This window comes from Dendrobates tinctorius, unplaced genomic scaffold (genome assembly GCF_039654945.1).
Source record: "Dendrobates tinctorius isolate UK_male_01 unplaced genomic scaffold, ASM3965494v1 ptg000165l, whole genome shotgun sequence".
NCBI classification, from domain to species: domain Eukaryota; kingdom Metazoa; phylum Chordata; class Amphibia; order Anura; family Dendrobatidae; genus Dendrobates; species Dendrobates tinctorius.
Genome location: NW_027361832.1, coordinates 14757581 through 14829669, shown reverse-complemented (window position 1 = coordinate 14829669; position 72089 = coordinate 14757581).

Sequence of the window (72089 nt, the reverse complement as noted above, 5' to 3'; positions counted from 1 at the left end):
GACATGCAGTGCAAGTTTCAAATCCGCAACATGTAACTTTCTCTTGCGGGTACGCTGAGTTTAATGTACAGTTTTTTCCCATAGACATATTAGATGCGGAAAATTCGCAGGTAAATAAAACGCACGTGCATTTAGCGCATTTCTGTAGTGAAAATGCATAAAAAAAACACATGTAATCCGCACATGACTGTATCAATAAAGTTTTGTGAAAAACAGATACCAGGAAGTAACAAAAACAAAGCAGCTTTATTTAAAACATGACACACCAAAAAGTGACAAAAAGAGCAGCGTCAAAAACGCAATAAAAAAACCACAAGTAACCTAATTCTGCAACTTCAAAAACTCACAAAAAGCTCATCGTGGGAGCGTAACCTTAGACAGAGCGTCAAAAACTCACCATTAGCTGGGATTGTATTGGGCAGGTGAGGAGCAGTGCCTGGTTTTCTCCACACATACCACTTAGAATTATCACCAAAAAGTTCTATCTTCATCTCATGACCAGACCAGAGAATCTTTTTTCTCATAGTCTGGGAGTCCTTCATGTGTTTTTAGCAAACTCTATGCAGGCTTTCATGTGCCTTGCACTGAGGAGAGGCTTCCGTTGGGCCACTCTGCCATAAAGGCCCGACTGGTGGAGGGCTGCAATGATAGTTGACTTTGTGGAACTTTTTCCCATCTCCCTACTGCATCTGTGGAGCTCAGCTACAGTGATATTGGGGTTCTTCTTTACCTCTCTCACCAAGACTCTTCTCCCACGATTGCTCAGTTTGGCTGGATGGTCAGGTCTAGGAAGACTTCTGGTGGCCCCAGACTTCTTCCATTTAAGGATTATGGAGGCCACTGTGCTCTTAGGAACCTTGAGTACTGCAGAAATTCTTTTGTAACCTTGGCCAGATCTGTGCCTTGCCACAATTCTGTCTCAGAGCTCCTTGGTCAGTTCCTTTGAAATCATCTGCAGAGACTTTGAAGACTTAGGCAAGAAAGTGAAAGAACTGGGAGCGCAGGTGGTCTTCTCTTCCATCCTCCCAGTGGATGGCCATGGAACAAGGAGGTGGAATAAGATTCTGCAGGTGAACAACTGGCTACGTCGATGGTGCCGTCAGCAACGATTTGGATTTCTGGATCACGGAGTGAACTACTTATACGATGGACTACTTGCTAGAGATGGCGTGCACCTTACGAAGATTGGAAAGCATGTATTTGGAAGTCGCCTTGCTACACTTGTAAGGAGAGCTTTAAACTAGAACAACATGGGAAGGGAAGCAAAAGACCAGAAAAAGCCATACACCTGACAAATGCTATTGAGAACTCTGCTATTAGAAGTGGAAAGGAAGAACAAAGACGAAAGAATATAATTAATAAAAATATTGGAGAAAGAGAAACCAATCACAAACTAAAATGTTTCTATACTAATGCACAAAGCATGGGCAACAAACAAGGAGAATTGGAACTACTAACACAGGAAAAGAAATATGATGTCATTGGCATCACTGAAACTTGGTGGGACAATACACATGATTGGAATACAAGACTAGAAGGATACAACTTATTTGCAAGAAACAGACTTGATAAACGAGGAGGGGGTGTCGCATTGTATGTTCGAAACGCGTATATCTGCACAGAGATTGAAGCTTCAGAGACTGGGAGTTCTGTGGAAACTGTTTGGGTAAGAATACAAGGACAGAACAATGGAAAGGACACCATTGTAGGCATTTACTACAAGCCGCCTGTGCAAGCCGAAGATATGGATGAACTCTTTATGCATCAGATGGCCAAGTTCTCCAAAAAATATGACATAGTTGTCATGGGAGATTTCAACTATCCAGACATTTGTTGGGAATCTCTCTCAGGCAAAACTAACAGGTCAAGAAAATTCTTATCCTCTCTTGCTGACAACTTTATCTTCCAAAAGGTAAGGGAGAAAACAAGGGGAACTGCTACCTTGGATCTAATCCTTATAAACAGGGAGGAAATGGTTGAGGAGGTAAAAGTGGCTGGGACCCTAGGAGGTAGCGACCATGCTATTTTAGAATTTTGGATAACTAGAGGCGGAAGACCTGTGAAGACTCAGACGTCAAGGTTAGATTTCAGAAAGGCAGATTTTAAGGGATTCAGAAAGAGAATTGGAGGGATCCAATGGCTGGATATCCTTAAAGACAAAAATGTCCAGGAAGGATGGGAAATCTTGAAAAATGAAATTCTCAAAGCACAGTTGTTAACAATTCCGAAAAGAGGGAAGAATAGGAAGCATTTAAGGAAACCAGGATGGATGAACACAGAACTTAAGCACATGCTAAAAAGGAAGAAAAAAATGTTTATAAAATGGAAAGAGGGAGGCATATCTAAAGAAGAATATAATGCTGTCTGCAGAACCTGCAGGGCACAAATCAGATTAGCTAAAGCTGAAAATGAACTGAGGCTTGCAAGAGATGTCAAAAGCAATAATAAAGGATTTTGGGGATATGTCAAAAGTAAAAGAAAAGTCAAAGATGCTATAGGATTTTTACAGGATGAAAATGATGAAATGGTAAGACAGGATGTTGAGAAGGCTGAACTTTTAAATTCCTATTTTGCATCTGTTTTCTCTCAGAAAGGAAATGCAACATCAACTGTTATTCACTGTCCTATTTAGGGAATAGAAGAATCCAGGATATCTATAAACAGAAAGATAGTGAGGAAACACTTAGCTAACCTAAATGAATTCAAGTCTCCAGGTCCAGATGAATTACACCTCAGAGTACTGAAGGAGATAGCAGAAGAAATTTTTGAACCCCTCTCCATAATCTTTGAAAATTCTTGGAGAGCAGGAGAAGTGCCAGAAGACTGGAGAAGAGCAAATGTTGTTCCTATCTTCAAAAAGGGGAAGAAGGTGGACCCAGGCAACTATAGGCCGGTGAGTCTGACTTCTATACCAGGAAAGATCTTTGAACAAATTATTAAACAACATGTATGTCAATACCTGGATAAGAATGAAGTGATTAAACAGAGTCAGCATGGGTTTGTAACTAATAAGTCATGTCAGACTAACTTAATTTCCTTCTATGACGGTATCACTGATTGGGTGGATCAAGGAAATGCTGTAGATATAGTCAGCGTCGGACTGGCCCACCGGAGAACCGGTGGATTCTCCGGTGGGCCCTGGCATCTGGTGGGCTCTGGCACCTGCTGGCATACAGGGCCAGCAGTTGCCTAGGGCCCCTGCTGCTCCAGGGGCCCCCAGCCAGTGGTGTGTCGCACACCATGCAGCTGCTATGGGGGCCCCTGCCAGCGGAGCAGCAGCGGGTGTCAGGAGGGAGGAGCCCCTGTCCCCGCTGCTAAAGAGAAATGAATATTCACTGCGAAGCATATCATTTCACAGTCTCCACCCCCAGAGGCCCCGCCCCCAGCCCAGTAAGCCGCTCTGCAGCTGTAAATCAGGGCCGGCGCCGCCCTCAGTCCTCTCTGCTCCTGACTCACAGCCAGTGTGCGATGACGTCACTACATCGCGCACCCGCTGTGTGTCTGGCAGAGGGGGCAGCTCCTGACACTGAAGCCGGGATCAGCGTGGGAGCGAGGAGGAGAGGTGAGTATTGTGGTTTGTTTGTTTTTTTATATCTCTCTCGCTCTCTCTATCTGTCTCTATCTATCTATCTATCTCTATATATCTCTCTCTCTATCTCTATCTATTATCTATATCTATTTCTATATCTCTCTCGCTCTCTCTCTCTATCTATCTTTCTATCTCTATCTATTATCTATATCTATCTCTATATCTATCTCTATCCATTATCTATATCTATTTATTTCTATATCTATCTCTATCTCTCTCTATAGCTATCTATCTATATATCTCTATCTATCTCTATATCTATCTCTCTGTATATCTATCGCTCTATCTCTATATCTATCTTTCTATCTATATATCTATCTATCTTTCTCTATCTATTTATCTCTATATCTTTTCTCTGTATCTATCTCTCTCTATATCTATATCTATCTATCTCTATATATATATCTATTATCTCTATATCTATATCTATTTCTCTCTATATCTCTCTCTATATCTATATCTCTCTCTATATCTATCTATTTATCTATATCTCTATATCTATCTCTATATCTTTCTATCTATATCTATTATCTATATATATCTCTATCTATCTATCGCTCTATCTCTATATCTATCTTTCTATCTCTACATCTATCTCTATATCTATCTTTCTATCTATCTATATCTATCTATTATGTCTATCTATCTAGCTATCTCTATTATCTATATCTACCTATCTCTATATCTTTCTATCTTACTCTATCTCTATATTTATTATCTATCTTTATCTATCTATCTCTATCTATTATCTATATCTATCTCTCTATCTATTTATCGATCTCTGTTTCTATCTCTCTATATATCTATCTCTCTCTATCTACCGCTCTCTCTATTTCTATCTATCTTTATATCTATATCTATCTATCTCTATATCTATTATCTCTATATCTATCTACCTATCTCTATATCTATCTCTATATCTATATCTGTTTCTCTCTATATCTATCTCTATATCTCTCTCTATAGCTATCTATATATTATCTCTATATCTATCTATCTATATATTATCTCTATATCTATCTATCTATCTCTATCTATCTCTATCTGTTATCTCTATATCCATATCTATCTCTATATCTATCTATCTCTATATCTATATCTATCTATCTATCTATTGATCTATCCATCTATCTCTATATCTATCTCTATATCTATCTATTATATCTATCTATTATCTCTATTATTTATATCTATCTATCTATCTAGCTATCTCTATCTATCTCTATATCTCTCTCTATATCTATCTTTCTAACTCTATATCTACCTATCTCTATACATATCTCTATATCTATCTATTATCTCTATATCTATCTCTATATCTATCTTTCTATATCTATCTGTCTCTATATCTATCTCTATATCTATCTATCTCTATATCTATCTATCTCTATATATATCTCTATATCTATTTTTATTTATAGTCATCTATCTATATATATTTATCTCTATATCTATCTATATATGTCTATATTATTATTATTATTATTATTATTATTATTATTATTATTATTATTATATCTGTATATCTCTATCTATTATCTATCTCTATCTATATATCTATCTATCTCTATATCTTTCTATCTATAGCTATCTATCTCTATATCTATCTATCTATCCATTATCTATTTTCTATCTATCTCTATATCTATCTACCTATCGATCTATCTATCTATATTTCTTTCTATATCTATCTTTATATCTATCTCTATCTATCTCTATGAATCTTTCTATCTATATCTATCCATTATCTACTTTCTATCCATTATCTACTATCTATCTCTATATCTATCTATTTCTACATCTATCTTTCTATCTATATCTATCTAACTCTATATCTATATATCTATATAGCATTATTCCCTATGAGGGGGGCAGTATTATACCCTATGAGGAGGCAGCGTTATTCCCTATGAGGAGGCAGCATTATACCCTATGAGGGGGGCAGTATTATACCCTATGAGGGGGCAGCATTATACCCTATGAGGAGGCAGCATTATACCCTATGAGGGGGTGCATTATACCCTATGAGGGGGTGCATTATACCCTATGAGGAGGCAGCATTATTCCCTATGAGGGGGGCAGTATTATACCCTATGAGGGGGGCAGTATTATACCCTATGAGGAGGCAGCATTATACCCTATGAGGGGGCAGCATTATACCCTATGAGGGGGTGCATTATTCCCTATGAGGGGGTGCATTATACCCTATGAGGGGGGCAGTATTATACCCTATGAGGGGGGCTGCATTATACCCTATGAGGGGGGCAGTATTATACCCTATGAGGGGGGCAGTATTATACCCTATAAGGGGGTGCATTATACCCTATGAGGGGGGCAGTATTATATTCTATTAGATGGCTGCATTATACTATGTGAGGGGGCTGCTTTATATTCTATGAGGGGGCTACCCCAACTCCTGCTACATAATTAAGACATGTACAACCTTATATTATACCCGGATATTAGCGTGTTTTACCGCATAATTGGTGGTCTGGTATTTAACTCTATGCAGCTACATAGTGGGCCCCAAGAATGATTTTCTCTGGTGGGCCCAAGGTGTTCCAGTCCGACGCTGGATATAGTATATCTTGACTTCAGCAAAGCATTTGACAAAGTCTCTCATACAATCCTTATTGAAAAAATGAATAAGTATGGAATGGACAAGGCAACTGTTAGGTGGATTCATAACTGGCTTAGTGATCGGACCCAAAGAGTGGTCGTAAATGGCTGCACATCCAGTTGGAAGAATGTCTCAAGTGGGGTACCACAGGGCTCTGTCCTGGGCCCTGTATTGTTCAACATCTTTATCAACGATTTAGATGAAGGAATTGAGGGTAAACTGATTAAATTTGCTGATGACACAAAGCTAGGAGGGATAGCTAATACTAGAGAAGAGAGAGAGAGGATTCAAAAAGATTTAAATAAACTGGAGAAGTGGGCAGCAACTAACAGAATGGTTTTTAACAAGGAGAAATGCAAAGTACTACATCTGGGCAATAAAAATGAAAAAAGCATATATAGAATGGGAGGAATAGGGCTAAGTGACAGCACATGTGAAAAAGACTTGGGTATACTAATAGATCACAGACTGAATATGAGTCAACAGTGTGATGCAGCAGCAAAAAAGGCAAATGCAATTCTAGGATGTATTAACAGAAGCATACAGTCTAGATCACGTGAAGTCATTATTTCCCTCTACTCCTCTTTGGTCAGACCTCATCTGGAATATTGTGTCCAGTTTTGGGCACCACATTTTAAAAAAGACATCAACAAACTGGAGCAAGTTCAGAAAAGAGCGACCAGAATGGTGACTGGTCTGCAAACCCTGTCTTATGAGGAAAGTTTGCAGGATTTGGGAATGTTTAGTTTGCAAAAGAGAAGACTGAGAGGAGACTTAATAGCTGTCTACAAATATCTAAAGGGCTGTCACATTGTAGAAGGATCAACTTTATTCTCATTTGCACAAGGAAAGACTAGAAGCAATGGGATGAAACTGAATGGGAGGAGACACAGATTAGATATTAGAAAAAACATTTTGACAGTTAGAGTGATCAATGAGTGCAACAGGCTGCCACGAGAAGTGGTGAGTTCTCCTTCACTGGAAGTCTTCAAACAGAGGCTGGACAGACATCTGACTGGGATGATTTAGCGAATCCTGCTTTGAGCAGGGGGTTGGACCAGATGGCCCAGGAGGTCCCTTCCAACTCTACGATTCTATGATTCTATGATTCTCATTTGGTCTGACATGCGCTGTGAGCTGTGAGGTCTTATATAGACAGGTGTGTGCCTTTACAAATCAAGTCCTATCAGTTTAATTAAACATAGCTGGACTCCAATGAAGGAGTAGAACCAGCTCAAGGAGGATCACAAGGAAATGAACAGCATGTGACTTAAATATGAGTGTCTGAGCAAAGGGTCTGAATACTTATGAACATGTGATATCTCAGTTTTTCCTTTTTAATAAATTTGTAAAAATGTCTACATTTCTGCTTTTTTTCAGTCAAGATGCGGTGCAGAGTGTACATTAATGAGAAAAAAATGAACTTTTTTGAATTTACCAATTGGCTGCAATGAAACAAAGAGTGAAAAATTTAAAGGGGTCTGAATAGTTTCTGTACCCACTGTATTTTGTCCCTTCTGCTGTATATCTGTCCAGACCAGAGGTTTGAGCTTTCTATACTGATTTTTGGGAGGCAAAATGAACAAATTCCAGCAATTCAGGGATTGTTTTTATTTTATTATGCCGTTCATTGTGTGGTAAAAATGATAAGACAGCTTTATTCTTCGGGTCAGTATGATTACAGCGATACCACATTTATATAGTTTTTCATATTTTGTTGCTTTTCCACAATAAAAACTATAATAAAAAAGTTATTATTTTTGCATTACTTTACTCTGAGAGCTATAACTTTTTTATTTCACCACCAATGGAGTTGTGTTGTAGTTTGTCTTCAGCGATATCATTTTAATTTTCATTGAATTTTTAGATTGCACTTTATTCCATTTTTTTCTTCAACAGTATGATGAAAAAGCATTGTTTTTTGCCACCTTTTTTTCTACTGTGTTAACGGAAGGGGTTAACGTGATCATTGTCACATTATTGCTTTCTCATCATTTGCACAGTAGTGTTTTGACAGTCTTCTCTGTAACAGGTGGAATAAATGGACTTTCTTTGTAGACAGATCTGTCCCACTGGCAAAACATTGACTCAGCTGTGCCAAAATACTTTGCCACTTAACAAATTCGTTACTAAACCTAGTTCACTTAGACTTCATTTAGACATCTGTGTTGCACTTACAGTGGCATGTAAAAGTTTGCGCACCCCTGGTCAAAATTACTGTTATTGTGAACAGTTAAGCAAGTTGAAGATAAAATGATCTCTAAAAGGCTAAAGTTAAAGATGACAAATTTCCTTTGTATTTTAGGCAAAATATATATATATTTTCATCGTTTATATTTTAAAAATGACAAAAAGGAAAATAGGTCGATGTAAAAGTAGGGCAAGCTTGGAGATTTGTGGCTTGTTCACTAACATCTTTAGAAAAGGCCAGGTGATGCACATTTCCCAGCTTTATAAAAACCCAGCCTCCTCTAACCTTGTGCCAAAAAAACAGCAGCCATGAGTTCTTTTAAGCAGCTGACCAGCGCTCTGAAGATATAAATGATGGAGGCCCACAAAGCAGAAGAAGGCTACAATAAAATGGCAAAATGTTTTTAAGTTGCCCTTTCCTCAGTTTGAAATGTAAGTAAAAAACAGCAGTTATCAGGAACAGTGGAGGCCAAGATAAAGTCTGGAAGACCAAGGAAAATTTCAGTGAGAGCTGCATACAAACTAGAACACCTGCTTGACTGCAAAAGACTTTAAGAAAGATTTAGCAGACTCTGGAGATGTGGTACATTGTTCTACTGTTTAGAGGCACCTGGACAAATATGGCCTTCATGGAAGAGTCACCAAAAGAAAACCTCTCCTGTGTTATCACTATAAAATCCAGTATGCAAAAGAACATGTAAATAAGCCTTGTAAGGTGCACAAGGCGGTAGTCATGGGTAAGAGGCTGTTGTTTTCCCACATCGTGGCACTTCACAAGTAAATAATGTCCCATCTGTGGTGTGCTCTGTGAAAACTGGATAAGGCTGTGTGCCCACGTAGCGATTTTTAAGCGTTTTTGCCGCGATTTTCAGAGCGAAAATGCTGCAAAAACGTTTAAAATTCGTGTACAGAAAACCCCCCATGCATTCCTATGGCATTCCGCACATGCTGTGCTTTTTTCCGAGGCGGAATCGCATCGCGGAAAAAATCGCAGCATGCTCATTCTTTTGTGCGGAATCGCAAAGAATTGCTGCGATTCCGCACCCATAGGAATGCATGAGAATCGCTTACTTCCCGCATGTGGCTATGCCCACCATGCGGGAAGTTAAGCATCTCATGTGCGGTTGGTACCCACGGTGTGGAGGAGAGGAGACTGTCCTCCAGGTGCTGGGTACCATACCCCTGTAAAAAAAAGAATAAAAAATCGGGGTATATTTACCTTCCGGCGTCCCGCGCTGCATTCCCGGCCTAAGCGTTCCCAGTAATGCCTTGCGGCAAGGCCCTGTGATGACGTAGTCTCGCGTGACTCTAGCGGTCTCGCGAGATCGCTAAAGCAACGCGAGACCAACGTCATCACAGGTCTCGCAAGGCATTACTGGGAACGCTGAGGCCCGGGATGGCAGCGCCGGACGCCGGAAGGTAAATATACCCCGATTTTTTTTTTTTTTTTTTTTAGCATTTTAACATTCTATCTTTTACTATTGATGCCGCATAGGCGGCCTCAATAGTAAAAGCCTGGTCACACTTGTCAAACACTATGTTTGACGAGTGTGACCAACCTGTCAATCACTTTCCAAGTGATGCTTCAAATCGCTTGGAAAGTGCTTGAATATCGCACGTGAAAATCGCGGTAAAATCGCGGTGAAATCGCTAGGAAAAAAACGCGCGATTTCTGGGAAGGAGTCCGGTTTTTAGTGTCCGGAATAAAACGCTACGTGGGCACATAGCCTAACACTCACTTTTTGTCCAGAGGACAATCTGCAATTCCAGATCCGGTAACAGCCACACAGTCAACAGCAGTCACTTTGTCCTTTTTTAAACAGTGGAACTTTACTGTGCAGATCAAGTTCAGTTTTTTTTATCACGGATACAGCACAGTATGTCAAAGCAGTGTCAGGAGCCCCGCACTGCACTTGCTCACTGAGCCAGTGCGGGTGTCCTGAGTACAAAAACAGTGCTCAAAGATACCTGTGGAGCAGGGCAGCAGCGGTGACGATGCGTGCTTCAGAGTATCAGGACCTGAAGCACATGACTGCTGGGGGTGTGGCCTAAGCTCCACAGAGCTAGGAGCTGCAGGGAAACTCCTAGAAAGGTAACTACAGGACAATGTTACCAAGGGGCATAGACAGAGAGAGAAACCAGATGAAGCCAGGGTCAAAGCACAAGATAGCAATACAGTACCAAAGGGTTAGACAGAATGGATAGTCAGGACGTAGCAATAGATCAGAAAATCAGAATGGGCAATAGACGGTACAATAGGGACAAACTAACGGAGTAACGATAGCCAAGCCAGGAGGTCAGAACCGGAGAAGACAATAGTACCAAAGCGAGAGACGGAGTACAGAGTGAGGGAACAGACCGGGTCATACAGGGAAGCAAACAAGCACCGCAGAATACACGCATATCAGGGGTCAGACACACCAGAACAACAGTATAGCTGACAGAGAACCCTGGTAAAGAGTGAGTATAAATACCCCTCCCAGATCCAGAAAGAGGCCACGAACACTTAACCCTGTGAGTGCAGGGCAAGAACCCTGTTCAAACCATGACAAGCGGTAAAGGTTTCTTCAGCCTGCGCTATCCCTCTACTTGTGGACACTTTTGCTCCTGGAATGTTACGCCCAACTCCGCAACTCCCCAGAATCCCAATCCAATTTCCGTTTTTGGATTCCCATTTGGCTTCTCCTTAGGGTAAAGGAGTAAGGCAAGCTCTTCCATACCTAATTCAGGCCGTAGGCCCCAGACGTTCTGTGATGGACCACAGAAATTTGTTGCAGCTGTTACCATGCTGCTCTCACAGTCCATATCTCAAGTGTTCTTAATCTCTCTGACCCTGGACGTCTGCTGCAAACAAACAATCTTGTTATAGCTAATCAGCGCTGTCACTATATCTATATCTATCTGCCTACCTTTATATAGAGGGGCAGGGAATAGGAGAGTCAGCTCACTGTATATCAATTCTTCAGATGAAGATGGAGTCCACACAAGGAGTCGCCCCGGTTCTGGGTGTGCAGAAGCAAACAATGTGAAAAAGTTCTCCAGCGTGGTCAGAAAATAAAACTTCACGTTTATTGTAGAAACATTAAAAGGACATGTAGTGGATACATTTGGAAGCCCAGGATGGCTAGCGACCGACGAGTTTCGACCATAAGGTCTTAATCGTATATCTATCCTTGCCTCTCCCAAGCTGTTTACGAATACTTTAACTGTTCCTATACTAGAATTATCTATTTCCTGGTTCTATTGTGCCCTACACTGCCCTTCCCCATTCCTATCTATATCTGTCACTTTATCCTATTCCTACACTCAAGTCCTAACTTCCTAACTTCATACTGTACCTATTTTAATGCAATACTGCATTAAAACCTTATCAAAACACATTTAAGTTATCCACATATCAAATACAGTAGCTACAAAATACATGTACATACTATGTCATTTACATTATTACACATAAACCACTCCCTTAGTGCTCGTAATGTTCTTTGGGCTTAAAATATGAAAAAAGTGTAGCCGCTTTAGTAGTAAGGGAAGAAGAACATGTTTTTCCAGGATACACTCTTACATTCCTCCCTCCTAAAACATAGTTGTCACCAACCAACAGTACATGAAAACATGCATACGTTAAACCATTTGACACATAAAATTTAAGAATTTAAGGAAAAGAGCATCTCGCCAAGCATTAAGTATGGGGGAGGATCAATCATGCTTTGGGATTGTGATGCAGCCAATGGCATGAGGAACATTTCACGGTTAGAGGAAAGAGTGGATTCAATGAAATTTCAATAAATTCTTGATGCAAACCTAACATCATCTGTAAAAAAAGCTAAAGTTAAAAGGAGGATGGCTTCTACAAATCGAAAATGACCCTAAACACACGTCAAAATCCACAATAGACTACCTCAAAAGGCACAAGCTGAAGGTTTTACAATGGCCCTCACAGTCCCCTGATCTGAACATCATTGAAAATCTGTGGTTAGACCTCAAAATAGCAGCGCATTCAAGACAACCCAGGAATCTCACAGAACTGGAAGAATTTTCCAAGAAAGAATGGATGAAAATCCTGCAAACAGGAATTGAAAGACTCTTGGCTGGCTACTAAAAGAATTTACAAGCTATGACCCTGTCAAAAGGAGATGCTACTAGTACAAACCATGCAGTGTGCCCAAAACTTAGAATCAGCCTATTTTCCTTTTTGTAATATTTAAAATGTAAAAGATTAAAATATATTATATACGTGATTTTCACAGGTACATTACATGCCCAGTATAGTCTATGGGGCTGTTCACATTTCCGAGTTTTTGAGGGAAAAGTGCCAATATAAGTCTGCAGGTCTGTGAAAAACATGCACAACCATGCTATTCGTGTTTAACATTGCAAAGGATAAATTTGTATTTGAAATTGTGAACTACTTTTGAGGCACAGTGCAAAACTTAGAAGGGAAGGAGTACCATAATTTAGTGCATATTTTACTGTTATGGTTTATGGGTGCCATGACCCTCTTACAGAGACCCTGAGGTGCGAAAAGAGCAGAGCTCTCCCATAAGTGACCCCATTTTACAAACTACACCTCTCAATTAATTTATCTAAGGGTGCAATAATCATATTGACACCACGGGTGTGTCACAGAATTTTATACCATTGGGCAGTGAAGAAAAATATAATTACATTTTTACCACAAAAATATTGTTTTAGCGTCAAATGGTGTCAAAATTTGTCACACGATTTCTGCTTAACGTATACCCCATATGTGGCTGTGTAGTATCATGTGCCGACTGGGGGGTGGTCCCTTTTTCGCCGCCGTGAACAGACTTGAGACAGAGACTGATGTGCGTTCAACAGGTCCTCTTTATTGGCCGTCCTCTCGACGACCGCAGCACCACACAGCAGCTGCACGACATCTTCCACGCACAGGCCCGGGTACCTTTCACCTTCTCCTCTTTCAGTGACGTCTCTCATGGTTCTTTCACTGTGGCTGCCATTAGGCCCACGGCCACAGCGCTTCCCCTGTCCAAGTCCATCCATCTGGTACCCCCGGGGTTTCTCTGTCCACGGCTTTCCTGTCAGGGCCACCCCCCCTGACCGTCTTTCTCCTCAGTCCCTTCTGGAGCTTCCTCTTCTGTCCATTTCTCCCTTCCATCTCTTATTCTCCTGAGCTCCTCCTCCTGGACTGGCCTGCTTCTGGAACTCTCTACCACTATTTATTCCCCTCCCTGGGAATTCCCCTCTAGACTCCTGTAACTCCGCCCCCATGAGTCTGCGGTTTCGTAGCCTTAAGCTGTTGTTAAGCCCTTTCCTCACTGCTCCCTGCTTCCATCTTGTGGCCAAACTTCAGTACTGCACCGTCTCCCTTTCCTGCTGTTCGTGGTCTCCCCCTAGTGGCCAAACCCAGTATTTTGCTATCTTCAACTGTCTCTAGCAGTCTCCCCACATACATATACAGCAGCCCAAGTCAAGCACTTTTACGGCACATTTTACATTTACCTTCCTGCTGCAGACAGGTCCATAGGTGAGTCCACTTCCCTACAGCTGTACAGTACTCATTAGCCAAACGGCAAGACTTGGGAGAGATGGATCACTATTTGCCTCCTGGAGCACAGATTTTCCTAAAATAGTTTGTGGGCTCCATATACAACGTCCCTAAGTGCTAGAAGATCAGAATATCCCCCTCAAGTGACCCCATTTTGGAAATTATATTCCTTTGGGAATTTATCTACAGGTGTAGTGATAATTTGACTCCATGGGTTTTTCCAGAAACAAGCAGTAGAGGATGTTGCTGAGTGAAAATCTGCTATTGTAGTGTCCAGTACATTGTAGTCACCATTGCATGGAAGTGCTCAGCTCTTGCATCTGGAGACATGCACATGTAAATTAAGAGGGCTCTAATAGCTGCAGAAATGCCAAACAAGTGTACGATAAATGTGGTTTAGACACACTGTGGGGCTAAGAGGGGAAGGGACATTTGGATTTGGGAGCGCAGAATTCGCTGAATTTCTTTTTGGTTGTTGAGGAGCCATAGCGCTTTACCAGAGCCTTTGTACTACCAGTAACATGGGGAGCCCCCTATATTTCCTTTAATAAATGACAGGCCTAAGTTGGGACTTGTTATTTTGTGGATTAGGTTAAAGCTTTTATTGGGAACATTTTACATAGCGTTTTTGCATCGCCATATTTTGAAAGCTATTAATTTTTCCATATTTCTGCTGACAGAGACATGTTAAGGCTTATTTTCTGTGGGATGAGTTGACATATTTATTGGTATCATTTTTGTGCACATGTCATTTTTTGATCACTTTCTATGCCGATTTTAGGGAGGGAAAACAAACAAAAACTAGCAATTCATGAATTGTTGTTTTTTTTAATGCCGCTCCGTGTGTGGTACAATTGGTAAGGCAGCTTCATTCTTCGGGTCAGTACAATTACAGCGATACCACATTTACATAATTTTTTTATGTTTTGGCGCTTTTACACAATAAAAATATCTTATAAAGAAAATATTTATTTTTGCTAAATTCTGAGAGCTATAAGTTTTTTTATTTTTCTGTTGATGGAGCTGTATGGCTGATTGTTTTTGTGGGGCAAAAATCAGCGATATAATTTTTATTTATATTAGTCCTTCTGATCACGTTTTATTCTATTTTTTTTCAGTGGCATGGTGGAAAAACAGCTTTTTTTTACGGTGTTCACTGCAGGTGATAACCAGTGGGATAATTATATAGGTCGGGTCGTTCCGTGCACGATGATACCAAATATGGGCACTTTTTTTTCTCAAACAAAATTATTTATTGTTGGGTATAATATATATTTTTTATAATTATTATTTTGTGATTTTCACATTTTTTTTTTACTTTTTTACTTAGTCCCTCTATGGGACTTTCACTTTTTGTAGTCTGATCGCTTTTATAAACCATTGCAATGCACGAGCATCGCAACGCTTTATAAACTGTCTGTGCTGCATTGATATAAGCTTGTTAGATCATGCTCTGCTCTAACTTGCTTGCTGGCCCTGGTGACTTGAATGTCATCATTATGATGTCGAGTTATGGGAGAGAGGGTCCCCGTCGAGTGTCAGGGTCGGAACCAAGGGGACCGTCACCTGGGTTCCGGGGGAAGCTGTTTCCGGGGACAGAGTTCAGGGACGGACCGTGGAGACTGACAGGTGGACTGGGGGAGGAGCCGATATAAAAGGGGCGGGGAACAAGAGTCACAGTGAGTCAGCAGAATGAGACAGAAGGAGGAGGAGATCGTGGGAGTGACTGAGAGCCAGAATGACTCACCAGAGCCAGGAAGGAGGCCAGAGACAGGAGAGATACTTCCAATGGACATCAGTGGTATGGCGCCGAGACAACCGGACACCAGCGGCCGCTGCCGCCTAACTCCAACCCACGGCTGCGGCCTGCCTCCCGCTGCCTGCAGCCGCTCTGCCCTCACCCGTGGTGCCGGCAAGCCCAGTGCCGTCAGCGGCCACCACTGTCCCTCTCTGATCCACGACAGGGGCCGGGCCTCTGCTTGCTGCGGATTCCCCGTCGCAGCTGCTAGCTGCACAGGTGGCCTGTAACCCGCCACCCCGCATCGCTGCCGCTTGCCCCCGTCCAGGGGCTGCGGCCTACTCGTCCAAGGATTCCTCCGGGGCTGGAGGTGCCCCAGCACCACAGGAGCAGCGAAACGCTCGAAGACTACGCCATCTCTTCAGCAGCTGGGCCCAGCGGCTGCTCCGCCGAAGAACCACCGTCCAGAACTCTGAGGGACGTCAGGACGGCTAAGTTGACTATATAGTTAAGGACCCGTAGTCGGCCATACCGTGGCCCTATAGTGACCGGCTCTCGCCGGATGTAGTCGTGTTCTACTCTGTTTGTGTTTACTTGTATTGAGCCCCTGCGAGGGCAACCCTTGTTACCCCTTTTGGACAGTCAGGCTGAGCCTGAGGAAAGTCACCTCTAGGCCTATAAACGTTATTACAAAAGCACCAAACCGTCTCGCGACTCGTCACTGCATCCTGCGTACCTGCTAGTACCACGGAGTCACCATGGCAATGATCGGCCCCTTACAATGACATCGCGAGGGCACTGATCTGAGGGAAGAGGGAGCCCCCTCTCTTTTCCTGACTTTGAAATGCTATGACTGCCTATCGATGGCAGCATTCAGGGGGTTTAACGCTCCCATCAACTCAGAATCCAGCTCCTCCTTTCTGCTTGTTCTCGGGTTCCTATTGATTGATCGCAGCGGTAATGTCACATTGGAAATGTTATAGTCAATCATTGGGCCTAGTGTCTCATGCCATATAAATCAGCAGAGCAGCTGAGCTCAGTCATAGGTCGGAGTGCTGTCGATGTGATGTCACCACTTCAACCTATGAACAAACTAGGGCAGCAGCGGAGAGTCAGCACTGTACTCGGGGAGGGTTAAGGCCCACATACACATTAGATGTGTCAGGAACACCGCACTGAGCTTGCTCACTGAGCCAGTGCGCGTGTCCTGAGTAAAGCGAACTGTGCTCAGAGATACCTGCGGAGCGGGCAGCAGCTGAGAAGGTGCGTACTTCAGAACAGCAGGACCTGAAGCACGTGATTGCTGGGGGCGTGGCCTAAACCTCAGAGAGCTAGGAGCTGCAGGAAAACTCCTAGCAGGGTAACTGCGGGACAGAGTTACCAAGGGGCATAGACAGGGAGGATAGTCAGGATGTAGCCAGAGGGGCAAGCAGAGAGTAGTCAGATCACAGGCAATGAGTCATACAGAGAGGGTAGTGCAGTACAGAATCAACAAGCAAACTCACAATGGGGAACAGAACTGGGTCAGAACCATATAAGCAAGCTATAAGACAACGAACAGGCACAGGCACACAGGGGTCAACACACTCGGCCAAAGGCAAAAGTATAACTGACAGGGATTGGAGTTTCTCAGGGGTTTAAGACGCTCTCCCTGAACCAAAGAGAGGCCATAATCATTAACCCCAGGTGTGCAGGTCAAAGCCTGCACTGGGCTCCTGACATTAACCCCTGACGTGCAGGTCAAAACCTGCACTGGGATCATGACAGTACCCCCCTCTCAACGGGGGGCCTCTGGACCCCCAGGCTTCCCCGGGTATTTGGCATGGAAAGCCCGAACCATGCGATCTGCATGTACAGAGTGAGCAGGGACCCATGAGTGATCCTCTGGTCCATATCCCTTCCAGTGGACCAATGTCACGTGGGGCTTAGTTCAACTAAGGCTGTAATTCCCGGGGCCCCTGTGATGTCCCTGTAACTAGGGGAAACCCTGTCTGACCCTCAACCCAGGGTTTTTGCTGATGGTGCAAATGCCTGAGCCTCCAACCTTTCCTTGTCTCCTGCTCAGCCCTGCACTTAACCCTCCACCCTCCACCCAGTGAGGAGTCACACCACCAAAGCCCCCACACAAATTAAGACAGACAGGGAGAACTTAAACTGCACTGAGCCGCACACACACAGGAATATACAGTAATGCGAACAGGGCACCACTAAACACAAATATGGGAAGGAGAAAGGATAACGACGGATCATACGCCACCAGATACGAATCTCTCTCTCTACAGCACCTCCACTCCAGACCGGAACCACTTGGTATGAAACACAAGCTATAATCGGCGACGCCCATATGCCAGCATGACTATTTAAAGACCGTGGGCGTGACTAACCTTCCAACCTGGTCTCCAGCAGGATTACCCCCCGAGAGCCTGAAGATCAAGCCGGCGCCACTGAGGCTATAGTGGCTGGAGGTGGAACTACCTCTGCCTGCCTGACGCTGTGGTGTGAACAGCGTCCGACATGACAGTACCCCGTCTTCTACGAGGGACCCCAGGGCCCTCAAGACTCATAGGACCCGGCTTGTCCGGATGACGACGGTGAAAAGAACTGACCAACCGATCCGCATGTATGTCTGAGGCTGGAACCCAAGACCTCTCCTCCGGACCATACCCCCGCCAGTGCACCAAATACTGAAGAGTACGGCGTACTACTCGAGAGTCCACTACCTTGGCGACCTCAAACTCTAAATCGCCATCCACCATGACTGGAGGTGGCATCGGCGTCGTGTCCACCAAGCCTACCACCTTTTTCAATAAAGCCCTGTGAAAAACGTTGTGTATTTTGTACACCGCAGGAAGTTCCAACCGATAAGCCACTGGGTTAATGATGGCAGAAATCCTAAAAGGCCCAATAAACCTTGGACCCAGTTTTAAAGATGGAATTTTGAGTTTTATGTTCTTCGTAGCTAACCACACCCATTCACCCACACACAGGTCCGGACCTGGCACACGTCTACTGTCAGCCACCCGTTTGTACCTGGCACTCATGCTCAACAAACGCTGTTTCACCCGCCTCCAGACTGATGACAATTGGGCTCCTAGCTGATCCTCCTCCGGGACACCCCCCGAGTACCCCTGACGTAAGGCACAAAACTGAGGATGTTGACCGTACACACAAAAGAATGGAGACTCTCCTGATGACTCTTGGTGGTGATTATTTAACGCGAATTCGGCCAGAGGAAGGAAAGTAGACCACTCCTCCTGGTTGTCGGACACAAAGCATCGTAAATACTGTTCTAGATTTTGGTTCATGCGCTCAGTTTGTCCATTAGACTGTGGATGAAACGCCGATGAATGTGACAACTTGATCCCCAAACGTGAGCAAAAAGCTTTCCAAAACCTCGCCACAAATTGCGTACCCCTATCAGATACTATGTCAGACGGTACTCCGTGGAGTCTGACCACCTCCTTCACAAATACCTGAGCCAACATCTTAGCATTAGGCAAAGAAGACAACGCCACAAAATGCGCCATCTTTGAAAAACGGTCAACCACCACCAGGATGACCGTGTTCCCTGCCGAGGCAGGCAAGTCAGTGATGAAATCCATGGAGATTTCTGTCCATGGCCTATTGGGTACCCCCAGAGGCTGTAGCGTGCCAGCAGGACAGGTTCGGGGTGACTTAGCCCTAGCGCACGTGATGCAAGCTGCCACGTAAGAGACCACGTCCTGCCGGATTTTGGGCCACCAGAAACGACGCGATACTAGCTCTAAGGTGCCCCTCACCCCTGGATGACCAGCCAGTACCGAATCGTGGTGTTCCTTCAACACCTTAAGCCGAAGATGCAGGGGTACAAATGATTTGTTGGCGGGAAGTCCTGGTGGCACCTCCTCTTGGGCCTCGGCAATCTCCGCCTCTACCTCCGTCGTGAGAGCCGAGACCACTACCCCTTTCTGGAGGATGGGTACAGGCTCTTCCCGAGGTTCTCCCCCCGGAAAACACCTAGACAAAGCATCCGCCTTGGTGTTTTTAGCCCCGGGACGGTACGTCACAAGAAAATTGAAACGAGTAAAAAACAATGCCCAGCGAGCCTGCCTAGGAGACAGACGCTTGGCCGACTCCAGATAGAGCAGGTTCTTATGGTCGGTGATAACTGTGACCTGGTGAGCCGCCCCCTCCAAGAAGTGTCGCCATTCCTCAAAAGCCAGTTTGATGGCCAACAACTCCCTGTTGCCGATATCATAATTCCGTTCGGCCGGCGACAGCTTCTTGGAGAAGTAGGCACATGGATGCATCTCGCTCAAGGACGAGCCTTGAGACAGTACTGCCCCCACTCCCACCTCCGACGCATCAACCTCTACCACAAAAGGTTTAGACACGTCTGGTTGCACCAGAATGGGGGCTGAAGCAAAACTATTCTTCAGATGCTCAAATGCACGTATAGCCACCTCAGGCCAGTTCGCCAGATAGGCACCCTTTTTTGTCATGTCCGTGAGCGGTGTGGCGATAGTCGAAAAGTGTTTTATAAATTTCCTATAATAATTCGCAAACCCAAGGAACCGCTGGAGTGCTTTCAGACTCTCCGGCTTCTCCCATTGCAGCACCGCTTGCACCTTAGCGGTGTCCATTTTAAACCCGGCTGCGGACACAATATATCCCAAAAAGGGCAACTCCTGGACAAAAAATAAACATTTCTCCAGCTTAGCATAGAGCTGGTTCTCCCGGAGCAACTGTAACACCTGCCTAACATGCTCCAAATGAGTGTTCCGATCGCTAGGATAAATGAGGATATCATCCAGGTATACAATCACAAATCTCCCCAGGACATGAGCAAATACATCATTAATAAAATGTTGGAAAACGGCAGGCGCGGTGGTCAACCCAAACGGCATAACCAGACTCTCAAAATGACCCTCAGGAGTGTTAAACGCCGTCTTCCACTCATCCCCCTGACGGACCCTTATGAGGTTATACGCCCCCCGGAGGTCCAGCTTGGAAAACCATTTCGCCCCCGCTACCTGGTTGAACAAATCCGGGATCAACGGCATTGGGTAGGGATCACGGATAGTAATCTGGTTTAACTCTCGGAAAACAGACACGGGCGTAACCCCCCATCTTTCTTCTTAATGAAGAAAAACACCGCGGCTACAGGCGAGGACGAAGGCCGGATGTGTCCTTTGCTCAGACTCTCCGCGATGTAGTCTTTCAGAGCTTGTCTCTCAGGACCAGAAATATTAAACATCCTGGCCTTAGGTAATTTGGCCCCGGGTTTTAACCTAATCGCACAGTCATAGGCTCTATGTGGAGGCAGTTCTGAGCAACCCTTCTCAGAGAAAACATCCGCGAAATCCTGCAAAGCCTCCGGCAGGCTGGGCGTCACGGCGGACACACATGTGGCCAAGCAATTGTCTTGGCAGAAACCACTCCATTGTACTATGTCCTGAGTTTTCCAATCAATTACCGGGTTGTGCCTGGACAACCATGGAAAACCCAGGACCATTTGAACTGGGAGATTACGGAGGACCCTACATGTAACCGACTCAGAATGTAGGACCCCAATGTGGTGTTTCACCTCTGCCACAAACTCCGTAATCTCCCCTTGAGGGAGGGGAACAGCATTAATGGTCACCACCTGTATGGGGTGAGAAAGTTTTTCGATCTTAAACCCGGCGGTGTGTGCAAACTCCTCATCTATGAGATTGGTGGCGGAACCGCTATCCACAAACACTGATATAGGTAGCTCTCTGCCTGCGATAATAACCTTGGCAGGGAGCATACATTGAGATACCATCATGGAGGATATGCATACGCTCAGTTGCGTCTCCTCCATACCCTCTGAGCTTAACAGTTTTCCGCCGATGTGACCCTCTTAGGTAGTACCGGGGAAACGTTAACATAATGACCTCTTTTACCACAGTAGAAACATGCTCCGGGCTTCCGGAATCCCGGAGCGCTACGCTTAACCTGTGCCACGCCAGCAATCTGCATAGGTTCAGGGGACTCATCTACTTCAACCACACCTGCACCTCTGCTTTCCCCCAGAGGTAGCGTCTCCTGTGCCCCCTGACGAAAACGGCGATCAATACGTATCACCAAACTCATGGCAGACTCCAACGATGCCGGAGTCTCATACATCAGGAGGGCTTGTTTCACCCTCCCTGATACCCCATGATTAAACTGGCTCCGCAGTGCTGGGTCATTCCACTGTGTGTCTACAGCCCAGCGGCGAAATTCCGAACAATAGTCCTCTGCCAAGCGCTCCCCCTGGCGGAGGGCGTGGATTTTAGATTCCGCTAGAGCCAGTCGGTCAGGGTCATCGTAAATGAGCCCGAGGGCAGAAAAAACATTATCGACAGAATGAAATGTAGCAGAGTCAGCTGGTAAGGAAAATGCCCACGCTTGGGGGTCACCACTCAGTAATGACAACACCAGCCCTACTCGCTGGGCCTCATTACCTGAGGAAATTGGCCGCATGCGGAAGTATAACTTGCAGGCCTCCCGAAATACGACAAATTTGCTGCGATCGCCTGAAAATCGTTCTGGCAGCGGAAACTTCGGCTCTGCACCGATACCTGCAGATGCCGTTTGCACCTTCGCTACTACCAGGCCCTGCTGCTGAACTGCCCCTTTCAACTCGGAGACCTGTAAGGACAGCGCCGCCAACTGGCAGGTTATGGAATCTAATGGATCCATGGACTCCTAAAAAAAAACAATGTGGGCAGATTATAATGTCACGTGGGGCTTAGTTCAACTAAGGCTGTAATTCCCGGGGCCCCTGTGATGTCCCTGTAACTAGGGGAAACCCTGTCTGACCCTCAACCCAGGGTTTTTGCTGATGGTGAAAATGCCTGAGCCTCCAACCTTTCCTTGTCTCCTGCTCAGCCCTGCACTTAACCCTCCACCCTCCACCCAGTGAGGAGTCACACCACCAAAGCCCCCACACAAATTAAGACAGACAGGGAGAACTTAAACTGCACTGAGCCGCACACACACAGGAATATACAGTAATGTGAAGAGGGCACCACTGAACACAAATATGGGAAGGAGAAAGGATAACGACGGATCATACTCCACCAGATACGAATCTCTCTCTCTACAGCACCTCCACTCCAGACCGGAACCACTTGGTATGAAACACAAGCTATAATCGGCGACGCCCATATGCCAGCATGACTATTTAAAGACCGTGGGCGTGACTAACCTTCCAACCTGGTCTCCAGCAGGATTAACCCCCGAGAGCCTGAAGATCAAGCCGGCGCCACTGAGGCTATAGTGGATGGAGGTGGAACTACCTCTGCCTGCCGGACGCTGTGGTGTGAACAGCGTCCGACATGACAACCAGGTACTGCAAGGAGCGGCGACCCACCAAGAGTCCACAATATGTCCGACCTCATACTCCAATTGACCCTCCACCAACACTGGAGGAACAACAGACTCAGAGTCCTCCTTGACAGACCCTACGGGTTTCAACAGAGATTTATGGAACACATTGGATATTTTTAAGGAGGCGGGGAGACGCAACCTATATGCCACTGGGTTGACTATCTCCATAATCTCGTACGGACCAATGATCTTTGGTCCCAATTTAGCTGATGGTACCTTTAATTTGATGTTACGTGTGGAAAGCCAAACCTTCTCTCCCACCTGAAACATGTCTCCCGAGGCTCTCTTTTTGTCAGCAAAATATTTGTACCTCCCCTGGGCCCGAGAGATATTACGCTCGACTTCAGCCCAGAGATTTTTTAACCGTTGAACGGACCCCTCTACCCCTGGACAACCGGAATCCACCCGTGAAAACTCCCCAAAAAGCGGATTAAACCCATAATTAATCAGGAATGGGGACATGTTGGTGGACTGACTCACCCGGTTGTTAAAAACGAATTCCACCATCACACCAATCCTCCTGTCTGGCGGAGGTCAGACACCTGAGAATTTGTTCCAGGGATTGATTGGTGCGCTCCGTCTGACCATTACTCTCCGGGTGATATGCCGACGAGAAGGAGAGTGAGATGCCCAATTTCATACAGAATGCCCTCCAAAATTTGGCCACAAACTGCACACCTCTGTCAGACACAACATTCAGGGGTACCCCATGCAATCGGACCACATGCTGCACAAACAACCTTGACAATGTTTCTGCTAAGGGTAATGCTGCCAAGGGAATGAAATGGGCCTGTTTTGAAAACCTATCCACCACCACCCAGATCACGGTATTGCCCCTGGAAGGTGGAAGGCCGGTAATAAAGTCCATGGAGAGATGAGTCTGTGGCGCCCCTGAGGGTTCAGTCGCCACAGAGGTACTACACCTCCTGAGGTGTGGTACCTCACCATCCAGGTAAGGTGGAGACACCTGACCACACTCCAACACCTGCATCCCACACAACACAGTAGTGAAGCAAAGCACCCTTTGGTGGCTCCCTGCTTGGAACACGAAGCATGCTGGGAGGCGGGTGGAGTTTAGTTTGCATCAAAAGAGCGGGAAGAGGATAGGAATTAGTTAGTTAGTCACAGGAGTCTGATGAGGTCGGACCTGTGAAAGGAGATCCCCGGAGAGGGATGGATGAAGGAAGTGCTGCAGCCGACCTCAGTGATCTGGGTCCGCTGGCACAGGAAAGGGACACTGATAGAATGCCTGACTCTCCATAAGAAGGAAAGTATTAGTACGGAATGTGAGGAGAGGAAGAGAACCAAGGATCAGGGTTAGAAGAGAACCCTTCCCAAGTTCTAAGCGCAAGGCCGGGGTCCGGTCCCCGAGGTTGTTTGGATACTAAGGGTCCCGCAACAGACACCGGAGGAATAGAAGTTTGTCACCACTTTATTCCCATACAAGACTTGGGGGCACAACAGCAACGATAGTGAGCCGGGACTTGGCAGCAGAGAGTCCCCGAAGCAGGCTACAGCTGTCTGCCGTACAAGTAGAGTTCATAGGAACATCTGACAGGAGGAACTCCAGTGTAACTCAGTACTGTGAGTACTTCACTAAAGGCGCTAAGAGGGAGACGTTTAGAAAAGGCACATATGTTGGCGGAGTGTTGGAAAGGAGTACTTCATCTTGCTTGGAAGTTGGCTGGGCTCCTGACCCGGAGGACACGGCACAGATGCGGGCTCTTGTGCCACAACAGACTGTGAGTAAAGCTTTGCAACTACATGCCCTGGTGTCCTCCACTTATTCCTGCGTCAATCCGTCCAGCACTGCTACCTCCCCTGCGCCCGACACTACACCATCTAAGTGTCACTACATCTACTCTGCCCTGCGACTACAGCCCTGCCTGTGGAGGGCTATAACATCATTGCTGCACCACACCATCTGTCCCAGAGGATCTGCCTGCAGCGTCGGCTTAACATCTTCATTGCCGAATACCACAGGTGGCATCATGACTTATTCATTCACACTGAACATTTCACCTAATTACATTGGGTGCCCAGGGCCACGGGCCGGGTCACAGCTGCCGTGATATTTCCCATTGAGGCTCATCGGGACCGATACCGAGTACCCCACAGCCCTGGGTGTGAGGGCGTCCAAACTTGGTGTCACGAACAGGATGACGAAGCCCGGTGCCACCGGGTTCTGTGTGCCTACTATTTATTGGACTTAAAAATTTGTGGAAATGTGCAAAAGACCAAATTTGATAGACTGTAAAATGAACGCTAAAAATGGCCGCCGGCGCGGACAAGAAGGGCGTGACAGTATGGGTGGTCCTAAGAAAAGACCGCAAACTGTCCTGGACCTCCCCTGTCTGAACTTCTATGCAACTGCAACATGGCCCAACCCCCAAGGGGTTCGTATACTGGCCTGGTATGGAAGAGTAGGAAGAAGACGCCGCCTCCAGAAGGAGGAGCAGGAGCCGGTGGCAGGAAAAGAGTCAAGACAGGAAGAAGAAAAAGGAGAAGAAAGCGCCATGATGGAAGGAGGGCGGAAGCTGGCAGATAACGGGGAAGGAAAACCATTTGCTCCCAGGCAGCCCCCGCTGGCCATACGACCGCTGTGCTACCATCTGCAGCGCCCACCTCCAAATCGGTGCCGTCACTGGATGCGACCTGCCCGGAGGAGATACATGCGAGTCCCAGAGCAAGTGGTGGAGCAGGGACTGAGGCCCTACCCGGACCTGGTGCGGCCACGCATGTCCACCCCGGAGGTCTTGGCAGATGTCAACCCTGCACCAGAATCAACCCCGCTGCCGTCTATCTACCAGGCAGCCTCCGGAGTTAGGGCTGCCATAGTTCGCCCACCTGTACCCGCGCAGGAACCGGAGCCTCATTGAGATGCACCAGGTACGGTCACTGCCCCGACCACGATTCTGGTGTTAGGGACGGCGCCGGTGGACCGAAATGGTCCAGTGGTTGCTCAAGCACTGAGCGACAACACCCAAATGGCGCTATACCGGCAGCAACAGGCAGTAGTGCCGCTAACTCCAGTACCACCTGAAATTGAGGAACCATACCCTTGGGTACCAGCTGCAACCCCTGCGGAGTCAGTGGCAACAGAAATACCACCAGCAGCGGCTGAAATGCTACCTTCCCATGCAGTTACCAATTTAACTCCTTGGGAGAAGGAGTATATGCAATTTGTGAATCCATCAGCAGGAAGAGGATGTCAAGAAGTTCTTCCATGGAAGCAACCCAAGTCAACAGCTTCCAGTACCCCAGGAGGCGCCTACCAACACTAGAGAAAGTAACTAACTTTGCTACCCAGGAGTGTATTTGCACCATTGTGCCTATTTTTTCTAGTTTTCTATTTTTGGTTATCTTGATGTTTTCCCAGTGTTTCCAGTTATGTTGCCCAGTTTTATTGGGAGCGTTTTTCTTACTGAGCTGTGGAGATCATGGACACAGAATGATCCAGAACTGTGTTTGTATATAGTTGCACCTCTTTAGGTGCCCTCTCTTGGTTTTACATAGGTCTTCTGAAGATAAGGACTACCTCATCGTGGAGCATAGCTCCAACCCAAGGACACTGCAAGAGATCCCGGCTGGGAGCGGTGTCCAGCACTTGCAAGAATTATTGAAGTTTTTGATGTGAAGTATTTGATAATGTGCCTTATGAAAGTATCCATAAGTAGAGAACAGCTTTTATATAGAATGTAGTTAACCACAATAACTTTTAGAAATGTTTTAATAAAGAGATGAGAGATTTGAATAAAGATAAAGATTTGAAGGATGTAGGTGATGAACCAGGCATCAGCGGTTATCACTTAAGGTTAATGATAGACAGTAGAAAATGTGAAAGGAAAGATGATGAAGAAATGTGTTGATGAAGAATACTTGAAGTGGTAGTGAGTTACTGCCAATAGCACTTTTAGATTAGGTACTGTATTAAAATATAGATAGCTAGTTAAAATTGTTTGCAACGTTCAAGAAACAGTGCCTCTCATATTGAGAAGATTAGATAAGAATTGTTTACTAAGCATTACAAAATTTTTGGATGTTCCTGTATTTGTCAACTTTTGTTTTCTTGCAGCTCGCGGACGTGCTGTGTTTAACGGGGGGTATGTGGTGCCCCTGAGGGTTCAGTCGCCACAGAGGTACTACACCTCCTGAGGTGTGGTACCTCACCATCCAGGTAAGGTGGAGACACCTGACCACACTCCAACACCTGCATCCCACACAACACAGTAGTGTAGCAAAGCACCCTTTGGTGGCTCCCTGCTTGGAACACGAAGTGTACTGGGAGGCGGGTGGAGTTTAGTTTGCATCAAAAGAGCGGGAAGAGGATAGGAATTAGTTAGTTAGTCACAGGAGTCTGACAAGGTCGGACCTCTGAAAGGAGATCCCCGGAGAAGGATGGATGAAGGAAGTGCTGCAGCCGACCTCAGTGATCTGGGTCCGCTGACACAGGAAAGGAACACTGATAGAAAGCCTGACTCTCCATAAAAAGGAAAGGATTAGTACGGAACGTGAGGAGAGGAAGAGAACCAAGGATCAGGGTTAGAAGAGAACCCTTCCCAAGTTCTAAGCGCAAGGCCGGGGTCCGGTCCCCGAGGTTGTTTGGATACTAACGGTCCCGCAAAAGACACCGGAGGAATAGAAGTTTGTCACCACTTTATTCCCTCACAAGACTTGGGGGCACAACAGCAACGATAGTGAGCCGGGACTTGGTAGCAGAGAGTGTTATGAATGAGTCACGGAGGAGGAAAAAACAAAAAAGCAAGCTAAGCCCAGAAAACCGGAGAGGTTGGTAACTAGCGGATTGCAGACCCCTGATCCTATCCACAACAACTAGCAGTAGCCATGGAGTGTGCCTACGGTGGTCCTTGATGCCTCGTCACGGCTGGAGAACTAAATAAGCCTAAAGAAAGAAAGGGAAAATCTAAACTGCCCCAGAGCAGACCCCAAAGCAATAGACAGCCCCCAACATGTATTGTCGGTGAAACAAGATGAAAACACAGACACAGGTAGAAAGATAGGCTGAGCAAACGATGGGGCCCTCGCTAACTAGAAAGGACAGGAAAGAAAAGCTGCTGTCTGCAATCACACAAAAAACCCTGCCAAAAAGAATGTCCAACACGTCTGATAGAAAAAGGCCCTGATCACTATATCAGCACTCAGGTATATTCTGAAGACAGAGCAAAAGAGATCAACTGATCAGAGACAAAATGGGGATTCAGCCCAGTCCCAGCCAGGGCTGGCTGAACACAAAAACTAAGTAAATCAGACAAAAACTCATATGAAGAATAGCAGAGAAAACTTAGCTTTAGGAAGGCAGGAACCAAACTGGAAACCAGGAGCCACAGTCAGGAAAAATCACCAGCAAGAAACTAGAGAGTCGGCTGTCTTAAATCCAATCAGAAACTCCTGATGCCCAATCGCAGTCCTCTTCCTCAGGTGGCCGGTCTCTGCCATTTAGATCAGCTTCATTACCTCCCTTCACTAACAGAGGGAGTCCAGATAGTGAACTCACTACTCCTCTGTCAGCACAGCCAGCTCCATAACCCTCACCAGAAGCCAGAGGCAAACCCGAAAATTAGCTCACAACAAGAGAGTCCACAAAGCAGGCTACAGCTGTCTGCCGTACAAGTAGAGTTCATAGGAACATCTGACAGGAGGAACTCCAGTGTAACTCTGTACTGTGAGTACTTCACTAAAGGCGCTAAGAGGGAGATGTTCAGAAAAGGCACATATGTTGGCGGAGTGTTGGAAAGGAGTACTTCATCTTGCTTGGAAGTTGGCTGGGCTCCTGACCCGGAGGACACGGCACAGATGCGGGCTCTTGTGCCACAACAGACTGTGAGTAAAGCTTTGCAACTACATGCCCTGGTGTCCTCCACTTATTCCTGCGTCAACCCGTCCAGCACTGCTACCTCCCCTGCGCCCGACACTACACCATCTAAGTGTCACTACATCTACTCTGCCCTGTGACTACAGCCCTGCCTGTGGAGGGCTATAACATCATTGCTGCACCACATCATCTGTGCCAGAGGATCTGCCTGCAGCGTCGGCTTAACATCTTCATTGCCGAATACCACAGGTGGCGTCATGACTTATTCATTCACACTGAACATTTCGTCTAATTACATTGGGCACCCAGGGCCACGGGCCAGGTCCCAGCTGCCATGACATCTCCCATTGAGGCTCATCGGGACCGGCACCGCGTACCCCACAGCCCTGGGTGTGAGGGCGTGCCAAGTCTATGGCCTATCAGGAACTGTTAAAGGTATTAGTTCCCCAGCCGGATGGTTATGCGAGCTTTTGGAACGGGCACACACACCACAAGCAGAAACAAATTTCTTGACATCGGACCTCAGTGAAGGCCACCAAAAACCCCTGGCTACTGCCTCTCTAGTGGCCGTGATACCAGGATGAGCACTCAGCCTAGACTCATGAAACTCCTGCAGAAGTCTAGGCCGCAATAAATCTGGAACAAACAATTTATCCCCTGGCCTGATTGCCGGAGCTAGGGCCTGAGCCCTTAAAATTTATTGTTCTAACTCAGATGAGACCCCCGCCACTTCCACCCCCGGGGGAAGAATGGAGGACGGCGGCTCGGGGGGAGACACTGGGTCAAAACTTCTGGACAGGGCATCCGCTTTAACATTTTTGGATCCCGGTCGAAAAGTAATGGAGAATTGAAATCGTGAAAAAAAGTGACCAACGGGCTTGTCTAGGCCTTCCCAGAAACCGCATCTATTTTTCCGCGGAGGTTTTTGACCTTTTTTTGCGCGGTTTTGATGCGTTTTTGATGCGTTTTTTACCGCAGCGGTTTCTAAACGCATGGGAGAAGCCAAAACCGCGGAAAAATCCGCAAAATTAATGAGCATGCTGCGTTTTTTACCGCGATGCGTTTTTTTCGCGGTAAAAAACGCATCAATGTGCACAAAAAGTGCAAAATGCATAGAAATGACTGTGCAGCTTATTTTTAGCGGTTTTATAGTGAAAACCGCGGTAAAAACCGCTAAAAAAACGCTGTGTGTGAACACAGCCTAAGCCTCTTAGCCGATTCAAGGTATGCCAAATTTTTGTGATCCGTGATAACAGTGATAGGGTGAGCCGCCCCTTCCAAAAAGTGCCTCCATTCCTCAAATGCCTGCTTGACCACAAGAAGTTCTCTATTGCCTACATTATAGTTTCTCTCGGCTGAAGAGAACTTCTTGGAGAAGAAGGCACAAGGTTTGAGATTAGTAAGGGTGGCTGGACCCTGGGACATCACAGCCCCCACCCCCACTTCAGAAGCATCCACCTCCACAATTAATGGTTTGGACAGGTCTGGTTGTACCAACACCGGGGCGGACATGAAATATTTATTAATAGCTGAGAAGGACTCCTTTGCGAGTACAGACAAATTTTTTACATCAGCCCCCTTCTGGGTAAGATCCGTGAGTGGTTTAACCACTTGTGCGAAACCTTTAATGAATCTCCGATAATAGTTCACAAATCCGAAGAAGCGCTGGAGCCCCTTGAGATCTCGATGTTGAACCCAGTCAGCGATCGCCAGCACCTTCTTAGGATCCATACGAAACCCCTCACAGGACACAATCAGCCCCAAAAACAACAGTTCCTGTTCGAAAAATTAAAATTTTTCCAATTTAGCAACCAATTGGTTCTCCCTGAGTCTCTGGAGAACTGTCTGTAGATGTTGCAAGTGAGATTGACTGGCCGGGGAATACACCAAAATGTCATTCAAATAAATGATAACAAAACGGCCTATCAGGTCAGAAAACACAACATTGATGAAATTCTGGAAAATAGCGGGTGCATTAGTTAACCCAAACGGCATTACCAGGTTTTCAAAGAGTCCTTCTGATGTGAGGAACGCAGTTTTCCACTCGTCCCCTTCTCGAACCCTTATCAGATTGTAGGCCCCCCGGAGATCTAACTTTTGAGAACCATTGGGCCCCAGCTAACTGGTTACATAAGTCTGGGATGAGGGGAAGCAGGTAAGTGTTCCTAACCGTTATCTTGTTAAGTTCCCGAAAGTCGAGGCACGGCCGCAAACCACCATCTTTCTTCTTCACAAAGAAGAATCCTGCTGCCACAGGTGACACAGAAGGCCTGATGTGTCCTTTGCGGAGACTCTCAGCTATGTACTCCTTCATGGCTTGGCGCTCAGGCCCAGACAAATTGAACAATCGAGCCTTAGGTAACTTGGCTCCGGGTACTAACTCAATGGCACAATCGTAGGGTCTATGTGGTGGCAGCACCTCAGCCTCACTTTCGGAAAAAACATCTTCGAAATCCTTCAGGTACTCCAGAATACCTTCCAGAACGACAGACGACACAGATAAGGATTTAACAAAGTTAACAAGATGTCCCAGGTTACAACATTTATCCTTGCATCCCCATTGAGTGATCTCCCCTGTTACCCAATCAATGGTAGGATTATGGCGTTGAAGCCAAGGCATCCCCAGTACCAGTCCTGCAGGCAAGTTATCTAGCACAAGACAGCTTAGTTTTTACACATAAGTGGGACCCACTTTTAGAGAAAAAAGTTCAGACCTGAAACAGATACCGTCCTGGGTAAGAGGGGACGAGTCAATTGCCACAAGTTTAACAGGATCCTGAAGCCTGACTGTCCCTATCTTATTAAGAGTCATAATTTGGGTATCAATCAGGTTCACAGCAGAACCACAGTCAACAAAAGCAGTAGTCTGAACCGGACCATTACCAAGTTCCAGTTCCAGTTCCACCTGCAGCACCATTTTTGCACGTGAGGAAAATTGTACCTGAATGTCTGGGTAGCCTCCTCGACTACTACCCAGACCTAGTCGTTTCCCGCCATCTTGGAGGATGATGGACAGGAGGGGCAGTCCTTCTTCCAGTGTCCAGATTCCCCACAATAGAAGCACAACTGCTTCTCCCGGCGGCGTCTTCTTTCCTTCTCCTCACAGGTGACAGCGCTCACCTCCATAGCCACAGGAAGAGTTCGGGTCTCACCTCCACTGGAGAATAATGGTGTTTCAAGTTGCATAATGTATCTAGCCCGCAGGCTGAGATCCATGCGAACCGCTTGGGTCATGGCATCCTCCAGGGAGTCAGGTGGAGGATGGAGTGCCAGGGCATCCTTCAGATGTTCACACATGCCTCTACGGAACAGCCCCTGAAGGGCGTCATCACTCCAAGAGATCTCGGCTGCCCAACGTCTGAATTCAGAACAGAACCACTTGGCCGAGTGCTCCCCCTGACAGACACTCATCACCTTGTCCTCAGCCAAACGCACTCTATCAGGCTCATCGTAAATAAGCCCTAAGGCCTCAAAAAATGCATCCACAGACATTCTCTCAGGGGCAGAAGAGGAAAGCGAAAATACCCAGGCTTGTGGGGACCCCCTAAGCAGGGACATAACCACCCCCACCCTCTGTTTCTCATACCCAGAGGAGCGGGGTCTCAAGGAGAAAAAGAGCTTACAGCCCTCCTTAAATGCTCTAAATTCATTTTTGTTACCAGCAAACGTATCTGGCAATTTAACCGGGGATTCGGGTGGGACTAAAATGACATCTCTATTCCCCACCTGCTGAAAGCCTGCGGAAAGCACCCCCTGAACCGAGTCTGCAACCTACAGTTGGGACCGGGCCAGAGCTTGGTGTTCCAAACTTAGCTTCTGCAGCGACTGAGTCAAGCATTTCACCTGCTCAGATAAAGCACACATTGGGTCCATGCTGCAGAAGTGAGGAGAGAAAAAAAAGTTCACGGTCAGTTATAATGTCAGGAACACCGCACTGAGCTTGCTCACTGAGCCAGTGCGTGAGTATTGAGTAAAGCGAACTGTGCTCAGAGATACCTATGGAGCGGGCAGCAGCCGAGAAGGTGCATACTTCAGAACAGCAGGACCTGAAGCACGTGACTGCTGGGGGCGTGGCCTAAACCTCAGAGAGCTAGAAGCTGCAGGAAAACTCCTAGCAGGGTAACTGCATGACAGAATTACCAAGGGGCATAGACAGGGAGGATAGTCAGGACGTAGCCAATGAGTCATAGCTGCAAAGTACAAGAGGGGCAAGCAGAGAGTAGTCAGATCACAGGCAATGAGTCATACACAGAGAGGGTAGCACAGTACAGAATCAACAGGCAAACTCACAACGGGGAACAGAACCGGGTCAGAACCATATAAGCAAGCTATAAGACAATGAACAGGCACACAGGGGTCAACACACTCGGCCAAAGGCAAAAGTATAAGGCTATGTGCACACGCTGCGGATTGGTCTGCGGATTTGTATCTGCGGAACCGCAGGTAAAATGACCTGCGGTTTTACCTGCGGATTGGCCTGCGGTTTATCACCTCTACAATGGAGGAGATAGTAAACCCACAGCAGAATCCGCAGAAAAGAAGTGACATGTCATTTCTTTCTGCGGATTCAAAACCGCAGCTTTTCCGCAGTTAAAAATCTGCAGCATGTGCACAGCAGATTGTAAATCACATAGACTTACATTGTACTGTACACTGTCTGCAGAACTGCTTCAGATCCACAGCGGCCAAAACCGCAGCGGATCCGCAGCAAAAACCACAGCGTGTGCACATAGCCTAACTGATGGGGATTGGAGTTTCTCAGTGGTTTAAGAAGCTCTCCCTGAACCAAAGAGAGGCCACAATCATTAACCCCAGGTGTGCAGGTGAAAGCCTGCACTGGGCTCCAGACATTAACCCCTGACGTGCAGGTCAAAACCTGCACTGGGATCATGACAAGATGGCTATTTACTAAACAATGTTTCACCAATTGGTCGGCCAACAATCATCTCAGCTGACTCCCTCATGCACAGAAGCCTTCGTTCAGCCAAGCGCTCCTGTTTCCTCTATGAAAACGCCACCAACAGACATCTCTGCCCTAGGCTTATCTCTGAGAGAAAAAAGTAACTGACACTCTGAAATCAGACATGCTTGATCGATATCTCCCCCACCATCAGCTGGCCAGCATCACTATACACCTCAGATTGTTGGCCGTACCCATCGATATGGGCAAATTCAGCCGACATTAGTCTACACTTTACTAAGCCTGTGGGCAAAAATTTATGAAAGTAGACCACCTCTTTAAAAGAATGTCAGACCTTGTGGAGTCCAGTGCTGTTTTAGGAGCGCGAAGGGGACCACCACGATATTTGGCAGGTGGTTTTGATGTTATGGCTGATTTATGCATTTTGATTGATATAGCTTTCATTTGCTGCTCTGGTGCCTGAAGCACTCAGTGTGGCGGGGTAGTGCTTTATAAATAGCTCTATTAGCAGAGCAATTATTTTATGGCTCATTAGCTGTTGGAAGCTTTAGGCTAAGTGCACACGTACCGGAACTCTCGCGGAAATTACCGCGAGAATTCTGTAATTCCATTCCGCGGGAAAATCGCATTTTAAATTCCCGCGATTTTCCCACGGAAAAACTAGCATTTTGCAAGCGTATTTAGCTTGCAAAATGCTAGCGTTCTCCAAGCGATCTGTAGCATCGCTTGGAGAACTGATTGACTGGTTGGTCACACTCGTCAAACACAGTGTTTGACGAGTGTGACCAACTTTTTACTACTGAGGCCGCCTATGCAGCATCAGTAGTAAAAGATAGAATGTAAAAAAAAAATAAAAAATACTGTTATTCTCACCCTCCGACGTCCCGCGCATCCGTTCCCAGTAGTCCTTTGCGAAAATGCCCGCGATGACGTCAGTTCTCGCGGGAACGCGACGTCTTGCGGTAATTCGCGATGACGTCGCGCGAATTACCGCGAGACTTCGCGATCCCGTGAGATCGGATGCCATCGCGGGCATTTTCGCAAAGGACTACTGGGAACGGGAGCGTGGAGAGAGGCGGGAAGGCTGCGCGGGACGTCGGAGGGTGAGAATAACAATATTTTTTATTTTAAATTCTATTTTTTACAGGGATATGGTACCCAAAGCCCGGAGGACAGTCTCCTCTCCTCCGGACTGTGGGTACCATCCGCAATTGTTCTGCTTACTTTCCGCATGGTGTGCACAGCCACATGCGGGAAGTAAGCGGAACAATGCATTCCTATGGGTGCGGGATCGCCGCGATTCCGCAAAATAATGAGCATGCTGCGGTTTTTACCGTGAAGCGATTCCGCCGCGGTAAAAACCGCAGCATTAGCACAGCATTGCGGAATCCCATAGGAATGCATGGGATGCTTATTTTTCGCGGCAAAATCGCGCGTTTAAAACTGCCGCGGAAACGCGAAAAAAACGCCACGTGTGAACCCAGCCTTAATCTTCAGTATCGTTTTTAGACCAGTTGTGACTTCATATCTTTCTCTGCCCGGCTACGTGGAAAGTTCTAACAGCGGGAAGATTGCTGTGCAGTTTTTTCTTTTACGTTCACACAATTGTGACATTTTGCAAATGCATTTTTCAAGGAGACTTTGAAGTTTTACTGAAAAGTTGCATCTTCATCTCATGACTACTGCATTTTAGCCTCTCTAGCTTCTTCATGTTCATTTTCCATATCTGCATCTTTTCTCCTCTTCTTTAAAGCGCCATAAATTTTTCTCTGTTGACAAGCGAGGGCTTGTTTCATGAGGGGTAAGTATTATTTTAGAATTACACTATTCATTTTATCATAAAATGCATTGAAAAAAGGGAAAAACCGCCGGCAGTACAATTACAGCGGTACCTTACTTTTTTATTGTGGTGAAAAAAATTTAGAAATTAAAAAAAAAAATTGGTTTGTGTCACCATTTTCTGAGACCTGTATCCCACTTTCATCTTTCCCCTCAGCGAACCTGTGTGATAGCTTGTTTTTTGGCATTTTTATGGAAAGCATTAGGGTATATACAATGTCACAATAACTTTTTATTGTATTTTTTAGGCAAATAAAATAATGACAGTTAGAATCATAGAATCATAGAGTGTTAGAGTTGGAAGGGACCTCCAGGGTCATCATGTCCAACCCCCTGCTCAAAGCATGAGTCAATAAACCATCTCAGATAGATGCCAAAAATGGCATGATAAAAATTAAGGTGCTTCGTGCACTGCTCCAAAAAGCTACCAGCCAAAAATGTTAGATCCAGCAATCATTATATATCCCAAACTGATCCAAATGTATTACTCACAGTGAAAAGTTCCTGGTTAACCAGACTACCCGGGCTTACCCCGACAGCACTGTTTCGCCTGACCGGCTTTTTTATCATGCCATTTTTGTTATATGCAGTATGATACATTTTGGTCAGGAAATTACAAGGAATGGTGTACTATACACTGCATTTCATTAACTGGCCCTCATATAGCGCAGTTGCACGGTGCACTTTATATTGCTTATTTTGATTGCAAAAAAACTTTAAAAAAAAAAAGTAATAATTTTTTTGATATTTTTTGTACTGATTATAATGTGGCACAACTGCACGGTGCACTTTTAATCGTTCTGTTAGTTACATAATATATGTTCATATATACTTCTTTTTTGCTATGTGTGTAACTATATATCTCATGACATTATAGCTTTCCTGGTTTTTCTATACCTCCTTTTTTTTACCTTTGAGGATTCCTTGTTTAGGTGTCATTAATTCAACATGTTTGAATAAAATTATTTTAATTAATACTGTGTCACTGCCTCTATATCCCCGTTCATGTTTGGGGATGTTGTTTAAATTACTTGAATTGAGGTGGTTTTGTTACAAAAGGACTGTGTTTGGTGCACTCAGACTTTGTCTGAATGTCTAATTTGTTGGAAGTAGAGAAGAGTGAAGCGAACTCTGATTGACAGCAGGGGAAGCATAACAATGTGATGTGAGCCCCGGAAAAGCCAGTGCCGACAATGCTGGAATGGTGCAGGCACTGGAGGTGAGTATAACTGTTATTATATCACTTTGTTGAAACATAAGGATTGAGAAGTTGTCTGAGTAGTTGACAACCCCTTTAAATGGCATTGTCAGACAATTAAACAGCAGTAATTAAAGCAAGTATGGGGTTGAAATACGTCTTTCAACATTCTGGCCAGATTTCTGAAATCTTACATTAAAATAATGACCAAGTATGGTATTGACAACGCTACATTTAGGTGGATTCATAACTGACTCAGTGAACGTACTTGGATCGCCCGCCAGGGCAGTGGGGTTACTCGGTACCGGGCCGGTGTCTCAGAGGGATGTGTCACGGTGGCGGTGACCCAGTCCGCGGCCCTGGGCGTCCATGCAAAAGGGGTGAAACGTGGCTGAATAAAGTTTATAGGTGGATGGCACGTGACACCACCTGTGGCACCAATTTTCAATGGCCTTCCTCATATCAGCCCAGTAGAATCTCTCTCGGAGCAAGGCCTCCACTTTCTTCCATCCGAAGTGTCCAGCTCCATTGTGGCATGCTTCCAAGACCATTGATGCCTCCCTCTTTGGGACTACCACCTGCCAGCCCAACTCATGAGTGCTGGCATTGATACTCCTCCGACACAGCTTTCCCTCATAGATGAACAGCCTGCCTCTTTCCTTCCACAACTGCTGGGTTTGTTCAGGAGCATCTGGACCTGGGCGTGAGTCAGCTTGTGACAGTAGCTCCTTTACCAGGCCCCAGGGGTTGCTCGTTTAAATAACAGAATCTTGCGATGTGGCCTGCCTTGCGGCAGTGACGTCAGATGGGACATCCGTCCTGGTCATAGCGATCGGTGTCTCTCCCTCGGAGTGGTGGGATCCTCTTCTTCCTTAGCCATGGGATATCCTCTGGACTGGAGGCCAGCTGGATCTTCTCCTTTGAGGACACCTGCATGGACTGCACAGTTTTGGCAAGTGTAGCCATATTTTTGGTCAGCTCTTGGACCTGAAGGCGCAGTTCTGTAGATGGATCATTATCCAGAGTCTGTGCGTCAGCCTCCACAGGGCTCTGAGGGAAAGATGCTGCTTCTTGGTAGTATGTAATTGCTGGACACCTGGGGGCGCTGGACGGCTGACATTTGGTTCATGCAGCACCCGGGTAGCCCTGTCTTTAAAGTCTGCAAAGTCTAGATCAGGGTTCTGTAGGACTATGATGCACAGCTGTGCTCTGTGAGTACTGGATAGGAGTCCCTCAATAAATTGCTCCTTTAACAGTCTGTCTCCATCTTTCACACTATCTGGGTCAATCTACTTTATGGCTAGCAGCGCCTCCTGCAGGTTAAGAGCATAGTCCCATATACTGTCCTGCACTCTTTGCTTACACCCAAAGAATCTCATTTTTATTTCAGCTGCAGTGCGGGTGTCAAAGGTGCTTCTTAGCTTAGCCAGAATCTTTTTAACAGTCTCTTTATCAGTGTCCTGCCAGGACTTTACTTCTCTTTGCGCTGCACCAGTTAGCTGCCCAATAAGGATGTTCACTTTTTGGCTTTCAGACAGAGGATACACTTCAAACAAACTGCACAGTCTCGCTTTGAATTCACTCAGGGTATGTGACTCCCCTGAATACTGCGGTAACCAGGCCGCTCCCGGTATATAGGGCATGGACAGTGGCATTATGGGGACTGCTGTGGTGTGCGCTGGTTCTTGCGGCGCCATTGGAGCCACAGCTGTGCTTGCCCCTGCATCTTGCGGCGCTGTGGGGGGTGCGGTGGCGTTCACCGCTGCATCTTCTCTTGCCTCAGACATTCTCTTCCCCCCTAGTTAACATTGGCCAGGCCCTGTGTTGTGCTGGCTTACCGGTCTCCGCTCCGCAAGGTTGGATGATCGGGGGACACCGGGGCCGCAGGCCTCTGCTCCTCACTTCCCGCCCGCTGGTCTCTTCTCGCGCAGCACCTCACTTTTCGCGCTCTCTGGCAGGCTCCGCCCACGACGGCACGCCCCTTCCCGCGCGCGCCAAGTGGCAGGTTAATGGCGGAAATTGCACAATAAGTCTATGGCACACAACACAGTCTCTGGCACACAGGACCCGGGGGCACTGGGCTTCGCAAAATGGATCGCCCGCCAGGGCAGTGGGGTTTCTCAGTACCGGGCCGGTGTCTCAGAGGGATGTGTCATGGTGGCAGTGACACAGTCCGTGGCCCTGGGCGTCCATGCCAGAGGGGTGAAACATGGCTGAATAAAGTTTATAGGTGAATGATACGTGACGCCACCTGTGGTGCTTGGCAATGAAGGGGTTAAGCCGACGCTGCAGGCAGATCCTCTGGGACAGATGGTATAAGGCAGCAAGCTGTTAGAGCTCCCCACAGGTAGAGCTGTAGTCCAAGGGCAGTAGTAATAGGTGTTGAGGAAGAGGGTGCAGTGTTAGGCACAGAGATGTAGCAGTGCTGAAGGGGTTGCAGGAAGAAGGCAATGACACAACAGGGTGCAGTTTCCTTTACCTTTACTTTGCTTTGTAAGTGCAGTCCAGGATCCAGATTACAGATGGAACAGGAGTTGATCAGCCTGGGAGCAACTTAGGAATCTCTCTATGCAGACGGGTTGTGCAGTCTCCTTTCTAGCGCTTATCTGAGGCACTTGCAGTACTGAGTTACACTGAAGTTCCCCTTGCTTGCTTTCTTTAGAACTCCCCTCGTATGGCAGGCAACCGTAACCTCCTTTTTCTGGCTCACACAAGTTGCTGCTGTGCCTCCGAGTCTTAGTTGGGAACAGAGCATTTACAGCCTCTTGTTCCTCCGATTTCTGTTGCAGGAACATCAGTATCCATACAACCTCATAGAATCATAGAATCGTAGAGTTGGAAGGGGCCTCCTGGGCCATCTGGTCCAACCCCCTGATCAAAGCAGGATTCGCTAAATCATCCCAGGCAGATATCTGTCCAGCCTCTGTTTGAAGACTTCTATTGAAGGAGAACTCACCACCTCTCGTGGCAGCCTGTTCCACTCCTTGATCACTCTAATTGTCAAAAAGTTTTTTCTAATATCTAATCTGTGTCTCCTCCCATTCAGTTTCATCCCATTGTTTCTAGTCTTTCCTTGTGCAAATGAGAATAAAGATAATCCTTCTGCAATGTGACAGCCCTTGAGATATTTGTAGACAGTTATTAAGTCTCCTCTCAGTCTTCTCTTTTGCAAGCTAAAAATTCCCAAATCCTGCAACCTTTCCTCATAAGACAGGGTTTGCAGAATGGTCACCATTCTGGTCGCTCTTTTCTGAACTTGCTCCAGTTTGTTGATGTCTTTTTTAAAATGTGGTGCCCAAAACTGGACACAGTATTCCAGATGAGGTCTGACCAAAGAGGAGTAGAGGGCAATAATGACTTCCCATGATCTAGACTGTATGCTTCTGTTAAAACGTCTGAGAATTGCATTTGCCTTTTTTGCTGCTGCATCACACTGTTGACTCATATTCAGTCTGTGATCTATTAGTATACCCAAGCCTTTTTCACATGTGCTGTTGCTTCGCCCTATTCCTCCCATTCTGTATATGCTATTTTCATTTTTATTGCCCAGATGTAGTACTTTGCATTTTTCCCTGTTAAAGACCATTCTGTTAGTTGCTGCCCACTGCTCCATTTTATTCATATCTTTTTGAATCTTCTCTCTCTCTTCTCTAGTATTAGCTATCCCTCCTAGCTTTGTGTCATCAGCAAATTTAATCAGTTTACCCTCAATTCCTTCATCTAAATCATTGATAAAGATGTTGAACAATACAGGGCCCAGGACAGAGCCCTGTGGTACCCAACTTGAGACATTCTTCCAACTGGATGTGCAGCCATTTACGACCATACTTTGGGTCCGATCACTAAGCCAGTTATGAATCCACCTACTGTAATATTTGCCTTGTCCATTCCATACTTTGTCATGTTTTCAGTAAGGATTGTGTGAGATACTTTGTCAAATGCTTTGCTGAAGTCAAGATATACTATATCTACAGCATTTCCCTGATCCACACAATCAGTGATTCTGTCATAGAAGGAAATTAAGTTAGTCTGACATGACTTATTAGTTACAAATCCATGCTGACTCTGTTTAATCACTTCATTCTTATCCAGGTACTGACATACATGTTGTTTAATAATTTGTTCAAAGATATTTCCTGGTATAGAAGTCAGACTCACCGGCCTATAGTTGCCTGGGTCCACCTTCTTCCTCTTTTTGAAGATAGGAACAACATTTGCTCTTCTCCAGTCTTATGAGACTTCTCCTGTTCTCCATGAATTTTCAAAGATTATGGAGAGCGGTTCAAAAATTTCTTCTGCTATCTCCTTTAGTACTCTGGGGTGTAATTCATCTGGACCTGGAGACTTGAATTCATTTAGGTTAGCTAAGTGTTTCCTCACTATATTTCTGTTTATAGATATCCTGGATTCTTCTATTCCCTTAATAGGACAGTGAAGAATAGTTGATGTTACATTTCCTTTCTGAGAGAAAGACAGATGCAAAATAGCAATTTAAAAGTTCGTCCTTATCAACATCCTGTCTTACCATTTCATCATTTTCATCCTGTAAAAATCCTATAGCATCTTTGACTTTTCTTTTACTTTTGACATATCCCCAAAATCCTTTATTATTGCTTTTGACATCTCTTGCAAGCCTCAATTCATTGTCAGCTTTAGTAATCTGATTCGTGCCCTGCAGGTTCTGCAGACAGCATTATATTCTTCTGTAGATATGCCTCCCTCCTTCCATTTTATAAACATAGCTTCCTTCCTTTTTAGCATGTGCTTAAGTTCTGTGTTCATCCATCCTGGCTTCCTTAAACGCTTCCTATTCTTCCTTCTTTTCGGAATTGTTAACAATTGTGCTTTGAGAATTTCATTTTTCAAGATTTCCCATCCTTCCTGGACATTTTTGTCCTTAAGGATATCCAGCCATTGGATCCCTCCAATTCTCTTCCTGAATCCCTTAAAATCTGCCTTTCTAAAATCTAACCTTGACATATGAGTCTTCACAGGTCTTCCTCCTCTAGTTATCCAAAATTCTAAAATAGCATGGTCGCTACCTCCTAGGGTCCTACAGGATACCGGACTCCGGACCATGCGCTTCAGCTAGAAGTGAGCCTAAATTCTGCTCAATCTTCCAGCTCCTCTCTCCCACGTCCACACTCTTTGCCTGCTTAACACGAGCTCCCCTAACTTCCCTTTCCTGGCCCCCAGAGAGCAGCTCCTCAGCAGTTAGGTTCAGAGCTCCCTCTGCTGGCCTGGAGTGGGAACTGTGCTGTGTGCTGGATTTACCTGATAGAGAGACCCTTTCATTGCGTCCAAGCATGACATCACACTCCCTAGGAGGAAGGTAATGCCAATGTGGCGACCGTACTCCTGGGGGCGCCACATACTCAAAGAGTGGTAATAAATGGTTACACATCCTATTGGAAGAGTGTTTCGAGTAGGGGTCCCATTACACTAAACAAAACACCAGCGATCCTGACAACGATATGACCTGGTCAGGATCGCTGGTGTGTTGCTACATGATCGCTGGTGAGCTGTCAAACAGGCAGATCTCACCAGCGATCAGGACCAGCGACGACGCGGGTAACAAGCCCACGCGTCACTTAGTTACCCGCTGTTTACCTTGGATACCAGCATGCTCGCGCTGGGAGCTGGTATCCAAGGTAAGCAGTGGGTAACTAAGCGCGTGCGTGCTTAGTTACCCACTGTTTACCTTGAATACCAGCTCCCAGTGTCTGCTTACAGCGCTTGGAGCTTGCTGATCGATGGTCTCCCGCTGCCACACGTAGTGATGCGTGCTGGCTAGCGGGAAACCAACGATCAAAAATGGCCCAGGACATTAGAGCATGATCAGCGATACCCAGCGGGGGGGCCGGTCACTGATACGTGCCACACACAGCGAGATCGCTGGCGAGATCGCTTTTGCGTCACAAAACTTGGATCTCGCTAGCGATCTCGCTTAGTGTAACTGGGGCTTAGGTACCACAAGGCTTTGTCCTGGCCCCAATGTTGTTCAACATTTTTGTGTGATCTAGATAAGGAAACTGAAGGTAAACTAATCAAATTTGCAGATGATGCAAAGCTAGGATGGATAGTTAACACTAGAGAAGACAGAGAAAGGATTCACAAGGATCTAGATAAGCTTGAACAATGGGCAGCGACTAATAGAATGTTATTTAATAGGGAGAAATGCAATATTCTACATCTGGGCAAAAAAGCAAACATTACATCTACAGAATAGGAAGAATAGAACTAAGCAGTAGCGTAGCTGCTGGGGGGCAGAGGTAGGGTCGCCCCGGGCCGCATGCTTAGATTGGCCCACCCGAAGCTATGCTACCATTATCTATATCAGCATGTGCAGTGCGCCAATATAGTTACAGCCTGCAGTAGAGCAAGGAGACACAATTTCCCTGCACTACTGCTCTCTGTTCTGAAGACCACAGGTCGCCTTAAACCTGCGGTCTACAGAACGACAGGAAGATGCAGTGCCTGTAGTAATGTTCCCAATGTAGTCCCAACGTAGTGTCGTCATTGCACCGCGCTGGGCCTCTGACATCCTACCCATATGCCCACATTTTGAAGGAAGGCTCATCAGGAACGTGTGGATTAGGTGAGTATAGGATGTTTTTTATTTTACCTTGTGATGTGATGTGAGGCATCTTGAACATTGGGAGAGGCCCCCCCCCCCCATACATTATAGGAGCTATTATATTATGCTGCAGCTAATCTGGGGGCCATTACTTTGGGGGCCATTATATTGTGCTAATGTGGTAATATGCTATTAGTATGATAATGTATGATAATGTGCTATATGCTAATGTGGGGGGGCATTATTTACATAATGTATGGGCCATTATATTGTGCTACTGTTAATGTGGGGGGCATTATTAACATAATGTTTGAGCCATTATATTGTGCCACTGCTAATGTGGGGGCCATTATTATGTTACAACTAGCATGGCGACCATTACACTGTTCGGGTACTGCTGTGGGGTCATTCTATAGTATGGCAGCTAATGTGGGGGCCATTAAATAGTGTGTCAGCTAATCTGGGAGCCATTACGTAGTGTGGCAGCTAATGTCTCGGCCATTATATAGTGTGGCAGCTAATGTGGAGGCCATTTTATATTATGACAGCTAATGTGGGGGCCTTTATACAGTGTGCCAGATCATGTAAGGGACATTATACTGTACGGGTACTCCTGTGGGGCCATCATATCATGTGGCAGCTAATGTGGGGGCCATTATATAGGATGGCAGCTATCGTGGGGGCCATTATACTGTGTATAGTGTAGCTGTGGCCCATTATACTGTGTATAGGGGAGCTGTGGAGGAATCATATTGTGTATAGGGGAGCTAGTATCCCATTATACTGTGTAGAGAAGAACTGTACATGGGGAGATGTGGCGCCCCTGAGGCTCAGTCACCACAGAGGTACTGCACCTCCTCTTGAGGTGTGGTATCCCACCATTGTCACGCGGGGCTTAGGTCAACTAAGGCAGAAATACCCGGGGCCCCTGTGGTGTCCCTTTCACTAGGGGAAACCCTGTCTGACCCTCAACCCAGGGTTTTTGCTGAAGGTGCAAATGCCTGAGCCTCCACCCTTACCTTATCTCCTGCTCAGCCCTAAGCTTAACCCTCCACCCTCCACCCAGTGAGGAGACAAACCACCAAAGCCCCAAACAATAAAGACAGACAGGGAGAACTTAAACTGCACCGCGCCGCATACACACAGGACTATACAGTAATGTGAACAGGGCACAACAAAACACAAATATGGGAAGGCGAGAAGGTAACAATGGATCATACGACACCAGATATGAATCTCTCTCTCTCTCCAACACCTCCACTCCAGACCGGAACCACTTGGTATGAAACACAAGCTATAATCGGCGACGCCCATAGGCCAGCACGACTATTTAAAGACCGTGGGCGTGACCAAACATCCAACCTGATCTTCAGCTAGATTAACCCCCGATAGCCTGAGAAACTCAAGCCGGCGCCACTGAGGCTATAGTGGACGGAGGTGGAACTACCTCTGCCTGCCGGACGCTGTGGTGTGAATAGCGTCCGACATGACAGTACCCCGTCTTCTACGAGGGACCCCCGGACCCTCAAGACTCATAGGACCCGGCTTGTCCGGATGACGACGGTGAAAGGAACTGACTAGCCCATCTGCATGTATGTCCGAGGCTGGCACCCAAGACCTCTCCTCCGGACCATACCCCCCGCCAGTGCACCAAATACTGAAGAGTACGGCGCACTACTCGAGAGTCCACTACCTTGGAGACCTCAAACTCTAAATCGCCATCCACCATGACTGGAGGTGGCATCGGCGTCGTGTCCACAGAGCCTACCACCTTTTTCAATAAAGCCCTGTGAAACACGTTGTGTATCTTGTAAACTGCAGGGAGTTCCAACCGATAAGCAACTGGGTTAATGATGGCAGCAATCTTAAAAGGCCCAATAAACCTTGGACCCAATTTTAAAGATGGAATTTTGAGTCTTATATTTTTAGTCGCTAACCACACCCATTCACCCACACACAGGTCCGGACCTGGCACGCGTCTACTGTCAGCCACCCGCTTGTACCTCGCACTCATGCTCAACAAACACTGTTTCACCCTCCTCCAGACCGATGATAATTGAGCTCCTAGCTGGTCCTCCTCCGGGACGCCCCCCGAGTCACCCTGACGTAAGGTACAAAATTGAGGATGTTGACCGTAAACACAAAAGAACGGAGACTCTCCCGATGACTCTTGACGGTGATTATTTAACGCGAACTCGGCCAGAGGAAGGAAAGTAGACCACTCCTCTTGGTTGTCGGACACAAAGCATCGTAAATACTGCTCCAGATTTTGGTTCATGCGCTCAGTTTGACCATTTGACTGTGGATGAAACGCCGATGAATGTGACAACTTGATCCCCAAACGTGAGCAAAAAGCTTTCCAAAACCTCGCAACAAATTGAGTTCCCCTATCAGATACTATGTCCAACGGAACTCCATGGAGTCTGACCACCTCCTGCACAAACACCTGAGCCAACGTCTTCGCATTGGGCAAGGAGGGCAATGAGACAAAATGCGCCATCTTTGAAAATCGGTCAACCACCACCAGGATGACCGTGTTCCCCGCCGAGACTGGCAAGTCAGTGATAAAATCCATGGAGATTTCTGTCCTTGGCCTATTAGGTACCCCCAGAGGCTGTAGCGTGCCAGCAGGACGGGCTCGGGGCGACTTGGCCCTGGCGCACGTGATGCAAGCTGCCACGTACGAGACCACGTCCTGCCGGATTTTGGGCCACCAGAAACGACGCGATACCAGCTCCAAGGTGCCCTTAACCCCTGGATGACCAGCCAGTACTGAGTCGTGATGTTCCCTCAACACCTTAAGACGAAGATGAAGGGGTACAAATGATTTGTTGGCGGGAAGTCCTGGCGGTACCTCCTCTTGGGCCTCGGCAATCTCCGCCTCTACCTCAGTCGTGAGAGCCGAAACCACTACACCTTCCTGGAGGATGGGTACCAGCTCTTCCCGAGGTTCTACCTCCGGAAAACACCTGGACAAGGCATCCGCCTTGGTGTTTTTAGCCCCGGGACGGTAAGTCACCAGAAAATTGAAACGTGTAAAGAACAATGCCCAGCGAGCCTGCCTAGGAGACAGACGCTTGGCCGACTCCAGATAGAGCAGGTTCTTATGGTCGGTGATGACTGTGACCTGGTGAGCCGCCCCCTCCAAGAAGTGTCGCCATTCCTCAAAAGCCAATTTGATGGCCAACAACTCCCTGTTGCCGATATCATAATTCCGTTCGGCCGGCGACAGCTTCTTGGAGAAGTAGGCGCATGGATGCATATCGCTCAAAGATGAGCCCTGTGACAGTACTGCCCCCACTCCCACCTCAGACGCATCAACCTCCACCACAAAAGGTTTAGACACGTCCGGTTGCACCAGAATGGGGGCTGAAGCAAAACTGTTCTTCAGACGCTCAAATGCACGTATCGCGACCTCAGACCAGCTAGTCAGATCGGTACCTTTTTTTGTCATGTCCGAGAGCGGTTTGGCTATAGTAGAAAAGTGTTTTATAAATTTCCTATAATAATTAGCAAACCCAAGGAACCGCTGGAGCGCTTTCAGATTATCAGGCCTTTCCCATTGTAGCACCGCTTGCACCTTAGCGGTGTCCATTTTAAACCCTGCGGCGGACACAATATATCCCAAAAAAGGCAACTCCTGAACAAAAAATAAGCATTTTTCCAGCTTAGCATAGAGCTTATTCTCACGGAGCAACTGTAACACCTGCCTGACATGCTCTAAATGAATGTCCCGGTCGCTCGAATAAATGAGGATATCATCCAGGTATACAATCACAAATTTCCCCAGGACATGAGCAAACACGTCATTAATAAAATGTTGGAAAACAGCAGGCGCGGTTGTCAACCCAAATGGCATAATCAGGCTGTCATAATGACCCTCAGGAGTGTTAAAGGCCGTCTTCCACTCATCCCCCTGACGGACCCTTATGAGGTTATACGCCTGGAAAACCACTTTGCCCCCGCCACCTGGTTGAACAAATCAGGGATCAAAGGCATCGGGTATGGATCACGGATCGTAATCTGGTTTAACTCCCGGAAATCCAGACACGGCCGTAACCCCCCATCTTTCTTCTTAATGAAGAAAAACCCTGCTGCTACAGGCGAGGACGAAGGCCGGATGTGTCCTTTGCTCAGACTCTCCGCGATGTAGTCTTTCAGAGCTTGTCTCTCTGGACCAGAAATATTAAACATCCTGGCCTTAGGTAATTTGGCCCCGGGTTTTAACCTAATAGCACAGTCATAGGCTCTATGTGGAGGCAGTTCTGAGCAACCCTTCTCAGAGAAAACATCCGCGAAATCCTGCAAAGCCTCCGGAAGGCTGGGCGTCACGGCGGACACACATGTGGCCAAGCAATTGTCCTGGCAAAAACCACTCCATTGGACTATGTCCTGAGTTTTCCAATCAATCACTGGGCTGTGCCTGGACAACCATGGAAAACCCAAGACCATTTGTGCTGGGAGATTACGGAGGACCCTACATGTAACCCACTCCGAATGTAGGACCCCAATGTGGAGTTTCACCTCAGCCACAAATTCCGTAATCTCCCCCTGAGGGAGGGGAGCGGCATTAATGGTAACCACCTGAATAGGATGAGGGAGTTTTTCGATCTTAAACCCGGCAGTGCGTGCAAACTCCTCATCTATGAGATTGGTGGCGGAACCGCTATCCACAAACACTGATATTGGTAGCTCTCTGCCCGCGATAATAACCTTGGCAGGGAGCATACATTGAGATACCATCATGGAGGATATGCATACGCTCAGCTGGGTCTCCTCCATACCCACTGAGCTTAGTAGTTTTCCGCCGGTGTGACCTTCTTCGGTAGCACAGGACAAGCGTTAACATAATGATTCCTTTTACCACAGTAAAAACATGCTCCGGGCTTCGTGAACCCAGGGACGCGACGCTTAACCTGTGACACCCCCGCAATTTGCATGGGTTCAGTGGGCTCACCTGCAGCAACCACACTTGCACCCCTGCTTTCCCCCAGGGGTAGCGTCTCCTGTGCCCCCTGACGCAAACGGCGATCAATACGTATAACCAAACTCATGGCAGACTCCAACGATGCAGGAGTCTCATACATCAGGAGGGCATGTTTAACTCTTCCTGAAACCCCATGAATAAACTGACTCCGCAGCGCTGGGTCGTTCCACTGTGTGTCTACTGCCCAACGGCGAAATTCGGAGCAATAGTCTTCCGCCATACGTTCCCCCTGACGGAGGGCGCGGATTTTAGATTCTGCTAGAGCTAATCTGTCGGGATCATCATAAATGAGTCCGAGTGCAGAAAAAACATTATCGACAGAATGAAATGTAGCAGAGTCAGCTGGTAAGGAAAATGCCCATGCTTGGGGGTCCCCACTCAGTAATGATAACACCAGGCCCACCCGCTGAGCCTCATTACCTGAGGAGACCGGGTGCATGCGGAAGTATAACTTGCAAGCCTCCCGAAATATGACAAATTTGCTGCGTTCCCCTGAGAATCGTTCTGGCAGCGGGATCTTCGGCTCTGTACCGACACCTGCAGATGCCGTTTGCACCTTCGCTACTACCAGGCCCTGCTGCTGAACTGCCCCTTTCAACTCGGAGACCTGTAAGGACAGCGCCGCCAACTGGCGGGTTATGGAATCCATGGGATCCATGGACTCCTGAAAAATGTGGGCCGATTATAATGTCACGCGGGGCTTAGGTCAACTAAGGCAGAAATACCCGGGGCCCCTGTGGTGTCCCTTTCACTAGGGGAAACCCTGTCTGACCCTCAACCCAGGGTTTTTGCTGAAGGTGCAAATGCCTGAGCCTCCACCCTTACCTTATCTCCTGCTCAGCCCTAAGCTTAACCCTCCACCCTCCACCCAGTGAGGAGACAAACCACCAAAGCCCCAAACAATAAAGACAGACAGGGAGAACTTAAACTGCACCGCACCGCATACACACAGGACTATACAGTAATGTGAACAGGGCACAACAAAACACAAATATGGGAAGGCGAGAAGGTAACAATGGATCATACGACACCAGATATGAATCTCTCTCTCTCTCCAACACCTCCACTCCAGACCGGAACCACTTGGTATGAAACACAAGCTATAATCGGCGACGCCCATAGGCCAGCACGACTATTTAAAGACCGTGGGCGTGACCAAACATCCAACCTGATCTTCAGCTAGATTAACCCCCGATAGCCTGAGAAACTCAAGCCGGCGCCACTGAGGCTATAGTGGACGGAGGTGGAACTACCTCTGCCTGCCGGACGCTGTGGTGTGAACAGCGTCCGACATGACAACCATCCAGGTAAGGTGGAAACTCCTGACCACGCTCCAACACCTACACCCCACACCACAAAGTAGTGTAGCAAAGCACCTTCGGCGGCTCCCTGCTTGGAGTATAGCAAAGCACCCATTGGTGGCTCCCTGCCTGGAACACGAAACGTGCTGGGAGGTGGGTGGAGTTAGATCACATTACAAGGAGTGGGAAGAGTTTAAGTTAGACAGTGAGTTGGAGTGAGTAGTTGGTTGGAGGAGAGAGAAGAAGATCCCTAGAGAGAGGGATGGATGGATGGAGGTGCTGCAGCAGATACCAGTGACCTGGGTCTGCTGGCACGGGAACAGGAAAGAGAGCAACGTAGACTGAAAGCCTGACTCTCCATAGAAAGAAAGGATTAGTACAGAACGTGAGGAGTAAAGAGAACAGAGGATGTGGGTGAGAAGAGAACCCTTCCTAGAAGTTCTAAGCGCAAGGCCGGGGCCCAGTCCCCGAGGTTGTATGGATACTAATGGTCCTGCAGCAGACACGGGAGGAATAGAAGTAGTGACCACTTTATTCCCACACCAGACTTGGGGGCACAACAGCAACTGGATAGTGAGCCGGGACTTAGAAGCAAGGAGTCCCCGAAGCAGGCTACAGCTGTCTGCCGTACAAGTAGATTTCATAGGAACATCTGACAGGAGGAACTCCAGTGTAACTCAGCACTAGGAGTACTTCATCTAAAGGTACTGTAAGAGGAGACGTTCAGAAAGGCACAAGTTGGCGGAGTGTTGGAAAGGAGGATTCCATCTGGCCTGGGGGTTGACTGAGTTCCAGACCCGGAGGACACGGCACAGAAGCAGGCACCTGTTTGTACAACAGACTGTGAGAAAAGCTTTGGAACTACATGCCCTGGTGTCCTCCACTTATTCCTGCGCCAATCTGTCCAGCACTGCTACGTCCCCTGCGCCTGACACTACATGTACACCATCTAAGTGTCGCCATATCTCTACTCTGCCCTGGGACAACAGCCCTGCCTGTGGAGGGCTATACCATCACTGCTGCACCACACCATCTGTCCCAGGGGATCTGTCTGCTGCGTCGGCCTAACATCTACATTGCCGAACACCACAGGTGGCGTCACAACTTATTCATTCACACTGAACATTTACATTGGGCGCCCAGGGCCACTGGCCGGGTCACAGCTACCGTGACAACTCCCATTGAGATCCACCGGGCCCGGTACCAAGAACCCCACGGCCCTGGGTGTGAGGGCGTCCCAACTTGGCGTCACGAACAGGATGATGAGACCCGATACCATCGGGTTCTGTGTGCCTGCGATTTGTTGAACTTCGGAGTTTGTGGGGGTGTGCAGAGGACCCTATTTGATGGACTGTAAAATGAACGCTAAAAATGGCCGCTGGCGCGGTGAAGAAGGGCGTGACAACATGGGTGGCCCTAAGAAAAGACCGCAAACTGTTCTGGGCCTCCCCTGTCTGAACTACTACGCAACTGCAACATGGCCCACCCCCGAGGGGTTCATATACTGGCTTGGTATGGAGGAGTAGGAAAAAGACGCCGCCCTCAGAAGGAGAGACGAAGGCCAGTGGCGGGAAAAGGGCTCAAGCAGGAAGAAGAATGCGAGAACGCCATCTTGGAAGGAGAAGGGAGGAGGCCTGGAGAGCGCGCGGAGGTTGAGTTGGATCTCCCCGGCGCCATGGCTGAAGGCTCCAACCCCTCTCCGGGACGAACCACCAACAGCTGGAGGACGAACTAGCCCAGCTGACAACCCATCTACGACTGAGGCAGGAAGCCTTAAGGACCTTGAACCTGCAGCACTCCCAGGAGGGGCCTGCACCTGCGGTACCCGCAACACCGGTATCCGTCACCGCTGCACCGGCTCTCGCCCAGGAAGACCCGGTAGCCTCTGAGAAAGCTGCAATGACCATGGCAGCGTCTGTGGGCATTCCCCTGCCATTCCATATTGCCGAGGGAGCCGAAGCGGAGGAAGAGGAGCTCCCGCCTGGGCCTGGCGCGGCTGCGCAGAGCCCACCGGAGACCCCCGCAAACCGGGCCACCATGACCATCACCGCTGCCGCCGGGAACCCTGTCGTGCCCGTACCGGACCTGAGACAATGCTGCCGGGAGGCACCAGGTATAGATCCGGACCCTCCTAACGGGTTACCCCCTGAATTTACATTGTCGGAGGCTGGCCTACAGGAGCTTGAAATGGGGATGTTGAATGAGCCACCCAGGGGCAGCAGGCTGTCGGAAATGGGGAGGTGGAGGAGGTCCCTACTGAGAAGGGTCCGGCTGGAACAGGCGCGCACGATCCGACGCCTTCGGGGCTGGGAGGAATCCAGGCTGCTTGGAGATATCGAAATCCCTTGGCCACAAAGCCCCCGTGTGGCTGCTTTCCAACGCCAACAGGCCGCAGCGTCCCAGGATGTCGGGTCCCGTCCCAGAGCAACAGTACCAGCTGCTACTTCTACTACACTCCCGGTAGTGGAGACATCATTAACCACCGTTGATGTCATCACCCCTGCTGTATCTCAGGCAGCAGTCATGTCAGATGAGAATCGGCTTCCAGAACCCCAGGAGGGGACAACTAGCCATAACCTGTAAAGTAACTAACTTTGTTGCCCAGGAGGGTATTTGCGTATTTGCACAATAGTGCCTGTTTTTCCCAGTTTTATTTTTCTATTTTTAGTTACCATGTTCACTGTTGTTGCCTAGTTTTGATTGGCAGCGCTTCTACATTTGGAACTGTGGAGATCATGGACGCTGAATGATCCAGAACTGTTTGTAAATAGTTGCACCTCTTTAGTATTGATGACTAGAAAATAGCTTTTATATAGGATTTAGGAATGTTTTCATAAAAACCTGAGAGATTTGAATAAAGAATGAAGATTTGGGAGAAGTAGGTGATGAACCAGGTATCAACGGTTGTCACTTAAGCTAATGATAGAAAATGTGAACAGGAAAGATGATAAAGAAATGTGTTGATAATGAAAACGTGCACTTTTGAATTAGGACTCTAGATAGTTAATTAAGAATTGTTTGCAACGTTCAAGAATGAGTGCCTCTCACATTGAGAAGAGTAGATAAGAATTGTTATTAAGCATTACAAACATTTTGTATGTTCCTGTGTTTGTCAACCTTGTTTGCCTTGCAGCCCGCGGACGTGCTGTGTTTACCGGGGGGGTATGTGGCGCCCCTGAGGCTCAGTCACCACAGAGGTACTGCACCTCCTCCTGAGGTGTGGTATCCCACCATCCAGGTAAGGTGGAAACTCCTGACCACGCTCCAACTCCTACACCCCACACCACAAAGTAGTGTAGCAAAGCACCTTCGGCGGCTCCCTGCTTGGAGTATAGCAAAGCTCCCATTGGTGGCTCCCTGCTTGGAACATGAAACGTTCTGGGAGGTGGGTGGAGTTAAATTACATTACAAGGAGTGGGAAGAGTTTAAGTTAGTCAGTGAGTTGGAGTGAGTAGTTGGTTGGAGGAGAGAGAAGAAGATCCCTAGAGAGAGGGATAGATGGATGGAGGTGCTGCAGCAGATACCAGTGACCTGGGTCTGCTGGCACAGGAACAGGAAAGAGAGCAACGTAGACTGAAAGCCTGACTCTCCATAGAAAGAAAGGATTAGTACGGAACGTGAGGAGTAAAGAGAACAAAGGATGTGGGTGAGAAGAGAACCCTTCCTAGAAGTTCTAAGCGCAAGGCCGGGGCCCAGTCCCCGAGGTTGTATGGATACTAATGGTCCTGCAGCAGACACGGGAGGAATAGAAGTAGTGACCACTTTATTCCCACACCAGACTTGGGGGCACAACAGCAACTGGATAGTGAGCCGGGACTTAGAAGCAAGGAGTCCCCGAAGCAGGCTACAGCTGTCTGCCGTACAAGTAGAATTCATAGGAACATCAGACAGGAGGAACTCCAGTGTAACTCAGTGCTAGGAGTACTTCATCTAAAGGCGCTATACGAGGAGACGTTCAGAAAGGCACAAGTTGGCGGAGTGTTGGAAAGGAGGATTCCATCTGGCCTGGGGGTTGACTGAGTCCCAGACCCGGAGGACACGGCACAGAAGCAGGCACCTGTTTGTACAACAGACTGTGAGTAAAGCTTTGGAACTACATGCCCTGGCGTCCTCCACTTATTCCTGCGCCAATCTGTCCAGCACTGCTACATCCCCTGCGCCTGACACTACACCATCTAAGTGTCGCCATATCTCTACTCTGCCCTGGGACAACAGCCCTGCCTGTGGAGGGCTATACCATCACTGCTGCACCACACCATCTGTCCCAGAGGATCTGTCTGCAACGTCGGCCTAACATCTACATTGCCGAACACCACAGGTGGCGTCATGACTTATTTATTCACACTGAACATTTACATTGGGCGCCCAGGGCCACGGGCCGGGTCTCAGCTACCGTGACAACTCCCATTGAGATCCACCGGGCCCGATACCGAGTATCCCACTGCCCTGGGTGTGAGGGCATCCCAGAGACTCTGTAGACATTATTACTGTTGATGCAGAGGGATGTTATTAAATGTTAAGTGTGCACTTAACAAGCATTATTGTTATAGGGGCACTCAGGGTATTGTGACCATCAAAGGGGCACACAGTGGGCATTATTGCTTTCTAGGGCACTTACACAGGGTATTAATATTTTCTAGAGTGAAATTTTACTATCTAGAGGGCACAAAAAAGGCATTTTACTTTGCGAGGGGTGCAATGGTGGGCATTAAGAGGAGCAATGATATTGTACCACACAGCAAATACAGTAATATGGCAACATATGACAGGATGAGGAATAGATGGGGCAGTGCTGAAATGTAAGAAGTCTAATCTGTCTTTGTTGTAATCTTTGGAGACGAGTCATTGCTGGACAAGTTGTCATGTCAGTCTGGGCCAGATGGAAAAGATGGAAAAAGAGAACAACTCCATCAGAAAGAACGTCAGCTGTAAGTCACTATAGTCACTATCTGTAACTGTACTGTAATCACTTGTATGGACTACAGCACTGGTATCTATCTACCACTATATGGTCACAGTATGGAGGTAATATCAGTTCTGGTGTTTGTATAGAGATGTATTTTGGTCATCTGCTTCTCCACAATTAGGATGCACCATCATACTTGTAATCAGGGTTACCTGGTTATGGGTCCACTCAGTAATTTCACACCTCCCATGAGCCAAACCCCTAGCTACACCTCTGGAACTAAGCAACAGCATGGGTGAAAAAGTTTTGGGTACACTAATAAATCACAGACTGCACATGAGTCAACAGTGTGTTGCAGCAGCAAAAAAGGCAAATACAGTTCTGGGATGTATTCAGAGAACCATAAAGTCTAAGTGGGGTCCCAGACTGGGATGAGGGGATGTTCCGATGTGCGCCGCTGTGGGAGTTCGGGGGGGGGAGCGGCTCTGCCGATATTTTATGAAAGCCCAGAGCCCCCGCACTTACATGATTTACTGTGTGATGGACTCCAGGAAAATGGTTGCCCGGGGCATGCGCAGATGGAGATCTCGGCACCAAGATCTCGGAAGATGAGATCTCAGTACTGAGATCAACTGAATGTGTGACCGAGGACGCACATCCAGTTGAAGTTTATGCTGGCATCAGTGAGCCTTCAACTGCACGGGCCCGGTTGAGGTTGCAACCACTGCGACTATGGTTGTTATGCCCCTGGATAAATACCACCATTAGAGCTGCAGTAGAGATGTGTGGCGCCCCTGAGGGTTCAGTTGCCACAGAGGTACTGCACCTCCTCCTGAGGTGTGGTACCCCACCATCCAGGTGAGTTGGAGGCTCCTAACCGCGCTCCAACACTCGCATCCCACACAACACGGTAGTTCAGCAAAGCCACATTGCGGCTCCCTGCTTGAAGTGTAGCAGAGCACCTTTGGTGGCTCCCTGTTTGGAACACGAAATGTGCTGGGAGGCGGGTGGAGTTTAGAATACATAAAAGAGCGGGAAGGTGTAGGATTTCAGGTCAGTCGGTCAGTCAGTCGGAGAGTCACTCAGAGAGGAGTGAGGAAGATCCCGGAGAGAGGGATGGAGGAAGGAGTGCTGCAGCTGCCTCAGTGATCTGAGCCAGCTGGCACAGGAAAGGAAAGAAGGAGAAAGACGTTGAGCAGAAACCTGATCTTCCATAAGAAGGAAAGACTAGTACGGAACGTAGGAGTAAAAGGGAACAGAGGACGTGGGTTAGAGGAAGAACCCTGCCTAGAAGTTCTAAGTGCAAGGCCGGGGTCCGGTCTCCGAGGTTGTATGGACACTAATGGTTCTGCAGCAGACACCGGTGGAGTAGTGGGCTGTAAATGCACTACTCCCATCTAAGACTTGGGGGCACAACAGCAACACTGATAGTGAGCCGGGATTCAGGAGTAAGGAGTCCCCGAAGCAGGCTACAGCTGTCTGCCGTACAAGGAGAGTTCTTGGGAACATCTGTCAGGAGGAACTCCAGTGTAACTCAGTACTAGGAGATCTTCACACTTAAAGGCGCTATAAGAGGAGACGTTCAGAAAGGTACATGTTGGCGGAGTGTTGGAAGGGAGCATTCCATCTGGCCTGGAGGTTGATTGAGCCTCTGACCCGGAGGACACAGTATGGAGGGAGGCACCGGTGTGTACAACAGACTGTGAGTAAAGCTTTGGAACTACAAGCCCCGGTGTCCTCCATTCATTCCTGCGCCAGCACACCTGGTACCGCTACATCTGGGTACCAGCTTCTACACTGCCCGCGCCTCTCAGCTACCCCTACATCCACACTGCCCTGGGACTACAGCTCCACCTGTGGGGAGCTTCACCATCTTGGCTGCAGCACACCACCAGTCCCAGAGGATCTGAATGCAGCGTCGGCTTAACATCTCCCTTGCCGAGCACCACAGGTGGTGTCACAAACTATTCATCAATTCTACTTCATTGTTCTTGCACCCCTTATTGCCATGGAGCCCCAGGGCCACGGACCGGGTCACAGCTTCTGTGACAACTCCCATTGAGATCAACGGGCCCGGTGCTGAGTACCCCGATAGCCCTGGCCGGGGCGCTCCAGATGCATGCTTGTTTGTTTTTGTTTTTTAACACAAAATAAAAAAAATTGGTCTATTGTTACCAATTGGAAGTTACGTGTGGTTGTCATACCTGATATCTTTGCTATGAATTAAGCAGGTCTTTGTGACATAGGAGCACCAAACTAAATGTTAGCCCTCAGCAGAAGAAAGACTGTGTTCCCCTTATATTAACCTCTTCCCGACCGCCCACTGTAGATAAACGTTGGCGCTTGCTGGGCTTTGTGCAGCGCCGACGTTTATCTACTGTCGGCGGTTTTGTGCCCCCCGGGACCCCCACATACCTTACAACACGGGGATCCCGGTGCACAATGCATGCTGGGACCCCCAACGTCATCGAGACCTGATTGGTTCAGGTCCCGATGACGTCAGCGTCACAGCAGCCAATGGGAGCGATCGCTGGGAAAACTGCTTGTTTCCTGGCGATCTCACTCATTGTAACGCGGCTTCTCCTCTGATCTAACACTGACAGATGATCAGAGGTGAAGCAGCGTTACTGTGTGACTAGATCGCTGCCTGGCACAGCTGATCGCTGCCTGGCACAGCTGTGCCAGGCAGCGATCTTGTCACACAGTAACGCTGCTTCATCTCTGATCATCTGTCATTGTGAGATCAGAGGAGAAGTCGCGTTATTATGTGCCAGGCAGTGATCTTGTCACATAGTAACGCTGCTTCACCTCTGATCATCTGTCAGTGTGAGATCAGAGGAGAAGTGGCGTTACTATGAGTCAGATCGCAGGGCAGCGATCTTGTCACAAAAATAAAAAAAGTAAAGAAAAAAAAAGCAGGTACACAGGCAAGGGCTAGGGCAAGGGCTAGGGCTAGGGTTAGGGTTAGGGTTAGGGCTAGGGTTAGGGCTAGGGTTAGGGTTAGGGCTAGGGCTGGGATTAAGGTTATGGGTGTGTTGGTGTTAGGTTTGTGGTTAGGGTTATGGTTAAGGCTGAGATTAGGGTTAGGGGTGTGTTTGGGTTAGGGTTGGAATTAGAATTGGGGGTTTCCACTGTTTAGGTACATCAGGGGCTCTGTAAATGCAATATGACGCCCGCAGACCATTCCATCAAAGTCTGCATTTCAGAGCGTCAATACTTCCCTTCCGAGCCCCACCGTGTGCCCAAACAGTAGTTTTCTCCCACATATGGGGTACCAGCGTACTCAGGACAAATTGGACAACAACTCTTAGGGTCCAATTTCTCCTGTTACCCTTGTGAAAATAAAAATTGGGGGCTAAAAGATCATTTTTGTGGAAAAAAAATGATTTTTTTATTTTCACGCCTCTACATTATAAACTTTACTGAAACACTTGGGGGTTCAAAGTGCTCACCACACATCTAGATAAGTTCCTTGGGGGGTCTAGTTTCCAAAATGGGGTCACTTGTGGGGGGTTTCCACTGTTTAGGTACATCAGGGGCTATGCAAACGCGACATGACACCCGCAGACCATTCCATCAAAGTCTGCATTTCAGAACGTCACTACTTCCCTTCCGAGCCCCATCGTGTGCCCAAACAGTAGTTTTCTCCCACATATAGGGTACCAGCGTACTCAGAACAAATTGGACAACAACTCTTAGGGTCCAATTTCTCCTGTTACCCTTGTGAAAATAAAAATTGGGGGCTAAAATATCATTTTTGTGGAAAAAAATGATTTTTTTATTTTCACGCCTCTACATTATAAACTTTACTTTAACACTTGGGGGTTCAAAGTTCTCACCACTATCTAGATAAGTTCCTTGGGGGGTATAGTTTCCAAAATGGGGTCACTTGTGGGGGGTTTCCACTGTTTAGGTACATCAGGGGCTCTCCAAATGCGACATGGCATCCGATCTTAATTCCAGCCAATTCTGCATTGAAAAAGTCAAACGGCACTCCTTCCGTTCTGAGCTCTGCCGTGTGCTCAAACAGTGGTTTAGCCCCACATACGGGGTATTGGCGTATTTGGGAGAAATTGCACAAAAAATTTTGTGCTTCATTTTCTCTTTTTACACTTGTGAAAATAAAAAAAAATGGTTTTGAAGTAAAATGTTTGTGAAAAAAAGTTAAATGTTTATTTTTTCCTTCCATATTCCATTCATTCATGTGAAGCACCTGAAGGGTTAATAAACTTCTTGAATGTGGTTTTGAGTACATTGAGAGGTGCAGTTTTTAGAATGGCATCACTTTTGGGTATTTTCTGTCATATTGACCCCCCAAACTCACTTCAAATGTGAGGTGGTCCCTAAAAAAAATGGTGTTGCAAATTTTGTTGTAAAAATGAGAAATCGCTGGTCAACTTTTAACCCTTATAACTTCCTAAAAAAAAAATTATGCTTCCAAAATTGTGCAGATGTAAAGTAGACATGTGGGAAATGTTATTTATTAACTATTTTGTGCGATATCACTCTCTGATTTAAGGGCATAAAAATTAAAAGTTTGAAAATTGCAAAATTTTCTAAATTTTCGCCAAATTTTGATTTTTTTAACAAATAAGCGCAGCTCATATCTAAAATTTTTTGCCACCATCATGAAGTACAATATGTCATGAGAAAACAATGTCAGAATCAGTAGGATCCGTTGAAGCGTTCTAGAGTTATGACCTCATAAAGTGACACTGGTCAGAATTGAAAAAATTGGCCCGGTCACGAAGCAAAAACAGGCTCGGGTGCGAAGGGGTTAAAGCATATTATTGCATATGTGCTGGAGAGACTTCCAAATTCTGATTTGCCACTTTGTTTTTGGATTAGTGTAGGATTGCTGACACTGATGCAGGCACCTATACCCCCGAGTATAAATCTGAAGTATTGGTTTGCAGTTACAGCAATTAGCAAACATCTCTGGGGTTTATATTGTGGCTTAATGACACATGCCCAGATATAGTGTTACAACACTGATGTCAGCTTACTAATATTGTGCTACTTCCACCTTCTAATTAGGGCAGAGAGAGCAATCCAAGAATTGCTGTGTGTATACAAGTTTTTATTTGAAGCCACTCTCATTATGGACCTAACAGACATTTAATTGCTTGGAGCCTCCAAATAAGGGTTTCATTAGTTTACGTATGTGACAATTCAAAGGCTATTTCTTCTGATTTATAAGGGTTTGCAGCTGCAGCCAGCATCACTAGAATATGCCATCGGCTGCTAATCACTTGGATTCTGACAACAGCGCAGCTTTCGTGAAGATACAACTCCACCTGAGTTCCGTTCAAGTGAATAAACTGAGATGCCGGCCATGCTCCATTCTAACAATTAGTTGGGCCGGGGTCTATGTGATCGGACCCCCTTTCATTATTTAATTATAATGTGACGGAATATGCTATTGATAAGCCTATGCTTGTTATGACCTGTATACCATTTACATATACACTGTATGGACAGAAGTATCGCGGCACCTACACGTTACACCTACAGGAACTTTTAATATCTCCCATTCTACATCAATAGGCATCAATATGCATATGGTCCCTTTGCAGATATAACAGCTTCCATTCCTCTAGGAGGACTTTCTACAAGATTTTGAAGGTGTTTGTGGGATTTTTTTCCCCCTTTGACCAAAATAGCATTTCTGCCATTAGGCAATGTGAGCCCGGTCCTCTCATCCAACATCAATCTCCGTTCTAGTTCATTCCAAAAGTGTTGGATGGGGCTGATGTCACGGCTCTGTGCGGCCGTTCATGTTTTTCCACACCAAACTCATCCATCTGTGCCTTTAAGGACCTGGAGCACATTCATGGGGATCAGAAAATGGCCTTCCCCAAATTGTTCCCAAAATGTTGGAATCTACGATTGTCCAGGATGTATTAGTATGCTATTGCATTAAGATTTCCCTTCACTGGACAACATAACAGGCCTAAAAAACGACTCTTCAAAAACAAGCCCATAGCATGATCCCCCCTCTATAGCTGGCACAATTCATTCAGGCAAGCAACATTCTTCTGGCATTCACCAATCCCAAAGTAATCCATCAGATAAAGAAGTGTGATTTGTCACTCCACAGAACATGCTTCCACTGCTCGAGAGTCAAGTGACGGATTGCTTTACATCACTCTTTCTGACACTTGACATTGTGCTTGGTGATGTAAGACTAGCATGCAGCTGCTCTAGGGAAACCCGTGCCATGTGCAATAGCTCCCAGCGCACAGTTTTGGGCTGATATTAATGCCAGAGGAGGTTTGGACTTGGCAGTTATTGATTTAGTCAAAGTGGCAGGAAAGCACAACCGCGACACCTCAAATAATGGTTCCACCATAGTGCCCCACAAAGACTGCCATAGAGACTCCACTCAACAGAGCCTGCCACAGTGTCATGTAACAGCGATCCCACATAATCACTGTATAACATGCAATCACCCCAGGACCCTCAACACTGTGAGAGCCATATAGCCTGCGTTATAGTGCTATAAGAACAGTAAAGTACCCCCAAAACAATAAACCATCCAGTGGCATAGTGTGGGGGGTCCGCAGGGGCTGTTACCTCAGGTAAAAAATTTCGACCCCCCCCCGTCTTCACTACAACTTCTTTTTTACAAAATAAGATCACCTTGTTTGCTGACAGTCGGAAAACTAGAAGATTAAAGCTACCAGAGGTCGGTGCTACAGATTTCTGCAGAGCGTAGCAGTTGAAATGGGTTTGTCATCAGCTGCTTCTCTCTGCATAGGCAGTGATCAAGATAACAATCTCTAAGGGGGATGAAATGAGACTCAAGAAAAGGAAAAAGTTATCAGTTCACCATTGTAGACAGCAGAAATACGGAATACATATATCGATTGACGGAAAAAATAGGGTCAGCCTCCTCAACACAGAAAACAAAGAAAAACAAACAAAAAGTATTCCAGCACCAAAAAAATTCTATAAAAATGTTAAAAAGTCTTTGTTAATGTGATAAAATAGTCATGATAAGGTAAATACAAAAAATAAAGGGGATGTAAAAAGGAGGTGAATGGGGGAAAACCTATGATTAAGGACATATTTGTCCATAGGGCGTAAAGTTTATTCCCCCACATCCCCCCCTTTCATTTTTATATATATTTTTTTGGTTCTGGAATATTTTTACATTTGTTTTTTTGGCAGATAAAATCAGCTTTGTCATCCCGGTCACTGCTTATACAGGAGAAGATGACAAATTCATACTGACTGCTGCACTCTGCATAGGCAGAAATTAAGATTCCTTTAACTGCTCTGTGCTTTCGCAAAACTCTGTATCCCTCCTCTCACTTAAATTTTGTTGAACGAAACAAAGAGAACAGCTGAGGGAGCCGTGTAAAATCTAAAAAAAAGTGAAAAAATAAGGTAAAAAAAAGTTGTAGGAAATTTTACATACCTTTTCTTAGGGTTAGGACTAGGGGTAGGGCTAAGAGTCTAAGACAATCGATGGACTTAAAGTTAGGGCAATAAAATAGTTACATTAAAAATATATAATAAAAATAAAATGTAAAAGTATATAATAATGTATACCTTTAACTTAATATTTTTGAATGGTTATGTCTAACAGTCCATGGGTTAAAGGAGTGATCTATAGCTGAGAACCTACACAGCATGAACAGCGCCTTGAAATAGGACTAATGAGCGCTGTCTCCCTCTGCTGGTCAATAGGTGAAACACTGTCAGTCGTGGCTCTCCCTAAATTAATTCGGATTATTTAATGTATTATTTGACAAACATAAATTTCACAGAAATTGACAGATTATTTTGCACAGTAAACTGCACAAAAAGTCATTTTTTGTACACGAGGACATGTATGCTGTTTCTGTTGCAACAACTTGCATTTCCTCCAAGGTTTGGAGTCCTTGTCACTTACGTGACTTATTAATTCACCTGCCATTTGTACTTGTTTGGTCTGCGGTAATGTGAGCCTTTCTGTTCAATAGTTCACGTGTTTATTTAGGAAACTTTATTAACAATGAAGTTTAGACAGAACAATGAGGAAAGTGCAGCCAAGTGTATGAGACCATGATAGACATGAGCGGCCACGGTTACGTGACACAACATGATGAGTATACACTCCTCAACACTGGGAATGCAACACCAAGAAGGAAAATGTGTGGATTATGCAAATCACAGGATGGATAGGCATGTTAATGATATGCAAATTACGAAAAAATGAAAACAAAATTATCAAAACATCTCAATCTACTCAGTATTAAGTAGAAACTCCACGTACATAACTTCCTGCACTTCTAGTCTTCTTGGCTGCTATTAATGGTTGTCTCAGGAATGTTGTGCCGCACCGAATGCACTTGGGCAAATCATCAAGATCCACTGCTGGCAGCTTCCTGTGCAGTTGACGACCAATGATGTCCCAGATGTGTTAGATGGAAGACAAGTCCAGAGACAATGCGGGTAATGGACGCATGATTAAGCCAAGCAAGCAGCTAAAAGTAGAACGAGCAACAAGCGTTCTGGTGCTGAAATGTTGAAAATTTGTTTCAGAGACACTTTGAAGAAATGGTCAAAGTACTGGTTCCTCGGCCAAATCAATGTAACGCAGAGCTGTTAGTGTACCTGAATTGAAGACTAGAGGGTTTTCGTTACCATGCATTATGCCATCCCACACCAACATCCCTGGAGTAGGATTGACATGATGTTCCCTTGTGAAGGCCTCTTCATGGAGTTGCCACATGGTCTCATCAAATAAAAAGAATGGAGCATAGTGACTGGTGATGAGCGAGCGTGTTCAGGTAAGGTGTTATCCGAGCAAACTCGTGTCATAATCAAGTATTTTTGTCATTCTAGAAAAATATGTTTGAGTTGCCGCATCTGCATGTCTCGCTGCTGATCGACAGTCGCAACACATGCAGAGATTCCCTAACAAACAGGCAATCCATGCGTGTGTTGCAGCTGTCAAACAGCAGTGAGACATGCAGTCGTGGAGACTCGGGCATATTTTTCGAGCACACTGAAAATACTCGATTAGGCCAAGAGCATGACTTATCTGAACACGCTCGCTCATCACTAGACTAGTGATTATCAATTCTGTACCGTCAGTAAAATTGGGCAACAAATTCCAAGCCTAAAGCAACAAACAAGGTCTACACAAACCATCAGAAGGTGTTTGTACAGCATTGGGCTACAAGGCAGACATTCAGCTACCGGTGTTTCTTGGCCTCACGCCACCACTGGTATGACATTTGTCAGCAATTGCACAGAGAGCTGCCAGCAGAGGATCTTGATGATTTGTGTGCCCAATTGCATTCAGCCTAATAAAAAAAGTAAAGTGATTTTAAAAATAACATAAATGATGAATCGGTTCCAAAAAACCTCAAACCCTGAATAAGCCATAGAAATAATATAGCTGAAGATATCACCAATTAATTAATTCGTTGATAATGGACTGAATTATAAGGCTGTGTTCACACACAGCGTTTTTTTAGCGGTTTTTATCACGGTTTTCACTATAAAACCGCTATAAAACCGCTAAAAATAAGCTGCACAGTCATTTCTATGCATTTTGCACTTTCTGTGCACATTGATGCGTTTTTTACCGCGAAAAAACCGCATCGCGGTAAAAAACGCAGCATGCACATTAATTTTGTGTTTTTTTCCACGGTTTAGGCTTCTCCCATGCTTTTAGAAACCGCTGCGGTAAAAAACGCATCAAAAACGCATCAAAACCGCACAAAAACCGCCGCGGAAAAATAGGTGCGGTTTCTGGGAAGGGATTCAGGTTTTTGTGCAGAAATTTTCTGCAACGTGTGCACTTACCCTAACTATACCACAAAATCAATCTGGTAAAAATAAAGTATCGATTTATGTATTCAGTCAGTTTGATATAAAACTTGTGGAGGATGACATCTAGGAATCATTGAGGAAGGTGAAGAGTTCTTAGACAGAGCAGAATTATCTCTTCATGTTACAGAAAGAGAAGAAATTCGAAGTGCACCTGAAGAAACGGAGGAATGGAGACATGTGACCCAGAGAAGCAGGAGGATCAGGAGGCAGTCAGCACCCATACTGCTAAGGAACCAGTACCAGGCTCTCACGCAGGAAAATGATGAAGAAATACATCAGGATAAGACTTTGTCCACAAACAGCAACCTTGTACGCCTTCAGAATCCTCCTGGATGGAGAAAGAAAAATGTTGTGAAGAAGAAACGGAGAGTGGTGGTCATGGGGGATTCCCTGTTGAGAGGACAGAGGCTGCTATCTGCAGACTGGATATAACCTCAAGAGAAATGTGCTGTCTTCCAGGTGCAAAAATTAAAGATGTGTCTGACAGGATATCAGGACTCTTCAGACCTACAGATGACTACCCATTCCTGCTAATACATGTGGGGACAAATGACACCGCAAGAAATGACCTGGAAACCATCTGCAGAGACTTTGAAAACTTAGGTATGAAAGTGAAAGAACTGGGAGCGCAGGTGGTCTTCTCTTCCATCCTCCCAGTGGATGGCCATGAAACAAGGAGGCGGAATAAGATTCTGCAGGTGAACAACTGGCTACGTCGATGGTGCCGTCAGCAACGATTTGGATTTCTGGATCACGGAGTGAACTACTTATACGATGGACTACTTGCTAGAGATGGGGTGCACCTTAAGAAGACTGGAAAACATGTATTTGGAAGTCGCCTTGCTACACTTGTAAGGAGAGCTTTAAACTAGAACAACATGGGAAGGGAAGCAAAAGACCAGAAAAAGCCATACACCTGACAAATGCTATTGAGAACTCTGCTATTAGAAGTGGAAAGGAAGAACAAAGACAAAAGAATCTAAATAAAAATATTGGAGAAAGAGAAACCAATCACAAACTAAAATGTTTCTATACTAATGCACAAAGCATGGGCAACAAACAAGGAGAATTGGAACTACTAACACAGGAAAAGAAATATGATGTCATTGGAATCACTGAAACTTGGTGGGTCGATTCACATGATTGTACAAAGCTAGAAGGATACAACTTATTTGCAAGAAACAGACTTGATAAAGGAGGAGGAGGCATTGTATGTTATAAACGCGTATATCTGCACAGAGATTGGAGCTTCAGAGACTGGGAGTTCTGTGGAAACTGTTTGGGTAAGAATATGAGGAGAGAACAACGGAAAGGACACCGTTGTAGGCATTTACTACAGGCCGCCTGTGCAAGCTGAAGATATGGATGAACTCTTTATATATCAAATGGCCAATGGGAATCTCTCTCAGGCAAAACTAACAGGTCAAGAAAATTCTTATCCTCTCTTGCTGACAACTTTATTTTCCAGAAGGTAGAAGGGAAAACAAGGGGATCTGCTACCTTATACCTAATCCTTACAAACAGGGAGGAAATGGTTGAGGAGGTAAGAGTGGCTGGGACCCTAGGAGGTAGCGACCATGCTATTTTTAGAATTCTGGATAACTAGAGGAGGAAGACCTGTGAAGACTCAGACGTCAAGGTTAGATTTCAGAAAGGCAGATTTTAAGGGATTCAAAAAGAGAATTGAAGGGATAAATTGGCTGGATATCCTTAAGGACAAAAATGTCCAGGAAGGATGGGAAATCTTGAAAAATGAGATTCTCAAACAATTCTGAAAAGAAGGAAGAATAGGAAGCATTTAAGGAAGCCAGGATGGATGAACACGGAACTTAAGCACATGCTAAAAAGGAAGAAAGACATGTTTCTCAAATGGAAAGAGGGAGGCATATCTAAAGAAGAATATAATGCTGTCTGCAGAACCTGCAGGGCACAAATCAGATTACTAAAGCTGACAATGAATTGAGGCTTGCAAGAGATGTCAAAAGCAATAAAATAGGATTTTGGGGATATGTCAAAAGTAAAAGAAAAGTCAAAGATGCTATAGGATTTTTACAGGATGAAAATGATGAAATGGTAAGACAGGATGTTGAGAAGGCCGAACTTTTAAATTCCTACTTTGCATTTGTTCATAAAGAGGATATCCTAAGTGGAATTTAGACAATGCACGTAAAAAAAATGTAAAGGCAGATCGTAAAAATTTATTAACAAAAAATAGTAGATCTATTCATAACAATTCACATAAAAACAATAATGTGGTATTTAGTACTCCCTATAGTTCGCAATATGGGCAGACCGTAGATATTGTTGAAAAACATTTACCAATGTTGAAACAAGATGACAAACTGAAACAAATATTAACACAGAATGATATTATGGTAAGTTTGTAGCTAAAAGAGGTAATTTACAAAAGAAACTAGTTAACTGTGAAACTTACTGGATGTTTATACTTGACACTCGTATTCCCCAACGTCTCAATGCTAGAGACAATGCTAGACAAGATTTAATAAAACAATACTGATTATTGTTTAGGTAATATTTTATAAGGGAAAATATTATGTCAATTTACTATTGTCCATGATAGCTTTGAATTGGAGATTGTTTGCTTTTTTCTACATTTATATTTGCTTTTTTGCATTTTTAATTGTCTGTCCAATCAATCTCATGCACACACTATATATATATGTCTTTAATGCACTATTAGGTAGATCACGAGTAAGACTTCTTAGTTGAAATGCGTTGATCGGTCTCATTGGTGTGCCCGGTGTTTGCTATGCTTATTTTTTAAAGAACAATATATATTTTTAAAGTTGTCCAATAAAGCTTTGCAGAGTTGCAGCCGCCTCCATCTAGAGCTGGATCATTTTCCTCTTGTTCGTAAATGGCTGCACTTCCAGTTGGAAAAATGTCTCAAGTGGGGTACCACAGGGCTCTGTTCTGGGCTCTGTATTGTTCAACATCTTTATCAATGAGTTAGATGAAGGAATTGAGGGTAAACTGATTAAATTTGCTGATGACTAGTGTTGAGCATTCCGATACCGCAAGTATCGGGTATCGGCCGATATTAGCTGTATCGGAATTCCGATACTTTGTTCCGATACTTTTTTCATATCGAATACCGGAATCGGAAGTTCCCATAATGCTAGGAGCCCGCTCGATTTGATTCAGCCAATGGGGATCCTCAGAAGTGTGGGCATATCCTGTTAGGCATGTAGGCATGTTAACTACTGGCATGGCTGTGATTGGCTGCTGAAATGATGTCATGATGCACTATAAAAAGCGCTGCAGCCGCCATTTCTGGTCACTCTGCTGTGAATTCAGTTAGGGACAGGCTGCTGTTGAAGACTGTGAGGGACAGTTAGAAATAGCGATTCCACAAAACATATAGTGCTTAACCCAGGCTACATAAACCACCACTGTAGCTTGCTTTTCCCTAGCAGCGCTGTTTTCACAGCTGTCTGCAAGGGCTGTGTGAGTGCAGACCCACCCTGTGTAGTGTGTCCTGCAGGCACGTCTGCTTGTAGGCCGGCCAGCGTGTGTCTCTGCCTCATACACATTTTTCTTTTATTGCTGCTTTTTTTTCTCCTGTATAGTGTGCTTCCATACATATCCATATACGTTGGTTGCAAACACTAAAGGAGTGGACAGCGGAGCCTTTCAGCAGCCTTTCAGTGCTATAGCCCATTTCTCTGCACTGTTTTTGGCTGTCTGATAGGTCTCTCTGTGTGTGAGTGCAGCTCACATTGCAGTGTGTTCTACAGCCACCGCTAGCTGTAGTCCGCTCAGCGTGCGTCACTGCCTCATACATAGTCCTTTTTTTGCAGCTAATTTAGCCAGATTTTTGCTCCTATATTAGTGTGATTCCAACCGCTTCCATTGTCATTGGTTGGTTGCAAACACTATATAGGATTAGATAGAGGAGCCTTTTTGCTGGCTTGTGCCCTTCAGGGCCAGCCAGGCTAGTATCACCCTATTTTTTGGAGCCTCATCAATTGCATTGTAGGTTAGCTTCCTGCATTGTAATCACTCCAAAAAGTTTGTGATACTATAGCTTTCAAACTTTGGTCACATCCTTTCCTTTCCCCCTACCCAAAAAAAAGGAAATAAAGTTCACCAAACACTCCACTTTACAGTTGTCTAGGCCACATTAGATCATATTAAAGTGTAGTACACACACTCTTAGCCAAATTAGTGTTTCTTATACTGGTTAGCAGGTGTTCAGGAATAAGAACACTAAGCCACCACTTTTTTACTTTTCTGCCTATCTTTATCAGTCTACCAAGATGAAGAAGGCAGGGAGTAAGGCACGTGGTCGTGGCCGTGGAGTTTCAGCAGGGAGAGGACAGGGGGATTCAGCAGGGAGAGGACGTGGGGATTCGGTATCTGCTGCGGCCACCAGTGACCCGGCATCCCCCACTTTTACCAGGCAACAGTCCTTCATGCGCAGCTTTGTAGGACCTCGCCGTACCCCACTGCTGCGTGACGAACAAATTGAAGCCGTTGTCGGATGGATGGCAGCTAACGCATCCACTTCAATGACTTACGCATCCTCCCAAGGCCAGAGCACTGAAGAGCAACCATCTGTCTCTTCACCACCTGCCAAATTGCCCAGGCAGTCTGAGAGCCCTGGACAGGAGCCATCTCAATCTTTACTTCTGTTCTCAGAATCTGTTGGCTTGGAAAGACGTGGCCAGCCAAGCAGCATTCTAGAGCGTGAAGAAGAGGGAGTATGCAGTGATGCGCAACTGCTTTGTCCCTCTGAATCTGAAGAGGCGGGTGGGCCAGTGCCTATGGGCAGCACACCTCAGTATGCATCAGATGATGATGAGACTCAGTTGCCAATTTCTGGTGCGTACGGTGCTGGCGAGACAACCCAGGACCAGCCGGTGCTTGAAGAGAGGAGTGGAGATGATGAGGTCCTTGACCCATCATGGCGTCAGCCACAGGAAAGTGGTGGGAGCAGCTCTGAGGAAGAGATTCCCTGAACGGCCAAAAGAGGAGGGAGAGGGCGGGGGCAGACTTGGTTGCCTGTAGCCTCCACTTTGGCACCCGTGAGGAGCAATCCTCTTCCAAAACACAAAACGGGCGCTCCCAGGACTTGCAGTGCGTGGTCTTTTTTTGACACAGTTGCAGATGACATTTGCTTTGTCAAATGCAAGCTGTGTCATCAGAAAGTGAAGCGAGGGAAAAATGTGACCAACCTCAATACCACAAATATGTGGAAACATGTGCGTACCAAGCACGAGGTGGAGTTACACAGACACACTGAAGATGTAGGCCAACCTTCAGCAGCACCTACCACCTCTTCAGCTCGTGTTGGGGCCTCTTCCTCCAGCTCACACACAGCTGGTTCGGCTTCCTCACTGGAACGCCATGGAAGAACCACTGCCACTGTTGTCCAGAGACCCAGTGAAATTCCACCCACTGAACCACGTTCGCAGTCATCAGCACACTCCCAGGCCACTCACCAGCAATCGGTAGCACAGGAATGGGAGAAAAAGCGGCCATACTCGGCAAACCATCCCCGAGCACTGGCTCTGAATGCCGGCATTGCCAAACTACTGGCCCTTGAGATGCTGTCATTCAGGCTGGTGGAGACTGACACCTTCCGGAACTTTATGTCATTGGCAGTTCCACAATACAATGTGCCCAGCCGCTTTTATTTCAGCAGGCAAGCTGTCCCTGCCCTGCAAAAGCATGTGGAGGGAAAAATTAAAAATGCGCTACTAAATGCCGTCAGTAGCAAGGTCCACCTGACCACCGATGCGTGGACCAGTAGCCATGGACAGGGACGATACCTTTCCCTCACTGCCCATTGGGTCAATGTTGTGGAGCCGGGTACAGATCTGGAGAGTGGCTCTGTACGTATTCTGCCAACTCCAAGGATTGCAGGAATGCAGTCTGTACATATTGAGTCCTCCTCCTACTCTAGTTCCTCGGAATCAGCACTGCGTGAGCCTGTTAGGCCAGATATGAGCACAGGTGTGGCCAAAGGTCAACAGGCCGTCCTTAAATTAATTTCTTTGGGGAATCGGAGCCACAGAGCACAGGAGCTCTGGAATGCCATCAAGCAGGAGAGCGATGTGTGGTTTGTGCCAGCGAATCTCCAGCCAGGTTTGGTAGTGAGTGACAATGGCCGAAATCTAGTGGCAGCTCTGGGCCTAGGCAACCTCACTCACATACCATGTCTGGCACATGTGCTCAATTTGGTCATGTAGAGCATTCTGAGGGACTATCCGGATCTTGATGCACTGCTGCACAAGGTTCGCCTAGAGTGTGCTCACTTGCGGCGTTCCAGCATGGCAAGATCGCGCATTGCATCTCTGCAACGCCGATTCCACCTGCCAGAACATCGCATCATATGTGACCTCCCCACCAGGTGGAATTCAACGTTACATATGTTGGAGCAGTTGTGTGAGCAGCAGGCAGCAGTAATGGAGTACCAGCTGCATCAGGCGCAAACAAGTCGCACTGTGCGCCGGACACACTTCACCACCACTGAGTGGGCCACTATGAGGGACATCTGCCAAGTTTTGCGTGCCTTCGATGACTCCACGCGGATGGCCAGTGCAGATGATGCACTAATCAGCATGACTGTCCCCCTCATCTGTCTGCTTCAAAAAACCTTACAAGCACTAGGTGAGGAGGTTTTTGAAGAGGTCGAGGATGAGCAGTCAGAAATGCCATCTGCTTCTGGCAAGTCTGCGCAACGTGCTTCCACACAAAGGCCCAGGCAGGGGACACTTAGTGAGGAGGATGACGAGGAGTCAATGGAGGAGGAGGAACACATCTCTCCAGAGGAGGGAGGTACACAAGGCTCTAGTAGTCAGTGTGTACAGCGAGGGTGGGGTGATGCTGAGCAGGCAGAGATGCTGCCTCAAGCTGGGGACAGCGTTTCCGGTCCAATTGGCAGTCTGCAGCACATGGTTGATTTCATGCTGCAGTGCTTGTTAAATGACCGCCGCATCGCCAACATTCTCCACACGGCTGATTATTCGGTGTACACCCTCCTAGATCCTCGCTACCGGGACAACTTACAAAGCCTCATACCACAGTTGAACCGGGAGCGAAAAATGCGGGAGTACCAAGAAACACTTGTGCAGGCCATCATGTTCTCCATTCCCCCCACAAGTGTTGCTGGTAGTGCTTTTCAAACCAGCCATGTGGGTAGAGGCAGTGGAGGAAGCTCTGCAAAAAGAGGTAGCAGAGGCAGTGCCGCAGGACAAGGCAAGGCCAGTATGGCCCAAATGTGGAAAAGTTTTGTGGGACTGCCACAAACGGCTACACCATCACAGACGGCTCCAGTCAGCAGGAGGCAACGTTTCCGTCAGATGGTGACAGACTACTTGTCGTGCCCTGTTAGTGTTCTCCCAGACGGCTCTTCCCCGTTCAAGTATTGGGTCTCTAAGCTGGATACATGGCCAGAGCTTAGCCAGTATGCATTGGAGGTGCTGGCTTGCCCTGCTGCCAGTGTATTATCGGAACGTGTCTTTAGTGCTGCAGGTGGTGTGGTAACAGACCGTCGCACGCGACTATCCGCCGATAATGTTGACCGGCTTACTTTTGTGAAAATGAACAAGGCCTGGATCTCACCTGAATTTGCCAGTCCTCTACCAGAATAAATAATTGGCTGGCAACAGGATCCAGGTCTCCTG